We start from the raw sequence: 65169 nt of genomic DNA, 5'->3' as shown, positions 1-65169 counted from the left end.
CGGGCCTGGACATGTACTGGCTTAAGCAGGGGGACACGTCTGGCACTGCAGGATTTGAGTCCCTGGCGGCGTAGTGTGTTACTGATGGTAGGCTTTGCTACTTTGGTCCCAGCTCTCTGCAGGTCATTCACTAGGTCCCCCCGTGTGGTTCTGGGATTTTTGCTCACCGTTCTTGTGATCATTTTGACCCCACGGGGTGAGATCTTGCGTGGAGCCCCAGATCGAGGGAGATTATCAGTGGTCTTGTTTGTCTTCCATTTCCTAATAATTGCTCCCACAGTTGATTTCTTCAAACCAAGCTGCTTACCTATTGCAGATACAGTCTTCTCATCCTGGTGCAGGTCTACAATTTTGTTTCTGGTGTCCTTTGACAGCTCTTTGGTCTTGGCCATAGTGGAGTTTGGAGTGTGACTGTTTGAGGTTGTGGACAGGTGTATTTTATACTGATAACAAGTTCAAACAGGTGCCATTAATACAGGTAACGAGTGGAGGACAGAGGAGCCTCTTAAAGAAGAAGTTACAGGTCTGTGAGAGCCAGAAATCTTGCTTGTTTGTAGGTGACCAAATACTTATTTTCCACCATAATTTGCAAATAAATTCATAAAAAATCCTACAAAGTGATTTTCTGGATTTTTCTCATTTTGTCTGTCATAGTTGAAGTGTACCTATGATGAAAATTACAGGCCTCTCTCATCTTTTTAAGTGGGAGAACTTGCACAATTGGTGGCTGACAAGCCCTTACTGCTGCTCGATCATCCTATTTTTCTAACTTAATTGAGGAAAATAAGAACAATCCGAAATTCCTTTTTGATACTGTCGCAAAGCTAACTAAAAAGCAGCATTCCCCAAGAGAGGATGACTTTCACTTTAGCAGTGATAAATTCATGAACTTCTTTGAGGAAAAGATTATGATTATTAGAAAGCAAATTACGGACTCTTCCTTAAATCTGCGTATTCCTTCAAAGCTCAGTTGTCCTGAGTCTGCACAACTCTGCCAGGACCTAGGATCAAGAGAGACGCTCAAGTGTTTTAGTACTATATCTCTTGACACAATGATGAAAATAATCATGGCCTCTAAACCTTCAAGCTGCATACTGGACCCTATTCCAACTAAACTACTGAAAGAGCTGCTTCCTGTGCTTGGCCCTCCTATGTTGAACATAATAAACGGCTCTCTATCCACCGGATGTGTACCAAACTCACTGAAAGTGGCAGTAATAAAGCCTCTCTTGAAAAAGCCAAACCTTGACCCAGAAAATATAAAAAACTATCGGCCTATATCGAATCTTCCATTCCTCTCAAAAATTTTAGAAAAGGCTGTTGCGCAACAACTCACTGCCTTCCTGAAGACAAACAATGTATACGAAATGCTTCAGTCTGGTTTTAGACCCCATCATAGCACTAAGACGGCACTTGTGAAGGTGGTAAATGACATTTTAATGGCATCGGACCGAGGCTCTGCATCTGTCCTCGTGCTCCTAGACCTTAGTGCTGCTTTTGATACCATCGATCACCACATTCTTTTGGAGAGATTGGAAACCCAAATTGGTCTACACGGACAAGTTCTGGCCTGGTTTAGATCTTATCTGTCGGAAAGATATCAGTTTGTCTCTGTGAATAGTTTGTCCTCTGACAAATCAACTGTAAATTTCGGTGTTCCTCAAGGTTCCGTTTTAGGACCACTATTGTTTTCACTATATATTTTACCTCTTGGGGATGTTATTCGAAAACATAATGTTAACTTTCACTGCTATGCGGATGACACACAGCTGTACATTTCAATTAAACATGGTGAAGCCCCAAAATTGCCCTTGCTAGAAGAATGTGTTTCAGACATAAGGAAGTGGATGGCTGCAAACTTTCTACTTTTAAACTCGGACAAAACAGAGATGCTTGTTCTAGGTCCCAAGAAACAAAGAGATCTTCTGTTGAATCTGACAATTAATCTTAATGGTTGTACAGTCGTCTCAAATAAAACTGTGAAGGACCTCGGCGTTACTCTGGACCCTGATCTCTCTTTTGAAGAACATATCAAGACCATTTCAAGGACAGCTTTTTTCCATCTACGTAACATTGCAAAAGTCAGAAACTTTCTGTCCAAAAATGATGCAGAAAAATTAATCCATGCTTTTGTCACTTCTAGGTTAGACTACTGCAATGCTCTACTTTCCGGCTACCCGGATAAAGCACTAAATAAACTTCAGTTAGTGCCAAATACGGCTGCTAGAATCCTGACTAGAACCAAAAAATTTGATCATATTACTCCAGTGCTAGCCTCTCTACACTGGCTTCCTGTCAAAGCAAGGGCTGATTTCAAGGTTTTACTGCTAACCTACAAAGCATTACATGGGCTTGCTCCTACCTATCTCTCTGATTTGGTCCTGCCGTACATACCTACACGTACGCTACGGTCACAAGACGCAGGCCTCCTAATTGTCCCTAGAATTTCTAAGCAAACAGCTGGAGGCAGGGCTTTCTCCTATAGAGCTCCATTTTTATGGAACGGTCTGCCTACCCATGTCAGAGACGCAAACTCGGTCTCAACCTTTAAGTCTCTACTGAAGACTCATCTCTTCAGTGGGTCATATGATTGAGTGTAGTCTGGCCCAGGAGTGGGAGGGTGAACGGAAAGGCTCTGGAGCGGAAAGGCTCCCTTGCTGTCTCTGCCTGGCCGGTTCCCCTCTTTCCACTGGGATTCTCTGCCTCTAACCCTATTACAGGGGCTGAGTCACTGGCTTACTGGGGCTCTCTCATGCCGTCCCTGGAGGGGGTGCGTCACCTGAGTGGGTTGAGTCACTGATGCGGTCATCCTGTCTGGGTTGGCGCCCCCCCCCCCCCCCTTGGGTTGTGCTGTGGCGGAGGTCTTTGTGGGCTATACTCAGCCTTGTCTCAGGATGGTAAGTTGGTGGTTGAAGATATCCCTCTAGTGGTGTGGGGGCTGTGCTTTGGCAAAGTGGGTGGGGTTATATCCTTCCTGTTTGGCCCTGTCCGGGGGTGTCCTCGGAATGGGCCACAGTGTCTCCTGACCCCTCCTGTCTCAGCCTCCAGTATTTATGCTGCAGTAGTAGTTTATGTGTCGGGGGGCTAGGGTCAGTTTGTTATATCTGGAGTACTTCTCCTGTCCTATTCGGTGTCCTGTGTGAATCTAGCTGTGCGTTATCTAATTCTCTCTTTCACTCTTTCTCTCTCTCGGAGGACCTGAGCCCTAGGACCATGCCCCAGGACTACCTGACATGATGACTCCTTGCTGTCCCCAGTCCACCTGGCTGTGCTGCTGCTCCAGTTTCAACTGTTCTGCCTTATTATTATTCGACCATGCTGGTCATTTATGAACATTTGAACATCTTGACCATGTTTTGTTATAATCTCCACCCGGCACAGCCAGAAGAGGACTGGCCACCCCACATAGCCTGGTTCCTCTCTAGGTTTCTTCCTAGGTTTTGGCCTTTCTAGGGAGTTTTTCCTAGCCCCCGTGCTTCTACACCTGCATTGCTCGCTGTTTGGGGTTTTAGGCTGGGTTTCTGTACAGCACTTTGAGATATCAGCTGATGTACGAAGGGCTATATAAATACATTTGATTTGATTTGATTTGACTAAATAATTTTTTACCCCACTGTACACATTCCATAGCACAGGGAATTATGAATCAAGTATTACTCAACCAGGAGAACTATCCTTCAGAGGGTGAGGAGGTTATTGTAACTGGTTGGAGTGGCTTGTGTTAATAAGAGCACAGGCTGTTGAACCTTTCTATTCTCTCTTTAAGAGAACCTTTCAGAACTACCTACCAAACACAGAATAAAGTGTCTAAGTTGGAGCAAAGGTGATATTAAATTACTTGATAATACATATTTGACTGTTTCTGGCCCCCAGACGTTATATTTGGGAAACAAGTTCATTAGCCCCAAACAAGATAATCAAAAGTAAGTTGTAAGTAAAACATACAATATTGGCCTTTGTGTTCATACTTTAGGCATTTGAGTACAATATTCTGCATTAGAAAAGTTCACTTATAGTCCACCTACTGATCTAAGGAACAATTGCAAGACCTGTGGCCTAGGTATCAAGACCAGTATACCAGTAAATAACTGCTGAACAGTTATGACAGGATCCACTCTGTGAGGGAAATGCACATTATTATGAAATACACTATGTATCATGGCTGTTCACTCTAAATAATATATAACGGATAATACTCATTTATCTTGATTCCCACATTGCTGTAATGGTGGGAGAATTAATGTCCATCACATAAACCGACGATGACAGAAATAATCCCCTAGATGGCGGTATCGGGTAAATTTGGGGCTCACATTTTCTCATTATTTTAACCAAATAGCCTATTCTAAAATTGTGTCAGATTTATGAGCTTCATTCTGCAGTGCATCAAATAATATCACCTATAATAATACCCTACTAGTCAGGAATTCTATAGCAAACATTTACCAATGGCCAGAAGAGGCATTTATACAACTATACAGTTAAGAAGAAAGAACATTAATGACCAAATAGTATGTTTGAAAACTATTGTTTAATCTCTTGTAACATTCTGTGAGACAGACTGCACCCTGTATCCAATAATGATAAAGTCCGTCCCACCTATCCATAACCAACCATTAGAACGTTCACTTGCCTGTTCATTCACCTCCAACCATCAACAGGGGTCATACCTATCACTTACAGCGAGGGCAACACAATCATTTCCACAATCATTTTCAGGACTCTAAATACATCTCGGATTAACTTCGATTGCGAGATCACATTTTTTGGTATTTTATCATGGACATCTTATTATAACATTTCAATATTCCTTATTACAACATTTTAATATTTTAAACTACTTTATTATTTTTTACATTCGCTGCAGAGTGTTTCAAATACATAATTTTTTGATTAGCAATTTATCAATTGTGCACCTGGTAATTTAGGAGATGGTGTCTAGGTTGCAGATATTGCTCTTGTTCTGTGCGGTCGCTCTCACTTGGGCACAAGTTGCATTCAGCGACGTAATGGATAATGGAATAAAAGAGGAACTAGAACAGACCGACGGACCACTGCTAGATGATGAGATGGACAACCAGGAGAACATTTTAACTCAGGTATTTAGACCTTCCTCGGTATTTGTAACAGGATTGATTAGATCGCCTAATTTTACGCACAGCCCATACCTATCTAAAGCCAAGTGCGACAGTTAATGAGAATAACTAAGAGGAAGAATAATGTAATTTCCCCAAGCATTTTAATTCCGTTTAGTTTAGAATATTAATAATTGACACTTCATGGTCTATGAATCTTGGCCTTGGAAAAGTTTACCTATTACGTTGAGCACTTATCATGCGTACTTACGCATGCACACCGAGCGTTGTCATTTTAGTATATCGTTTATAGTTTAGTTTTAAAATGTTCTCTTAAATGTGAAATATGTTCGTATGACAAAAATAATTTTCATACCCATATAAAGAGTTAAAAAGCAGTATTTTTTGCTACATTTTCTACATTAGTCGATTTCAATGTGCAATGTGCATAAAATATTTGGTATCAGAGAGATGAGATGGTAGTTTGTAGTGATAAATGTATACATGCTCATTAATATTCTATGTTGATCCATCCTATAAGTAACTGCACCAGAGGAGGCTGGTGGGAGGAGCTATATGAGGACGGGCTCATTGTAGTGACTGGATTGGGACTGGAACAAAGAGAACTTATCAAACCAACATGTTTGACTCAGTTCCATTTATTCCATTCCATTCCAAGGAAAAGGGGATACCTAGTCTGACTAGGTAACTTAATTCCTTGAACTGAAATGTGTCTTCAGCTTTAACCTCTGAATCAGAGAGGTGCAGGGGCTTCCTTAATCAACATCCACAGCGCCCAGGAAACAGTGGGTTAACTGCTTTGCTCAGAATGACAGATTTTTACCTTGTCAGCTCGGGGATTCGATCCAGCAACATTTCAGTTACTGACCCAACGCTCTAACCACTAGGCTATCCTCCTACATCTCCTTCCACCAGCCTCCACTGAACTGACCCAATGCATGTGTCAATGCCTTGTGTCTGTGTGAATTGTGAAATGGTGTGCTCCTAAATTGGTGGACTACCCATGCTCTACCCATCTCTTCTCAATTATAGCTGCTGGGAGATTATGACAAAGTGAAAACGCTGTCGGAAGGCTCAGACTGTCGCTGTAAATGTGTTGTCAGACCGCTGAGCAGAAGTGCCTGCAGGCGGATAGAGGAGGGCGTCGCTGAGGCCGAAGACTTCTACACAGTGGAGACCCAATCGGGGCCCAGTTGTAAAAAGTGTGCCTGTATAGCCCCACCCTCTGCTCTGAATCCCTGCGAGGGAGATTACAGGTTCAAGAAGCTACAGGAGGCGGGGAAAGATGACATCAAGGTAAAACATAAGCGCCTACCTCTTAGGACAAAAAACACTACACTGGTCCATCATAAAATAACCCATAGACTTTGTCAAACAAGGAGTTAGCCAGGTCCCTTTGCAATGGAATATTTCCTCAAACTTTATTTGATCTGAATGAAAATGTCCACATCTGTGATTGAAAACATGTGGTTGAAAACAGCGTGAGACAGGACTACGACATGTACATGTACGTTATCTAAAATGTACTGCATTGATTCTGATCTCTTTCTCTTACAGCTCTCAACAGTAATGGAGTTACTGGAGGGAGCATTTTACGGGATGGATCTATTAAAGTTGCACTCAGTTACAACCAAACTCCTCAACCGGGTTGACAATATAGAAAAGGTTTGTTATCTGACACTCATAGGCATTTCAGAATGGGCAGTCATAGCTTGCATAGCTTACAGCAGGGTTCCCTAACTGCTGGCCCGGGGGTGATAATATTTTTTGGGGGGGGCATAAAAGACTGTAAAAACACCAACAAATCAGCTCCAAGTGATTTTCATTTTGGAAATCTGTTCCAAATTATTCACACACATGATAGCGAGATATATTTGATCATATACAAATGTAAGCAAGGTTTGAAATTATTATGTTTTAGTCAAATATTATAGCTGTTGGTGCTCCTTGTGGTCAATTTGCAGTCTACAAGTTATTTGTAATGATGTTCCAGCCCCCTGACCATCCGCTCAAGAAAATAATCTGCCCTCGATTGCATCTAGTCGATGAGCCCTGCCTTAGAGTCTATGGTCATGGTACTGGCTTCTCACCATTTTGCTTTGTCTCTGTGGGTGTCCAGACCTTTTCTTGTAACCACACGGAGAAGGATAAAGTGAGTATGAGGAGCCCCTCTAGTGAGGAAAAGGAGAGAGAGAAGGAGAGAGAGAAGGAGAGAAGAGCCCAGCAGTGGATGGAAAAGAGAAAACGTCTGACTGAGCTGGAGCCGTCCCTGCAGAAGGATACAGCTGCAGCTTATGCTAACACAGAGGTAAGACGCACACACATACACACACAAAGTCTATGCTAACCAAGGCAGTCAGTCTCTTTGGACTTGTAGTGGAAACGTTGGCAAGACATTAAGGTAGCCAGTAGCCTGGCGCTGTCTTTAATACAGTGTGGCAGGATCAAAACCAGTCTGCTTTTTGGACTACAACAGTTTCCAGATGTCTCAGAAAACAATGAATTTTCTTCAGACTTCAGAGTATTTGACAATAAATGACTTTCTTACTTTGAACCTCGACTGCATACATTTTCAGAAAAACAATATGTTCAAACCATAGCATTTGTTTCTGTAGCCTAGTATTACAATTTAAAATCAGAAACAGAAAACTTTACTGCCATGCGACAAATGGCTGCTAAGAACTTATTGTAACTAAAAATCAACAGGTATAGTATGTAGTACAGTTGTCTCGTAAAAGCTTTACGATAACACAATGGTAACATTTGGTCCTTTGTGATTGGATCCTCCTATAGAAGAAGTATGAGGAGCGCTACATTGGGGCCAAGGGCCAGGGGACCACCAGGCCCATGCTGAAGAGGAGCCAGCAGCAAAACAGGGAGGAGCCCCAGAGGCCCCTGAAAGGCAAGGTGGGACTCAATGGCATAGTCATCAGAGGAGTGACTTTCTACAAGGCCAAAACGGTGGACGATGGAGCCGCTGAGGAGCTCAGTAAGTCCATTAAAATACTGGACATATACTAGAACTAACATAGCAGTGGTCTATCCAGTTCAGAACATACAGCACATCTTCCCAGGGATTTTAGTGTTGTCGACGGCTTCTTTTTGGGGGTCTCTATATTGGGTCTGTGCCTATAGACATGTTTTGTTCTGGGGTTTAATATGAGATTGGAGAGGCTTCTTGAGTATATTGGTGTACTGTAGATGATGCTTGTGATGCTCATTCACCAGCAGCAGACGAAGCCCTGAGCGGTGATGGTTCCATGGACCTGCTCATCGATGACCAGCTCCTGAGACCCACCCAGCCCAGACCTGTAGCAGGCACCCCGACACCAACATCGCAAGACAGGAAGTGGAACCCAGACAACCAGGCCACTCGTGCCTCCAAAACAGCCCCTAGTCCCCAAGGGAATCCCACCACATCTGCCCCTAGAGCTACCGAGACACCATCAACCACTGTCTTCATCCCGACCACAACCATTCCAACCACAACTACGACCGCAGCAACCACCACTACTACAATGGTTGCGACAAGCGCAAGCACCACTCAACCAGTGGCCACTAGGAAACCTGAAACCTTGTCTGTTTTGACCACGTCTCTAACCGCTGCAGTGCGACAGGTCAACAGCACCACAGCCCCACCCAGCAAGGTGACGGGTGCACCCAAACCCAAGCATCACATCAGCTGGACAGAGGGCCCCTCAGAGGTCCCCTCGGCAATCCCTAAAGTCCCTGGTAAAAAAAATGATTTGGTTGATCAGATTTTTTATTTTCCAAAGTCAAATTCAAATTTGATGCTGAAAAAGGCATGATTTGTGTTATACATTACATTGATATTTTTGGGAGGGAAATAGTGTTTTTTGTTTGATCGTTAAATACCTGAGGGGAGTACAGATTACCTTTATCTCTGTATGTTTACTTACAGGCATGTGCAAAGACACTCTGGCCTCCATCTCAGACCCAGTGACCCATAACACCTACGGCCGGAAGGAAGGGGCCTGGATGAAGGACCCAAAAGGCAACGGAAATGTCATATATGTCACCAACTACTACTACGGTAACCACCTACTGGAATTCCACGACATGGACAACTTCAAACAAGGTATTTTCACAATAGAATAGTCTCAAAGCCAAGTAACTGCTTTGGTTCTAGGTGCCATGATTACGAGACAGACATGGCAATAGATTAATGTAATGGTGTCATTTGATTTGTGCAATGTGTGCTGCTCAGTATTGAATACTTTATTATTTCTCTGGTCTGTTTCCTGTCAGGACATTTCACCAATTCCTACAAGCTACCGTACAACTGGATCGGCACAGGCCACGTGGTGTACAACGGAGCTTTCTATTACAACCGCGCCTTCTCCCGTGACATCATCAAGTTCGACCTGCATCTGCTCTACGTGGCGGCCTGGACGACGCTGCACGACGCCGTGTTAGAGGAGGAGGACGCCTCCTGGAGGTGGCGAGGACACTCGGATATCGACTTTGCGGTGGATGAGAGCGGCCTGTGGTTAGTGTACCCTGCTCTGGATGAGGAGGGCTTCCATCAGGAAGTAATCATCCTAAGCCGCGTGAACCCGACCGACCTCAGTCTCCAGAGTACGTTCAGAACGGGCCTGAGGAGACACTTCTACGGAAACTCCTTTGTCATTTGTGGTGTCCTGTATGCGGTGGACAACTACGAACGCACCCACGCCAATATATCCTACGCCTTTGATACGCACACACACACCCAGATGATCCCCAGAATACCTTTCACAAACAACTACACATACACGACGCAAATCGACTACAACCCCAAGGACAAAAAGCTGTACGCATGGGACAACGGTCACCAGGTGACCTACAATGTTATATTTGCATATTAAAAAGCAGACGAGTAGTGATCCATATAATAAAGGGACGAGCACTTTTTTGTATTAAAGATCCTAAATATACACACTACCATTCAAAAGTTTAAGAACACCTACTCATTCAAGGGTTTTTCTTCATTTGTACTATTTTCTACATTGTAGAATAATAGTGAAGACGTCAAAACTATGAAATAACACATATGGAATCATGTAGTAACCAAAAAAGTGTTAAACAAATCAAAATATATTTTTTATTTGAGATTCTTCAATTAGCCACCCTTTGCGTGGGTGACAGCTTTGCACACTCTATTTTAACCAGCTTCACCTGGAATGCTTTTCCAACAGTCTTGAAGGAGATTCCACATATGCTGAGCACTTGTTGGCTGCTTTTCCTAGACTTTGCAGTCCGACTCATCGCAAACCATCTAAATTTGGTTGAGGTCGGGGGATTGTGGAGGCCAGGTCATCTGATGCAGCACTCCATCACTCTCCTTCTTGGTCAAATAGCCCTTACATATCCTGGAGGTGTGTTGGGTCATTGTCCTGTTGAAAAACAAATGATAGTCCCACTAAGTCCAAACCAGATGGGATGGCGTATCGCTGCAGAATGCTGTGTCAGCCATGCTGGTTAAGTGTGCCTTGAATTCTAAATAAATCCCAGACAGTGTCACCAGCTGGGAAATACACATGTGGAGATCATCCGTTCATCCACACCGCGTCTCACAAAGACACAGCGGTTGGAACCAAAAATCTCGAATTTGGACTCCAGGCCAAAGGACAGATTTCCAGCGATCTAATGTCCATTCCTCGTGTTTCTTGGCCCAAGCAAGTCTCTTCTTTTATTGGTGTCCTTTAGTGGTGGTTTCTTTGCAGCAATTCAATCATGAAGGCCTGATTTACACAGTCTACTCTGAACAGTTGATGTTGAGATGTGTCTGTGCATTTTTTTGGGCTGCAATTTCAGAGGTTGGTAACTCTAATGAACTTATCCTCTGCAGGCAGAGGTATCATCAGAGGTATCATCACTCTCCTTAAGAAGGAAAGAAATTCCACAAATTAACTTTTAACAAAGCACACCTGTTAATTGAAATGCATTCCAGTTGACTACCTCATGAAGCTGCTTGAGAGAATGCCAAGAGTGTGCAAAGCTGTCAAAGGCAACGGGTGGCAATTTGAAGAATCTCAAATATAAAATATATTTTGATTTGGTTGGTTACTACATGTCTTATTTCATAGTTTTGTCTTCACTATTATTCTACAATGTTGAAAAAATAAACAAATAAAGCAAAACCCTTGAATGAGTACGTGTTCTCAAACTTTTAAAAAGTAGTGTACATTTGATGTCTTAGTGGATTGTAGATCAGTCTACAGGGCCATTGTGTTTTGCACTTTATAATCTCTGTTGCTCTGTTTGTGTTTTATTTCTCAAAATGTCTCCCATTTTGTCCCAACACATGTTATTGTATTTTTATATTTAATGGTCACCGTTTTTAACTGCCCAAATGGCAGCAGGCAAGATCATTCAGCGAAGTAAGACACGGTTATTTCTTACTGCTTGTTAGAAGTTTAAAAAGTGTATGTTGTGTATACTGTAATTTAAAATGAAGCTTTTAATAAAATAAATGCCTTCAAACATGAATGCTGACACACACTAGTCATCAGTATTAGAACATGTTACTGTCCATGGTTTTATTTCTGAAAAACTCTGAAAACCATGACAAACCATTAAGCAACTCAAACAAAACAAATTCATTTTTACACCCAAAATGTACACTTTTCTGAAAAGAATGGCCACTTCATACCTTACATCATGTTTGTGTGATACTGCTACTGCACAAATATAATAATCATTCAACTGAACCACACTTGCATTTGACCCCCCACCTCTTTCTAGCTCTGACTTTCCTGATAACTACTTTGAGGAAAGCATACTTACTATGTCTCTGATATGTGGTTGTCCCACCTAGCTATCTTAAGATGAATGCACAAACTGTACGTTGATCTGGATAAGAACATCTACTAAATGACAAAAATGTAAATGTATTGCTTACATTGTTTGGGATTTTAGTAAGTCATTTTGTTCACTCAACATGGCTTCATAAAAAGTAAGAATCATAACTCCACCAGATATGTCTATTAACAACTTTAATAAAAGTGAAAAGGATCTTGTTAACGTGGCTTGGTTCCATCAATAGGGTCCAGAATCAATTACTGTTTTGTATAAAGGTATTAGGTTACATTTGGTCAAATTATGGCTCAATTAAAAGAGCGCAATAGCTGTAGGGTCAAGACAGTGAAGGAATTTTTTGAAGAGGTTACACAGGGTTCAACATTAAGTCCCATATTTATTCTAACAAATGACCTCGATGCCTGCATTGGCAGCCTGTCAATTTAACATAAACCAGATGCTCTAAACCAAGCAATATGGAGGCAAACAGTTGCTGGACAACTTCTTTATAAGTCTTGATAGATTTGTAACATCGGAGGTACAAGGCATTGTGAAATGTGGAAGACAGAGGATGTGCAAAATTGATGCAGAACTTTTCCAGAGAGGATACAACAGAGCTACATTTATTGTCACAGTTTATCAATATATCAAAATGTTGGCTAAATTATAGGCTTTCAGATTGGCAGGTATTCTGGTTGAAGTGAAGTTCAGGCAGAGTCTGATAGAACACCAACCGATGCTGCAGCCTGGAAGTCAGTGGTGTTGGCACGTAGGAACTCTGGGATGCTGGAGGTTTTGATGTGGAGGATCTTGGTGTCCATGACCTCACAGTCAATCTGCATCATCACCTCAAATTTGTCGTCCTTGATGACAGAGTCTGTAATGAAATACAATAAGTAAAAAAAGATGGTTAAAATCTAAATGATATTCAGTCATCTTGGGTCAAGACATTCAATGACGATCTCGAGGGGATCCCCTTCTAGTGTCTCTCTGTGAGGATCCAATCCCAAAGTCCGTCCTCTTAGCGCTCTAGAGCCCAAATGCAAGTCATTATTTGGTTCACTGCCTTCTCCCAGAGACCCTGTCTGGTGTCAGGTGGCTGAGGAGCCTGCAGGACGGCTGGAGGCTGAACACCAGCTCCTGGAAGAACACTGGCTGAAGCCATCAGCCTGGCCAGATTGGCCAGGTCCATGTGGCTTAGCCAGCGGGAGGAATGTATTGGCACATGTAGGGATCAGGCTCTGGATCTAAAGGTGATTAATGCATATGGAAATGAAATTGAAAGGGTTATGCAACCGATCACATTTTGTGAACACATGGACGTTCAAAGTATGTGCGTTTCTACTGTATGTTTGATGAAAACTAATATGATAAGCCCATAGTACCTGAATACACTACTGTAGATATACTATTCAAAAATATTACCCAGTAAAGATAAATAGAATTTAACACTTTTGTTACTGAGCTGAATCCGCCCATATATCTGTGCAAGGAATCTGAGTTTTAGCTGCCAGGTGTACACCTGCATTGTCTCGAGATTACAGTTTTAAGGCTTGGAACTTGAAGGTGTTGAGTTGTTTGGCAGACACACAGCTTATTTCATAGCTAATTCCAAATGGAACACTTGTATATTCATACAGACCATACCTTATTCCAAATGGCACAGCACTTACCTGAGCATAGCTAATTCCAAATGGTGGAAGTCTTTGCGTCAGACCAACCATAAATTAAACTATGTGAACATGAGAAAATATGTGGGCCTGTCAAGACAACAGTGAAATGGCTTATTTCAAATCATGAGAACAAAAATACTCAATTATCCTTCATTATCCTCCACATACCATGCAGCCTTCAACCGAGGCCAATTGGTTATGGCAGTTACTCAAAAGGCCACTTGGCATTCTTGCACCATATGTTGTAGCCCAGAAGAGTGATTCTGAGGACAAAACTGTGGTAAATCTTCTATTCAAGTAGTGAGGAATATCAAACTGATTTCTACAGATGGAAGCTATTTATGGCAAGAATATGTCTTTCTAAACAACCACACTCTGTGGCTGGGGAAAATTACAACCTACCGTTACAATCACCTGGCAATTATATGCAGCCACCACTGTGCCTCTCCAAGGATATTATCTAATGATATGTAATAAGCATTGCATATCCTTTCAACAAAGCCATAAGCACATCAAACAAATTCCTCTCTGGCATCCACTTCTGCACCGCAAAAAAAACTGAAAACAAAAGAAACCGAGACGATGGTAACAAAAGAAACCGAGACGGTGAGGAAGAGAAACAGAGATAAATAAATAAACCATAAGCATTCCCATGACAGGACTGCATTGTATTCCACCTACGCCTCTATCCCACTCGCTCTCTTCTCCTCATAGTCGCTCTAAAGCTGTAATCTAGATATTGTCACCCATCTATGAGATTGCATAATAGCAGATCCAAAACATGTTGGCTAATGTTGTGGGAGCTAATGACCTAGACCTTAAACAAAGAAGTTAATGATGAATCTTTCCCTACAAAAACATGCCAAACTTCAGATTTAAATGTCTGGATTCAGAGAAAGTAAAACTGCTATCAACAAGCAGTCAGCATAAAGTTCGGTTTTGTAGGATGATGCATGTTTGCATAACAAACTTGATCCATAAGACTCAGGAAACAGGTCTTGGAATGTTTCAGGGCCATTAACAGTGTGAGGCGGGTAAGAGCAGCCTCTGCAATGTTCTATACTGGCGGGCCTCTGGGACCCACTAAAGTATGTTTACAGGGGCCTGGCTCAAGGCCATAATGGCGAGGCTCCTGCACTGAAGGCAGCCGATCCCCAGAGGTGTCCAGGGAGGGAGGTTTTCCTTTGGCCGGAGGCGCTTGTCTGTAAGGGCTGAGCTCTGAAAGACAGTATTGGTGTGGAATGAACGAACCATGATAATAACTCCAAAGCATGGTGGTCTCACAGCATTTAGTGCTAAGCATAGAGCCTTTATGAGAAACGGAGGTACCGTTTGAAACATCAGACGCTATGAGAATCAAGTGCAGTGGTTGCTTTGTAATCTGGAATTTTCACACTTCATCTACTCTTTTTTTTTAAACGGTTAAATGCTAATCATAGTACATAGTATGGAAATACTTACTAGCTTAAAATACATACACTTGAAGTCGGAGGTTTACATGAACTAGTTTTAATTACTCCAACCTAAGTGTTTCAACCACTCCACACATTTCTTGTTAACAAACTATAGTTTTGGCAAGTCGGTTAGGACATCTACTTTGTGCATGACACAAGTAATTATTCCAATAATTGTTAAGACAGATAATTTCACTGTATCACAATTGCAGTGGGTCCGAAGTTTACATACACTAAGTTGACTGTGCCTTTAGAAACAGCTTGGAGAATTCCAGAAAATGATGTTAGAAGCTTCTGGCTTTAGAAGCTTCTGATAGGCTAATTGATATCATTTGAGTCAATTGGAGGTTTATCTGTGGATGTATTTCAAGGCCTACCTTCACACTCAGTGTCTCTTTGCTTGAAATCATGAGAAAATCAAAAAGAAATCAGCCAAGACCTCAGGAAAAAAAATGTAGACCTCCACAAGTCTGGTTCACCCTTGGGAGCAATTTCCAAACGCCTGAAGGTAACAGGTTCATCTGTACAAACAATAGTACGCAAGTATAAACACCATGTGACCACGCAGCCCTCATACCGCTCAGGAAGGAGACACGTTCTGTCTCCTAGAGATGAACGTACTTTGGTGCGAAAAGTGCAAATCAATCCCAGAACAGCAAAGGACCTTGTGAAGATGCTGGAGGAAACAGGTATAAAAGTATCTATATCCACAGTAAAACGAGTCCTACATCAACACAACCTGAAGGCCATTCAGCAAGGAAGAAGCCACTGCTCCAAAACCTCCATAAAAAAGCCAGACTACAGTTTTCAACTACACATGGGGACAAAGATTGTACTTTTTGGAGAAATGTCTTCTGGTCTGACGAAACAAAAATAGAACTGTTTGGCCATAATGACCATCGTTATGTTTGGAGGAAAAAGGGGGAGGCTTGCAAGCCGAAGAACACCATTCCAACCGTGAAGCACGGGGGTGGCAGCATCATGTTGTGGGGGTGCATTGCTGCAGGAGGGACTGGTGCACTTCACAAAATAGATGGCATCATGAGGTAGGAAAATTATGTGGATATATTGAAGCAACATCTCAAGACATCAATCAGGAAGTTAAAGCTTGGTCGCAAATGGGTCTTCGAAATGGACAATGACCCCAAGCATACTTCCAAAGTTGTGGAAAATGGCTTAAGGACAACAAAGTCAAGGTATTGTGTGGCCATCACAAAGCCATGACCTCCTATAGATTGGGCAGAACTGAAAAAGCATGTGCGAGCAAGGAGGCCTACAAACCTGACTCAGTTACACCAGCTCTGTCAGGAGGAATGGGCCAAAACTCACCCAACTTATTCTGGGAAGCTTGTGGAAGGCTACCCAAAACATTTGACCCGAGTTAAACAATTTAAAGGCAATGCTACCAAATACTAATTGAGTGTATGTAAACTTCTGACCCACTGGGAATGTGATGAAAGAAATTAGAGCTAAAATAAATAATTCTCTACTATTATTCTGACATTTCACTTTATTAAAATAAAGTGGTGATCCTAATTGACCTAAAACAGGGAGTTAACTTGGATTAAATGTTAGAAATTGTGAAAAACTGAGTTTAAATGTACTTGGCTAAGGTGTATGTAAACTCCCGACTTCAACTGTACCTGCATCCGACTTCAACTGTACCTGCAACTGTAACTGCATTCAAGGTTTAAAAGGGCTTCTAAATTTTGTAATTTCCACTTCCAAATTTCTGATTTGATTTGCCCTAACAACAAATGCAACCCTACAACAATTTTCATGATTTAGAATCCACAGAATAATTCACATTTCCGGCTGCTGCAGACTAATTATCCTGCCATGAGAAACTGGTAAAATGAAGATCCTACATATGTAGTATAAGCCAACTCGTATTTTCAAACTGTTTCTGGCTCCCCCAGACAAGCTCTTCTCGAAAGCTTAACCCTCCCCTGCTACTGGAGAGACAGTAAATCACCTAAGATTAGAAAAGCAAATGTACCTACCGTACAGTACTGTTGTCTCTGAACTTCAGAAAGTGTACATTCTATCCTTGGAAAATCTGTATTCTACTTATTTTCTTCAGGGTAGAAGGGACACCAACAGACCAATACGATTGCCCTTAGCAAAATAGCCTAATTCATTGCACATGACAGAAGTAAAAAAATTGCTTAGTTTACACCTGAAAGCTATTTCTGTCACTAATACAATAGGAAGTAAATATAGAGGAAAGCTTTCAAGACGAAAAGAAAAAGTGAGCATTCAGCCATCACAATAACAGTCATTTGTTCAAGCTGGTTCAAGCTGTAACTAAACTGATGACTATAGTGTACAGTGAGCGTAGGTTGTCTGTTTATACACAGAAGGAAGGTGGAGATGTAAATTGGCTGTGGCTTCTGATTACGTGAAAGCTCTTCTCCAAAACGTACATCAATAAACTTCCTTAGAGTTAAAAGTCAAATGGTTATTTTTGGCTTGCTATTGCTCAGTTCCCATCGGTTACTAGTCCTTACCATTCACATTAATAGCTGGTAACACCAAGGACATCTTTGGCCTTCTCCCTTTGCTGTGGTTGGTCGCAGGGAGCAGAAGGTGATCCTACAAGGAAAGAAAGAGTTGGCGTTAGATAACTAATGACTAACTGCATTAACTAAGTTGAACTGGTCCTTAACCCATTATAGTCTGAGCCGGAGGGTGGGGTGGGGGTTCTATTAAGCTATATGGAATTGTTTTAAGAAGGTCATATCAATGGTCATTTTGCTATTCGAGTTAGAATTTTAACACCCCTTGAAGTATAAAAAATATATAAAATGTTATTTGTTCTAACACTGCTTTTAGCCCATACAAACATATTGAATAACAAATTCACTACATGGAAAAACAGAAAAAAAAATCTAAAAGAAGTTTGTTCTGAAGTGTCAGTTCTATATCTGAGAGATAAAAGATCAGGATTTTATTTATTTAATGTATTTTGTGGTACTAAACAGTTTCTATTTACAATGTATTCAGAAAGTATTCAGACCCCCTTAACTTTTTCCACATTTTGTTTCGTTACTGCAAAAAAAATATATATGTTTAAATCCCTCATTAAGCTACACACAATACCCCATGACAAAGCAAAAACTGGTTTTTAGAAATGTTTCCAAATACATTTAAAAAAAATACTAAACTGATATCACAAATACATAAGTATTCAGACCCTTTACTCAGTACTTTGTTGAAGCGATTACAGCCTCAAGTATTCTTGGGTATGACGCTACAAGCTTGGCACACTTTTCTCTTAAGATCCTCTCAAGCTCTGTCAGGTTGAATGGGGAGCGTCGCTGAAACAGCCATTTTGAGGTATTTCCAGAGATGTTCAATCGGGTTCAAGTCCAGGTTCAATTGGGTTCAAGTCTGGGCTCTGGCTGGGCAATTTAAAGACTTGTCCCAAAGCCACTCCTGCATTGTCTTGGCTGTGTGCTTAGGGTCGTTGTCCTGTTGGAAGGTGAATCGTCGCCTCCCAGTCTAAGGTCCTGAGAGCTCTGGAGCAGGTCTTCATCAAGGATCTCCCTGTTCTTTGCTCCGTTCATCTTTCCCTCAACCCTAACTAGTCTCCCAGTCCCTGCTGCTGAAAAATATCCCCATAGTATGACGCTGCCACCTTTTGGCAAACTCCAAGCAGGGCTGTCATGTGTCTTTTACTGAGGAGTGGATTCCGTCTTGCCAACCTACCATAAAGGCCTGATTGGTGGAATGATGCAGAGATGGGAGAACCTTCCAGAAGGACAACCATCTCCACAGAGGAAGCCTGGAGCTCTGTCAGCTTGGCCATCGAGTTCTTGGTCACCTCCCTGGCCGGTTGGCCAGCTCTAGGAAGAGTCTTAGTGGTTCCAAACGTCTTCCATTTAAGAATGGAGGCCACTGTGTTCTTGGAGACCTTCGATGTTGCATAAATTTTTTGGTACCCTTCCCCAGATCTGTGCCTTGACACAATCCCGTCTCTGAGCTCTACGGACAATTCCTTTGACCTCATGGCTTGGTTTTTGCTCTGACATGCACTGTCAACTGTGGGACCTTACATAGACAGGCGTGTGCCTTTCCAAATCATGTCCAATCAATTGAATTTACCACAGGTGAACTCCAATGAAGTTGTAGAAACATCAAGGATAATCAATGGAAACAGGTTGCACCTGAGCTCAATTTGGAGTCTCATTGCAAAGGTTCTGAATACTTACATAAACAAGGTATGTCTTAATTTTTAATACATTTCAAAAATAATTCTAAACCTGTTTTCACTTTGACTATTGTTTGCAGATTGATGAGTAAATACATTAAATAGTACCCGCAAAACGCCAGTCTCAACGTCAACAGTGAAGAGGAGAATCTGGAACTCTGGCCTTCTAGGCAGAGTTCCTCTGTCCAGTGTCTGTTCTTTTGCCCATCTTAATCTTTTCTTTTTATTGGCCAGTCTGAGATATGGCTTTTTCTTTGCAACTCTGCCTAGAATGCCAGCATCCAGGAGTCGACTCTTCACTGTTGACGTTGAGACTGGTGTTTTGTGGCTACTATTTAATGAAGCTGCCAGTTGAGGACTAGACACTCTAATGTACTTGTCCTCTTGCTCAGTTGTGCACCGGGGCCTCCCACTCCTCTTTCTATTCTGGTAGAGCCAGTTTGTGCTGTTCTGTAAAGGGAGTAGTACACAGCGTTGTATGAGATCTTCAGTTCCTTGGCAATTTCTCATATGGAATAGCCTTCATTTCTCAGAACAAGAATAGACTGATGAGTTTCAGAAGAAAGCTATTTGTTTCTGGCCATTTTAAGCCAGTAATCGAACACACAAATGCTGACGCTCCAGATACTCAACTAGTCTAAAGAAGGACAGCTTTATTGATTCTTTAACCAGAACAACAGTTTTCAGCTGTGCTAACATAATTGCAAAATGATTTTCTAATGATCAATTAGCCTTTTAAAATGATAAACTTGGATTAGCTAGCACAACGTGCCATTGAAACAAAGGAGTGATGGTTGCTGATAAATGGGCCTCTGTACACCTATGTAGATATTCAATAAAAAAATCTGGCGTTTCCAGCTACTATAGTCATTTACAACATTAACAATGTCTACACTGTATTTCTGATCAACTTGAAATTTTAAAGGACAAAAACATTGCTTTTCTTTTAAAAACAAGGACATTTATAAGTGACCCCAAACTTTTGAACGGTAGCTTAGGTGTTCCTTTTGTCCAGGTCGGAAAGGGCAGTGGGGAGTGTGATTCATCATCTGTGGATCTGTTGGGGCGTTATGCGAATTGGAGTGGGTCTAGGATTTCCAGGATGATGATGTGAGCCATGACCAGCCTTTCAAAGCACTACATGGCTACCGACGTGAGTGCTACAGGGCGGTAGCGATTTAGGTAGGTTACCTTAGCTTTTTGGGCACAGGGACTATGGCGGTGTGCTTGAAACATGTAGGTATTACAGACTCGGTCAGGGAGAGGTTGAAAATGTCCGTGAAGACACTTGCCAGTTGGTCCGCACATGCTCTAAGTACACGTCCTGGTAATCCGGCTGGCCCAGAGGCCTTGTGAATGTTGATCTGTTTAAAGGTCTTGCTCACATCGGCTACGGAGAGCGTGATCACTCAGTCGCCCGGAACAGCTGGTGCTCTCATGCATGCTTCAGTGTTGCTTGCCTTGAAGCGAGCATTAAGGCATTTAGCCCGTCTGGTCGGTTCACGTCATTGGGCAGCTCGTGGCTGGGTTTCCCTTTGTAGTCTGTAACAGTTTGCAAGCCCTGCCACATCTGACGAGTGTCAGAGCCGGTGTAGTAGGATTTAATCTTAGTCATGTATTGGCACTTTGCCGTCACTGGTTCGTCTGAGGGCATAGAGGGATTTCTTATAAGCGTCCGGCTTAGTGTCCCGCTCCTTGAAAGCGGCAGCTCTAGCTTTTAACTTTGTGCGGATGTTGCCTGTAATCCATAGCTTCTGGTTGGGATATGTAAGTACGGTCACAGTGGGGACGACGTTGTCGATGCCCTTATTGATGAAGCCAGTAACTGAGGTGGCATACTCCTCAATGCCATTGGATGAATACCGGAAAACATATTCCAGTCTGCGCCAGCAAATTAGTCTTGTAGCGTAGCAGACACGTCATCGGACCACTTCGGCTGTACCAACTTCAGACGAGTTCTAAGACCCGTTTAGGTGTTGTAGGGAAAAAAACAGAGAACAGCATCGTGGGAAAACAGTTGACGCTACAGACGATTTTGTGAGAAGACCAATTTTCGGGATGTCTCATGGTCTGACAAACACTGCTCTAGCTCTGTCACATTTCACCGTAGATGCAGAAGTGCAACATAGGCGGATGCGGTGGATTGAGCCAGTCGTCTAGGCCCCTTCCAAGGAGCCCTATTCTTTAAACACAGTAACTAAAAGTCTTGATAAATATTGGTGGTCTGGGAGAGGAGATCCATGCATGGTTGAGAGACTGCTGTCACCAGCTTGACCAGACCAGACGGTTCCTCTCCCAGTTGGAATAGAGCAGCAGTAAAAGTACTTTCCATGTTTGTTTTCACCTGCCTGGGTGGTGTTTTTTTTCAGTTGTGACTATTCTATTGGTTCCAAAGCGCCAAGCAAGCTCAATCAAGCCCTGCTAAAGTATTTGAAAATACTTCAAGGAGTATTTGAACCCAGGTCTGGTTAAAACGGAGCTGTCCCTGGGAAAAGAGAAGAAGTCATGGCAAAACTAGGAACTTAATCCCAAAGCTCACTGATGTAGCACAGATATACTATAGAGAAGGCCTATACTGTAGGCTTTGAAGGGGCTATGAGGTCCCTTCCTAAACACACCATTGAATTTAGGGCTCTCAAGGACTAGTTTTCATACCAAAAGACTCAAAAAGTCAGACGTTTACAGTGTAGAGTGACGGCACAGAGGTAAATATTTTGTTTTGATGCCAGCTGCCACTATTGGGAGTACATGTGACTGTACCTCAGATCGACATAGCTGGCTAAGGTAAACATTAGCGTGTGCTAAGGTAGCGAGCAACACGATTAGTCTGCTTCCGAGTGAAATACGGAACGGTTTGGATCAGCGGAACGGTTTGGATCAGCGCAATACAGTGTGTAAATAACAGTGTAAGTAGGTGGAGATAAACATTGAGACTTCTGGCTTAAGACAGTCCTTGATAACCCCTAACACACATTTTGCTGTAGCCCCAGACAAGCACACCTGTTTCAACTAACGATCAAGCCCTCAAGGAGTTGAATCACGTGCGTTTGTCTGGGGCTACAACAAAAATGTGTGCTGTTGTGGGGTAGTCAAGGAATGGAGTTGGGAAACACTGCTTTAAGACATGGAAGCCAGGGACAACTAGTCTTGAAATAGACAGAGAGACTGGTTCTGATCCAGCCCTTCAAATAACATTAGTTCTAAACATCTGACAAAACTATGGAGCTTTGATACAGTGTTAAACACATAGAAATATATTGAATAGAACGGGCGTCCCCATTCAAATCAATGATGGCATAATGGGCGGACTGGTGGCTATTGCGAGTATATCCATAGGAGCAAAGCAGGAAGTAAAAGCTTCAAGGGATAGTGCTAGCTGTCTATGTCAGTGGCGGTCAGTGCCATTTCAGATGAGGGAGGAACATTTTTTTTTATTAGCATTTTATTTTCTATTACAGCATATTGGATGACATTCATATTCCATTCACCCAGTTAAATGTAACAGCGATAGGTTTAGGCTACTACATGATACTCAAATTTTCCCTGTACCCATCATGAGGTTGCTACAACCTAGCCTATGAATGAAAATTTACAACGTAGGTGCACACAGGTCGAGAGACAAAATTTATGTGACAGACAGTGACACGGATAGATAGTGACATCCAATACCGACTTGCACACTCCTGAATCTAGCTGTTAGTGGGTATAATTAGTACAACAGTTACAAACGAGAGTTTCTATAGGACAAATTCAGGTATGTTTATCCCCGTTTACTTCTGTTTAAGAAACATTTTTCAACAGAATCGGTGGAATGAATACACCACAGATCACAAGTAAACACAGTTCACAGTTTCATAGCAGCCACGTTGTATTCCTTCTCACATCTACTTTACACCGGAGGGTCCCAGTGGCATTACATTTGTAAAACTAAAAGCTTACCTTGACTTGGAAGAGTTCCAGTATTGTGCTGGATAGACATAGCCAGCTAGCTAACATAGCATCCCTGTTTGAGCAGGGTGTTTCAGGAAGCTAAACTAGCTAGCTGCATTTGCTAGCTAAGTAAGTGAAACTAAGTGAAAAAAAAGGCTAAATTAATTTTTTCAAAATAGTTCTGAGTCAACTACTCCCCACATTCTATGCACTGCAGTGCTAGCTAGCTGTAACTTATGATAGGTTGGAGGACATCCTCCGGACATTGTCATAATTACTGTGTAAGTCTATGGAAGAGTGAGAACCATGATCCTCCTAGGTTTTGTATTGAAGTCAATGTACTCAGTGGAGGATGGAAGCTAGCTGTCCCATGGTGCTACCCTACAGAGTGCCGTTGATCAATTATTTAGTGATGTGATTATATTTAGTATAGTTTTATCTAAAAAGGATACCTTTTTAAATGTTTTAAATTTACAATTTTAATGAAATTCCCTTTGGAATTCTCTTTGGCAAAGATTGTAAAAGCGGGTAGCCCTGAACTCAGATGGAACGTTTCCATGAGCTTCGGGGGGAAAAAATGATTGGGAAACATTTCTACCATTTTGTCCGAAAATTTCTTTGCCCTTTGCACAGTACCCCAGCGAGCCAATTATCATCATCAAAAGTGATTCAGTAAAATACTGTATGAATATATTCCTGATCATCATGTTCACCTACAAAACTTTGGGCTCAGCTTTTCTTTCCCACAGCAGCCATGGTCCAATGCATTAAGTTAGCATTCTGCTCTTTCCATCACTTGCGCCGTGGCGTGCTCTTTGAGACAGACCACTGAGACCAGACGCTGCTCTGTTCATCCCATCAGGCCAGACAGAGAGCTTAGGTTTAGGAGAGCCGGCTACAGCTGCACACCCTCGTCTAAAGTACATTCTCCTCTACTGAATGATTTAAAAAAAAGGAAATTAATGAATTACATTTAATTTCCGTGTCAAATACCCAGTTGGCAACCCATCCCTTATGGTATTAATTGACACATTAACAAATATTACAATAATTTACTGTGATAATTCAGTGATAATTCTTCCTACGGTGTTCTCTGCAGTGTGCATCACATGAAGAGTGAAAAAATTAATTTAAATACAAAAATCGATCTACTAGTACAGGGACTCCAATCCAATGGCTGGCTGAATGACCCATTTGAGGGCTAGAAGTACAGACCGTACAGAAGCAGGCAGCCATTTCCAATGACATCACAACTCTTGTTTGAGGTTAAACCAGGTGCAATTCATGCAATTACTGTACGTGTGTGACACTCAGCTTAAGATCGTCAGAGTGTGGGATTAACACATTGACAACAGCTCACAATGTACGGCGTATGTGCAGTACCTTCTGGAAAGGAGCATACTTGGTTTGCCAGCAAAGGGTTTCTATTGAGGCCATGATACAAAACAATGGCGATTGTACAAGAGCTTCTTATCCGGACTGAATGATGCAGGCAGGTCTGAAGGCAGGTGGTGGGTGGGTTGATGCCTCCATCGGGGCTCAGTTAATGGGCCTTTAGGAAACAGATATCTGATCCTGGATAAAGGGCCCTCAGAGAGCAGAGCTGATGGGCACACAAAAGAGCTGAAGAGGGGCCCCTTGGAGTTGATGCTCTGAATTAATTGAGTTGAGAGATTGCAATCAGAGCTCACTTTCCTTCTCTCTGTCTGTTTCTCTCTCTCTCTATCTCTCAGGTTCTCACAAAACAGACATTGGCAGGCCATCAAAGAGAATGGTCCTTGCTGACTTTCCTGACCAGCCATCAGGTTAGAATAACGTTGAAAATCAGACCAAGACTTCAGAGGGGCTGTCTGAATAGATGGCTAAATGAATAGGGAGGTGTAAGGGGTGTTAGGTGTGCAATGGTTGAGAATGAGAATAAAACAGACAGAACTAAGAAGGGATTCAGCCGATGAGCATCATGAGACTGCTTTCACAAAGCCTCAGAAGTGTATAAAACGCTCCATCAAATGTATAAAGGAATGTCTGGAGACATATCAGAGGAGACGGAATAACAGATATAAGAATCTCAGTTTACAGTTGATGGGTCTTTTATGAAAATGGAGGGAATGCATTCTCGTCATCGAAAAGACTTTCCTGGCAGAGGTTGCCGATAAACAGTTGTGAATATGATTTTAATTTTCACTTTAATGTAAATGTATTGGAGATGTTTAACTACATCCTTCCACTTCACCAGAGAAAAGATTTCAAGATGTGTGGGACGGAAGGACAATGTGCTCAATCAATACATCAAAAGATTCTCAGTGGTTAGGCTACATCAAATAAAAATTGCAGTGAAATTCCAATCTGGTAGCTTAACAAGAAACGGACACCATTGGTTACCGTAAATGGTCATTTCAGCCAAAACACCACACAGAATGAAAGGAAATAAGAACAGCATCAAGGATCATCTTCTTTATTGTTCTAGATGGACACCGATTGAATTTGGACACTGATTTCAGAAGGTCTACATGCCTTAGGTCTCTGAAAGCCATAACATTCCTTCCGAATGTGCTCGCTCAAAATCCAAAAGGCCTACATCAAAACACACAAATGCAATTTGTGTCAAGGTCAATTAGTGAATCATTAACTGTACACTGATAAAGTTACAAATCACATAAATGCATTACATACGCTCATATGTGATGATTTAACCGCTAATGTACATGTTTAATCAGCAGCACCAGCCATTTTTCTAACCCCATTCATTCATGCATTTGGTAGGTAAAATAGGAAGTAAAGAAAAACAAATATTTCCATTAGCTTCAAAAGACCATGTGCTCTTGAATTTGGGTGCCCTGGATTAGTGCTCCGTATGCTCTTCAAAAATAGTTTCACAACCACTTCATGATTCCATTTCTTCCCTACTTATCAGTTTCATCCGCTGAAGACTTGCTGAAGGCAAAACTGTGTCATGAAACAGTTACAGACCAGATTTTAATTTGGCCTTGAGATCAGCACATTGTCACAACCAGAAGGATACATGGTTGCCTGCTTCTACGGAATATGCTATGGAATATGCATGGAGTGACTCACCCGGCGAAAGGACACCATATAGAAAGTATCGCCTCGTCGATTTAACTCATCGAAGAAGTCGCTGTAGCTTTGATGGTGTGAGTAGTACACCAGAACCTCACTTCCTGGTCTGCTGAAAGAGAGCGAGAGGTGGCAGTGAAATAGACTATATGACATATCAAAACTAAATCTAACATAATATAAATCTGTGTAATTAAGGTTAGTTGACATCTTAAAGAAGGTCTGACAATATTTATGACTGCAGCCTGCTGTGTCGGTGAATTTAAAAGAAAGAGACCTAGAAGATCTTGATTAAATGTAACTACATTTACTGTATCTAAAATCACCATCTCCTTCACATGAAACATTATTACAAAGTTATTACCATGCTATTACTATGTTTAAGGGAATACGTCATCTAGAAATAGTACTCTAAGTTCCCCTGTTGAATCTAGAGGAACATCTTCCCACTTCTAGCTCACAGTGTAACACAAGTTGTATGTGTGGGGCATCGATGTATCATAGGTCTACCATTGACTTGGTAGCAAAGGCTACTGTTGTAGTTGGGCTGGTAAATAGCAACACAACTGTTTTGGCCTCTCATTCTCCACAGTAGTGGAGCCAAAAGGGAAAACATGACCATAAAATAATTTTGAAGTGTTTGAAGTAAGACACTGAAAATACTGTAGGGTCCATTTAAAATGTATTTGCACAACACATTGTTTCTGACCTTTTTGATGAATACTTACTCAGAGTAGCTGACTGTTACAACCTGGTTACTGGACTGGGTTGTCTGAGGCCTCTCAGGTGACTTCTGTGAAAAGAGTTATAGAATGGTGGTCAGTGAGTCACTGCCATTAAACCAGACCGCTCCATTCTGAAACTTGAATCATTGAATGAAGAACACTATATAAAATTGTGTCTTTTGTCTTGGCTGATTGATGACAAAAAATCAAGTGGAATTAGAGACAATTTGTTTATATATGTGGCAATGTTTCTTGTATTTGACCATTTCCTTAGCCAGTATGCCAGTATGGATTTACCCATGCTCTCTGACAGCATTGCCCACTGTATTATGACCTGAAAAAGCACTGATCCTCATCCTGTCTCTGCTCTACACATATCCTGTGATTTACATGTGAAACAGAAGCACAGGTATATAACCTTCAAAATAAATGTAAGCTGAAAAGTTCCTTTAAAATATTTTGAAGGAAAAATCTAAATTAAAAATGTATACAACCGTTATTGTTGGATGACACATGCAATATTACCGTAAAAACCAACATGGATGGGATGAAAGTAACACTTTAAAAACAATTGACTAAAGCCTATTAAAGGCAATGACAGAATCCAGGCATGCCAGTTCAAAGGGTCACTGCATGAGTGGCCCACGGCTGAGAAAACATGTTTCACTGTGGATGAAGATCAGTGTGTACATTTTCGGACACCCTCAGCCTCAAAACTCACCCCTCAATGAGTCAATCAACAACCCTCCTTGAGTTAATCGTCATGCCGCACGCTTCAAGGAGAGCTGACTATTGACTTCATTAAAGAGGGGTGAGGCATGAGGCTGAGGGTGTCCTAAAATGTACACCACACCCCAGTATAAGGATTCCATTGAAACAGTCAAATTTTAGTTCGCACTAAATCTCCATATACAGTATTCAGACCCCTTGACTTTTTCCACATTTGTTACGTTACAGCCTTTTTCTAAAAATGGATTAAAAAAAAATATCTACACACAATACCCCATAATGACAAAGCAAAAACAGGTTTTTAGAAACTTTTTCAAATGTGTTTAAAAAACGAAACTTATTTACATAGGTATTCAGACCCTTTGCTATGAGACTCGAAATTTTTCAATTGATCATGATTTGGTAAGGCACACACCTGATTATATAAGATCCCACAGTTGACAGTGCATATCAGAGCAAAAACCAAGCCATGAGGTCAAAGGAATTGTCCGTAGAGCTCCGAGACAGGATTGTGTCGAGGCACAGATCTGGGGAAGGGTACCAAAAAATGTCGGCAACATTGAAGGTCCCCAAGAACACAGTGGCCTCCATCATTCTTAAATGGAAGACGTTTGGAACCACCAAGACACTTCCTAGAGCTGGCCGCCCTGCTAAACTGAGCATTTGGGGTAGAAGGGCCTTGATCACGGAGGTGACCAAGAACTCAATGGTCAATGACAGAGCTACAGAGTTCCTCTGTGGAGATGGGAGAACCTTCCAGAAGGACAATCATCTCTGCAGCACTCCACCAATCGGGCCTTTTAGGTAGAATGGCCAGACAGAAGCCACTCCTCATTAGAAGGCACATGACAGCCCGTTTGGAATTTGCCAAAAGGCACCTAAAGGACTCAGACCATGAGAAACAAGATTCTTTGGTCTGATGAAACCAAGATTGAACTCTTTGGCTGGAGGAAACCTGGCGCCATCCCGGTGGTGGCAGCATCATGCTGTGGGGATGTTTTTCAGAGGCAGGGACTGGGAGACTAGCCAGGAAGTGGGGTATCTGCTCTGTGCAAAAGGAGATAGAGAGGCAAGGGATTGCAAATCTAGAAGATGCTCGTCCAACTCTCCATAATTGAGCAAGTTAGATGCTATCGAAAACAGTCTCACACACAGATGTGCTATACAGAAACCGATAAAAACATAACTTTTTCTGTGCCAAGTTTCTCAATTTAGGACACGCTCCTCTTCAGAGATAGAGGTAAGAAATCAAGATAAACCAAACGCAGGCATATTGGCACGCACACCAGAGAAACCAAAAATTTTACAAAAGAAATCAGCTTCTACTGCAGAATCTGAGACAGTGGCGCCACTCAGCTTGAGTTTTGACTTCTGCCTGACTGTATCAGGTACAGTCTGTACTGTCAATTTTATTCCCTTTTCACCTGAAATATCCATCCTCCTAAAACTATATGTGCTAGCCTTATTCCTTTGCGACTAGACGAGTGGAGCAAAGCGGTTTTCAAGAAGAGCTCTGCAACGAATCTGGCCTGACCTGGTAGGACACGGCAGTATAATATTTCAAGTGATATCACAGGAAATATGACACAAAAAAAAACTTTGTCTCCTCTTTGTCCCTTTTCTTTCTGCACAACAGGTTGGTGAGGATGGAGAGAGAGATTTACAGACAGGCGTTTTTCATCCAATTCGACGAGGGCTCTCGAAGTCTGTGCTTTACCGTGCATTTCATTGGGATCAGTGGGGGTTTTTCCCCATAAACTCCAAGTCTGGGGTTGAATCACACAGGTCTAAGATAGATCTCACTGCTTTTCATCAAATGGCAAACAAAACGGTTTGATAAGTGTACTTCAAAGTTGGAACTCAAAAAAAGGAGAGCATGATGTCCAAGTGTGAGGATATGCCAACATTGTGCAAAGCTACATAGACAACATCTCCTGGTCTGACAAATCATGAATCTCTATTGTGCCTCTTCAGTTGGTAGAGCAAATGCAGAGGGGTTTTCCCACAGTCTGGAAGAAGTTAAACACATCCAAAGGAGGGACAGTGTGCAAACTGTAAATCTCACTTATAAAAGTACTCCCTTGAGAAGAGTTTATCACTAATACTATATGCTAAGATTCCCCAACTGGTAGCCCACAGGCCAAATTTGGCCCACATGTAATTTTATTTGGCCCCCCAAGTTTTTCGAAGCAAAACGAATATATATTTTAATTTTTATTGTTGGACATAAGACTGTAAAAACACCAGCAAATCAGCTCAAAGTGATTTTAATTTTGGAAATCTGTTTCAACGTATTCCCACGCATAATATAGAGATACACATTATACTGTATACAAATGCCAGCAAGGTTTGAAATGATTCTGCTTTAGACAAATATTATATCTGTTTGGGCTTCTTGACTTCAATTTGCAGTCTACAAATGATTTGTAATTATGTTCTGGCCCCCTGATCATCCGTAGTAGTGCACTACACAGACAATATGGTATCATTTGAGATGGAGCTAATGAAAAGAAAGGCTGAGTCAAGGACCAGGTCTAGCCCTGAGGTTTACGTGTGTAGGAGAGCCTTGAGCATGAAACGCTGCACAACTAACATTATTAAACATTCATTTATATCCTCTTCCTCCTCTAACTGGAACTAGAACTCCCTGAGGGTGTCATACACAGTGGAAACCCCCCACTTCCAATTAGGCAACCCCTAAATATGTCTTACACGGGAAGCTAGAGATGCACGTGGAATCCTCCCAAAGAGAAGAAACACCATTGGTTATCATTTGCTTCCCATGTCAACTAATGTTAGTGGCACCATATCTTTGGGTGTTTTTACTAGTTTGTTTTCTTTCTAGAGTAAGTGGTGCATACAGTAACACAATGTATCAACAATAATGTCCTCAAACCATTTGTATATGTAACTGAGCCTGACACACTGCTGAGTGAGTACTGGCTGAACATGAGAACCAAAAGACAGTGTGAGCTTCACAAAAAACTGTCTGAAGACATTGTTACTGACAAAGTTAAAACAGCAAAACACAAAAATTCAAAGGACTTTGTCTCCAAGTGGGGCCAATATTTTAGGCCTGTAAAACTGATTTAATGATTTGGGCTCCTCACATTCTGACTGCAGCACAGCAGACTACAGACTTGACTCACTGGGTCTGAGTTCAAATGGAAGCCAGTCTGAAACTGTAACACTTCACCTATAGCCCCCAGTATTCTACCTCTCTATTTAAGCTGTCAAAGACAACACATTCCAGATGTCAAAAACAAAATAAAAAGTGCTATATCAAAAACAAATCAAATGCAATCAACTAATATCAGTATCTAACCTAAGGAAGGATTTATAACCGGAGGTTAAATTTGAGTGTTAGTTTTACCAACAAAAACATATTTAGCTATTTGTCACGTGTGCTCCCTCTCCGGCCTCTAGGTCACCAGGCTGCTTGTTAGGGCGCACACCTGTCACCAGCGTGAGGCGCATAATAATGACACTCACCTGGACTCCATCACCTCCTTGATTACCTGCCCTTTATGTCACTCCCTTTGGATTCTTCCCCAGTCGTCATTGTTTCTGTTCCATGTCGGTGCGCTGTTCGTTTTGTTCTTTTATTTATTAAATGTTTTCACTCCCTGAACTTGCTTCCCGACTTTCAGCGTACATCGTTACAATATTAGCCAAATGGTGTCAGATGTCGGCAGCTGTGACCTCATAACAAGAAAGATAAACAGTCTAGTGAGAATATGTGTATGTTGCTGTGGCAGCTCTACTTAATGGGCCATCACGGAGAGACGTGTTGACAAGGGCCTGAACCCTCTACTGGAGTACACATTGGCCTACGTACTGACAGTTTAAATAGCCTCTGAGGTACTGCTTAACCTGTCCAAAAATCAGCAAGGACCATTACTGACGTCTGATCAGACATGAAAATGTCTTCATTATTAGGGCCATGTAACCTGCCTGACCAGGGAAAACTTAGGACCTAGTTAGTATCTTTGTCCCTGTTTTGTAGGGAAGAAGCGTGTCTAACCTACCAGGACAGTTTTGGTTGTGTGCTGTTCAGTTGTTGTATGTCTGGATTGATCGGTGGTAGAACGTGTGGACTTGGTCCTCTCCTCTTCGTGTCGATGAACCCAGCCTCTCAGGTTCTGAGCCAGACTAGAGGGGAAGAACCAATATTCAGTTAGAAATCATATTTTATTAACTTATTTTGATTGCCTGAAAAAAAATTAGCTTTCTATTCATCTTCGGAGTGAACTTGGTAGCCATATTGCATTTTATTATGACAGAATTTAAAAAACTTGATTTTCAGGGATTTTTCTATGTAAAAGCTGTTGAAGGCTGCTGCTGGCTTTCATACAGTATGAACCTCATCCCTCTGAGATGGCGTGACGGTTTGAAAATTGGGTGGAGCTAAAGTGTGGGCCATCAGTTTTTATACTGAGCACCATCCATCTTGTCAGTCAACTGTGACGGCGTGAAAAGGACTGGTGAAGACTTTGGTTTGATGAGTGGTCCACGTGGATCACATTACAGTCTACCTAACAATGAGGAGGACAAAGTCTAGCTCTTCAGAGAGTACTGAGTGGACTCATTGATACTCAATTGAGGTAGCTATCACCGTGATTTCAATATGGAATTCAAATTCTGAAATCGATGTACCCAAGTCTTACTTAACCGGATGTTCTAATCTTGCTTTCATACTGGCAATATAGACAAGAAGGCTGGACGATTGAGGCTAAGTACAGATGTAAGATCTTAATGTGACCTATATTGTCACAGCAAAATATTCCTGCAGCAACTGGATTTGAACGTTTAGTCCATAATGTTAATTGAACGGTGGGGAGGCTATTAGCTGGCCAAAAGTAGGCTACATGAAAAGTACAAAACTGATAATATAACCGTGGGTTTTCAGTGAATATGTCAATCGCGAAGCTCACACTAAAAATTCTCAGCAAAAAAAAAGAGTGATCAAATTAAGATCCTACAGTTGTAGAACCGAATTATCTGCTGGTAGAAGGCTACTGATCAGATTGACTTGGTTAGTACTGACCGGAGGGACTTGGTCCTGGAGACAGGAGAGTGGGAAGCCATCTCCTCTGGAGCATAGTCCTCCCACCTAGAGCACAGATAGATGGGGGGGGGGAGATAACAGAAACAAAGGGATAGATTGAGAGAAAGAGAGAGACAGGAAGCGAGGGAGACATTAATCATCAACAACACATTCCCCTCCCCTCTGATCTCGTTATGATTCAGCAGCTGATATGCTACAGGACCATGCTGCGGTACGTTGTGGGTTTTCCTTGTGGTCTATAGACCTTAATGCATTAACCGGAATACCAGTCACTTACTCTGGATGTCCCAGGTGTTCATCAGTTCTAAACGAGCATCTGGAACAAAAACTGTGCAGATGACTCAATAGACAAAACAACTTGATGAATGAAGTCATAACTTAAAGAACGAGTTGAGTTGATGAATGATGTCACGCCTGCTCCCGCTCTCCCTCCCTGGCGCTCGAGGGCGCCAGGCTGCCCAGCGTTTCACACTCCTGCCACCATCATTACGCACACCTGCTTCCCTTGTCACACGCATCAGCGATTCATTGGACTCACCTGGACTCAATCACCTGCTTTCATTACCTCCCCTATATCTGTCTGTTCCCGAGGTTGTTCCCTGACTTCAGCATATTGTCATGTCGTTTGTTCCCCGTTCTGACGCTGTTCCTGTTCTGTCACTTGTCCGTTCATTAAATGTGTACTCCCTGTACCTGCTGCTCATCTCCAGCATCGGTTCTTACAGATGTCATAAATGAAAGGTGTTGAGTTTATGAACAAAGTCATAATTAAAGAAGGGGTTGAGTTGATGAATGATGTCATAAATAAAGAAGGGGTTGAGCTGATTAATGATGTCAAACTAAACGGTTTGAGTTAATAAGTTTTACGGAGTTCTGCTCAGTCAGCTGCAACAATAACCAGCAGAGCCAGTGGGATCTTCACACACACAAACGCAGGTAGGCACAGACACACACAGCAGGAGCAGAGAGGTTGGACTGGATTTCTCCTGGGAATAGTTAGATAAATGGTCTGTTCCTGAAATCTGTGTGGAACATCCACTTGTCTGGATGAGCCCTGGGCTCCAGATCAGAAGAAAAGGAGAAAAGGGCATTAAAATGGCCCATAAGCCAAAAAGGAGGAGTCCACACACATTGTGCTGGTGAACATATACTTTGATGATATTCAGTATTGTGTTCTATAGCCTGGACCCAGATGACCAAACTATCGGTTACATAATGCTCCACTCCTTAAGTGGTCTCTCTCAGTGGGAGACTATGTAACCTTCTCCAAGCCTTCCAGTTAGACTACTGCTGTACTACCACAAGGTATTTGTAGTGAAGTTATGTAGTACTTTATAGCAGAGAGCTGGACACATGGGGACAACCGGTGGTGAGCCAGGAGTTTATAAAGAGTCTGTCAATCTGGATATCAATAGATTGTTTGCAGGAGTGACATAGAGGAGGACTCATCCACGGCACAGCGCATCCTTCCTGCAAACATGTCTGTCATCTCTTAAGGCCTCTGTTGTGTGCTTTGTATCACTCATGCCAAAATAAATACTCAGTCAACTATATGACTTGTACACAGCAAGGTCATAATCTTTGACTGAGTGAGATACAGATGTAGGATCTTAATTTCATCACTATTTTGTTAAGAATTAAATGCAAACTTGTAGTGTATTTCTCATTTCCACGTAGAAATGTTTCTTGATTTGCCCAAACCAAAAATGTATTAACCCCCTACAAAAATGTCCATAAATTATAATCCACATAATAATTCAGATTTCCTGTTGATGCAGGATTGTTTTTCTGCTGTTGCAAACTGTCTCAAATTAAGATCCTACAGCTGCACACACAACATGAGTATAACTAGTGCTGAAATTATACATGTTAAAGAGGAAACTTGCGAGACAACATTAGTTTGATTTTGCCAAGTTGGTTCAAATTAAACTGGCCACTAAAAAGAGACGCCACAAGTAATACTATTATATTGTGCTCTGCTTGCAACGCTCCTATTCAACACAGTGACACAAGGTAAATATAGGAGTCCTGTATAAGCTTTTGGCTAGCCCCGGCACATTTACATGGATGTCCAATTACTGTAATATTGATGAATGTGCACTCTCCCCTATAAATAAATAAATGGATGTAAATATTATCACCAAGATAAAATAAGCAATCTTTCCATTCCAAAAAATAAAACAGGTCTGGAAATAGATGCTTAGTCAAACTGAAACGACCGGCCAATTCCTCTACAGTTCTGGTTCCCTGGACAGAATTCCCAACAGAAGTTCTCTTGGATGGATCCGATTCTCCTCCAGAAGCCAACACTTGAGGGTACCCACTTCTCTTTAATTCAGCTTTTTTGTCCTTCTTAAAACACAAAATATTCTTCCTGGTTTGTGAGCATTTTGCAAAGGCAAAGATGTGACTTTAAAGCCTATCAATCCAAGCCTGTGCCTAACTCTAATGCACCGATGTGTAAATAGGCTTGTTAATTAGAGATTTAGCAGAAACCATTGGATCTCCTTGTTACATAGCGCTGCACCAAAGCAAGTAGCCTCCCCCCCGCCCTCTCTCTCCCCCTCCCTCAGTCCGTCCGTCTGTCTGTCCGTGTGTGCATACAGTACACAGCATTATATGTATATTGGGACAGAAACTCTCGAGGACCCTCATGTTCTTGTTGTGGTAATTACCTGTCATGGGATTGGTGGGATTGTGGGTACTGGGCGTCCATCGGCTCCAATGGGGACTGGGGGGCTGGTGTTTCCTCCCCTCTCCTCTGTTGTTGGTCGGGGGAGAAGCTGAGCAGATGTCGGCTGCTTTGTGGCTCCTGGACAGACTCAAAAAGGTCAAAATGCACACAAGTTGTGTAGAAACAGATTAGTCGGCCAGGGAAATCTGAAAAAAGAGCATGTCGGGGGAGTGGGGGATACACAGCAGGGGAAAGATGTAAGCAACCACTGTATAGGCTGCAATGGTAGTCAGTGGCGTCCCCGGGGAGCCTGAATAAGAGGCTGAAAATGAGTTTGATATGAAGCTATATGAATCGGCATATGAGTCTCTGCAGAAAAATGACCTGACTCAATGTGAATTATTATGTGGATTAAGATTAATGGACATTTTTATAGGGGTCAATATATTTTTTTTGTAAGGGAAAGTGGAAATTACACACTTCAGAAGCCTTTTTAAACCTCAAATACACTACAAGTTTAGGAAAGTTCTCCTGCTAGAGATGTAGATCTTAGAAACAGATTAGATTCAAGTGGAAAGGGAGGGGGGGGGGGGGGGGGCTGCCAGGTCCTGAGAAATCAAAAAGAGCATGTCGGGGGAGTGGGGGATACACATCCTGCAAGGGGAAAGTCAACCCTGTCATTAAGCAACCACTGTATAGTCGACAGAACAAACCACCCCTCCTCCACAATGGTAGTCAGCAATCTGGCGCTTCACTGGCTCTGGTGTAAACTGGGAGTACGGGGAGCCTGAATAAGAGGCTGAAAATGAGTTTGATATGAAGCTATATGAATCGGCATATGAGTCTCTACTCTCTAGAGATGTAGATTTCAGCTGTTGACTGCAGGTTTGTTGATGTTGCACTCTGATTGGGCGGCGGGGTGGAAAAGTCAGCAGTTTTTGTGCAGTGAGATAACATAAGGCTTGCAGAACCATTAAATTATTGTTTTACGGTGGAGAACTTGCCGTTGCAATGTTTATACAGTGCCTTTGTTTACAAACGCATGCACGCACACTTCTTAATCTGAGAATTGGCATCTACAGCACCTGAGAGGGATGTCTACCTGGTAGTCCTAAAGAATAGGTTTTAACAGTACCCAAAACCATTCAGGGATTTTATTTGATCACAGGAAAACGCTACTGACCCCTCAGCCTCCAGTATTTATGCTGCAGTAGTTTGTGTTGGGGGGCTAGGGTCAGTCTGTTATATCTGGAGTACTTCTGTCTTATCTGGTGTCCTGTGTGAATTTAAGTATGCTCTCTCTAATTCTCTCTCTCTCTCGGAGGACCTGAGCCCTAGGACCATGCCTCAGGACTACCTCGCATGATGACTCCTTGCTGTCCCCAGTCCACCTGGCTGTGCTGCTGCTCCAGTTTCAACTGTTCTGCCTGCGGCTATGGAACCCTGACCTGTTCACCGGACGTGCTACCTGTCCCAGACCTGCTGTTTAACTCTCTAGAGACAGCAGGAGCGGTAAAGATACTCTGAATGATCGGCTATAAAAAGCCAACTGACATTTACTCCTGAGGTGCTGACTTGTTGCACCCTCAACAACTACTGTGATTATTATTATTTAACCATGCTGGTCATTTATGAATATTTAAACTTCTTGGCCATGTTCTGTTATAATCTCCACCCGGCACAGCCAGAAGAGGACTGGCCACCCCTTATAGCCTGGTTCCTCTCTAGGTTTCTTCCTAGGTTTTGGCCTTTCTAGGGAGTTTCCTAGCCACCGTGCTTCTACACCTGCATTGCTTGCCGTTTGGGGAATTAGACTGGGTTTCTGTACAGCACTTTGAGATATCAGCTGATGTAAGAAGGGCTATATAAATAAATTTGATACTACATACAGTAAATACCGAGATGCGAGTTTGATTGAATTGAGCGATCAAGTCATCATACTGTACCCTGACTTACTGTACATTCGGAATATATTCGGAAGACCCCTTGAATTTTTCCACATTTTGTTCAGTTACAGCTTGTTCTTTTCTCATCAATCTACACATAATACCCCATAATGACATAGTAAAACAGTTTTTTTTTTTTTGTAAATTACAAATAAAAAACAGAAATACCTTATTTACATAAGTATTCAGAACCTTTGCTATGAGACTCAAAATTAAGGTCAGGTGAATCCTGTTTCCATTGATCAAGTTGTAGAAACATCTCAAGCATGATTGGAGTCCACTTGTGATAAATTCAACTGATTGGACATGATTTGGAAAAGGCACACACCTGTCTATATAAGGTCCCACAGTTGACAGTGCATGTCAGAGCAAAAACCAAGCCACGAGGTCAAAGGATTGTCCGTAGAGCTCAAGGACAGGATTGGGTCAAGGCACAGATCTGGGGAAGGGTACCAAAACATTTCTGCAGCATTGAAGGTCCCCAAGAACACAGTGGCCTCCATCATTCTTAATTGGAAGAAGTTTGGAACCACTAAGACTCTTCCTAGAGCTGGCCGCCCATCCAAACTGAGTGATCGGGGGAGAAAGGCCTTGGTCAGTGAGATGACAAAAGAACCCGATGGTCACTCTGACAGAGCTCCTCTGTGGAGATGGGAGAACCTTCCAGAGGGACAACCATCTCTGCAGCACTCTACCATTCAGGCCTTTATAGTAGAGTGGGCACATGGAAGCCACTCTTCAGTAAAAGGCACATGACAGCCCTGCTTGGAGCTTGCTAAAGGACTCTCAGAAAATGAGAAACGCGATTCTCTGGTCTGATGAAATCAAGATTGAACTCTTTGGCCTGAATGCCAAGCATCACTTCTGGAGGAAACCTGGTACCATCCCTACGGTGAAGCATGGTGGTGGCAGCATCATGCTGTGGGGATGTTTTTCAGCGGCAGGGACAGGGAGACTAGTCAGAATCGAGGGAAAGATGAACCGAGCATCGCTGCAAAATATCCTTGATGAAAACCTGCTCCAGAGTGCTCAGAACCTCAAGACTGGGGCGAAGGTTCACCTTCAACAGGACAAGCACACAGCCAAGACAACGCAGGAGTAGCGTCGGGACAAGTCTCTGAATGTCCTTGAGTGGCCCAGGCAGAGCCTGGACTTGAACCCAATCGAACATCTCTGGAGACACCTGAAAATAGCTGTGCAGCAACACTCCCCAGCCAACCTGACAAAGCTTGAGAGGAACTACATAGAAGGAAGGGAGAACCTCCCCAAATACAAGTGTGCCAAGCTTGTAGCTTCATTCCCAAGAAGACTCAAGGCTGTATTTGCTGCCAAAGTTGCTTCAAAGTACTGAGTAAAGTAGACATGTGATATTTCAGTGTTTTACTTTTAATAAACTTTTAAAAAAAATCTAAAACCTGTTTTTGTTTTGTCATTATTGGGTATTGTGTGTAGATTGATGAGGGACATTTAATCAATTTTAGAATAATGCTGTAATGTAAACAAATGTAGAAAAGGTCAAGGGGTCTGAATACTTTCCGAATGCACTGTAAACTGTATTTTATTTTTTCAAAGACAGTGAATTATATTCCAAATCCAACAAAGGTTCTCCACCAAATGAGCCATACAAATTATCTATCTATTCCTACTGTACTTGTCTGTTTGTTTTTCGGTGCAGCTAAGCCAGTGATACAACTACAGTACATCACAACAGGGAACATGGATTCGGGCAGTGAGAGGTGATGTCACAGGTTTGATGTGTAAGATCTGCCGAGGTAAAGGGTTTCATGGAAAACATCCAATAGACACTAGACAATTACATTTTGATAAGTTAGCAGACGCTCAAATCCAGAGGTTAGCATTTTTCGTAATGAATCTTGTTCGAGGCAGGTCTGTAAAGTGGTCACTAGCTAGCACAGCCACAAAATCATACCATCTGATTTTAACCCTAACCAAACTGCTAAATCTAATGCCTAACCCCAATCTTAAATTAAATATTTTTACAAAATAGACAATTTTGACTTTGTAGCTGGTATATACAGTTGAAGTTGAAAGTTTACATACCCCTAGCCAAATACATTTAAACTCAGTTTTTCACAATTCCTGACATTTATCCTGACATTTAAAAATTCCCTGTCTTAGGTCAGGTAGGATCACCACTTTATTTTAAGAATGTGAAATGTCAGAATAATAGTAGAGATAATGATTTGTTTCAGCTTTTATTTCTTTCATCACATTCCCAGTGGGTCAGGAGTTTACATACATTCAATTAGTATTTGGTAGCATTGTCTTTAAATTGATTAACTTGGGTCAAACGTTTTGGATAGCCTTCCACAAGCTTCCCACAATAAGTTGGGTGAATTTTGGCCCATTCCTCCTGGTGTAACGGAGTCAGGTTTGTCGGCCTCCTTGCTAGCGGAACCCCTCGACAACATTCTGCTGAAAAGGCAGAGCGCAAAATTCAAAAATATGTTTTTGAAATATGTAACTTTCATACATTCACAAGTGCAATACACCAAATTAAAGCTTCTTGTTAATCTACCCATCGTGTCCAATTTCAAAAAGTCTTTATAGCGAAAGTACACCATATGATTATGTTAGGTCAGAGACTAGTCACAAAAACACACACAGCCCTTTTCCAGCCAAAGAGAGGAGTCACAAAAAGCAGAAATAGAGTTCAAATTAAACACTAACCTTTGATGATCTTCATCAGATGGCACTCATAGGACTTCATGTTACACAATACATGTATGTTTTGTTCAATAAAGTTCATATTTATATCCAAAAATCTCAGTTTACATTGGCGCTTTATGGTCAGTAATGTTGTGCCTCGAAAACATCCAGTGAATATTCAGAGAGCCACATCAATTTACAGAAATACTCATGATAAACTTTGATAAAAGATACAAGTGTTATGCACAGAATTATAGATATACTTCTCCTTAATGCAACCACTGTGTCAGATTTCAAAAAAGCTTTACGGAAAAAGCAAACCATGCAATAATCTGAGTACGACGCTCAAACACAAAAACATGCCATGCAGATACCCGCCATGTTGTGGAGTCAGAAATAGCGTTATAAATATTCACTTACCTTTGATGATCTTCATCAGAATGCACTCCCAGTTCCACAATAAATGTTTGTTTTGTTCGAAAAAGTCCATCATTTATGTCCAAATACCTCCTTTTGTTAGCGCGTTTGGTAAACAAATCCAAACTCACAAGGCGCAGGCAAGTCCAGGCGAAAGTTCAGACGAAAAGTTCAAAAAGTTATATTACAGTTCCTAGAAACATGTCAAACGATGTATAGAATTTATGTTTTAAACATAAATCTTCAATAATGTTCCAACCGGAGAATTCCTTTTTCTTTAGAATTGCAATGGAACACAGGTCGCTCTCACGTGTGCGCACGTGATCAGCTCATGGCACTCTGGCAGGCCTCTGGTTAAATCAGCTCTCATTCGCCCCCACTTCACAGTAGAAGCCTCAAACAAGGTTCTAAAGACTGTTGACATCTAGTGGAAACCTTAGGAAGTGCAATATGACTCCATAGACACTATATTCGATAGGCAATTAGTTGAAAAACTACAAACCTCAGATTTCCCACTTCCTGGTTGGATTTTTCTCAGGTTTTCACCTGCCATATGAGTTCTGTTATACTCAGACATCATTCAAACAGTTTTAGAAACTTCAGTGTTTTCTAGCCAATACTACTAATAATATGCATATATTACCTTCTGGGCCAGAGTAGCAGGAAGTTTACTCTGGGCACACTTTTCATCCGAATGTGAAAATGCTGCCCTCTATCCCAAACAGGTTAAATTGTTTAACTTGGGTCAAACGTTTTGGATAGCCTTCCACAAGCTTCCCACAAAAGTTGGGTGAATTTTTGCCCATTCCTCCTGACAGAGCTGGTGTAACTGAGTCAGGTGTGGAGGCCTCCTTGCTCGCACATGCTTTTTCAGTTCCATCGGCTTGCAAGCCTCCCCCTTTTTCCTCCAAACATAACAATGGTCATTATGACCAAACAGTTCCATTTTTGTTTCATCAGACCAGAGGACATTTCTCCAAAAAGTACGATCTTTGTCCCCATGTGCAGTTGCAAACCATAGTCTGGCTTTTTTTTTATGGCGGATGTGGAGCAGTGTCTTCTTCCTTGCTAAGTGGCCTTTCAGGTTATGTCGATATGGGACTCGTTTTACTGTGGATATAGATACTTTGTACCTGCTTCCTCCAGCATCTTCACAAGGTCCTTTGCTGTTGTTCTGGGATTGATTTGCACTTTTCGCACCAAAGTACGTTCATCTCTAGGAGACGGAATGTTTCTCCTTCCTGAGCCGTGTGACGGCTGCGTCGTCCCATGGTGTTTATACTTGCGTACTATTGTTTGTACAGATGAATGTGGAACCTTCAGGCATTTGGAAATTGCTCCCAAGGATGAACCAGACTTCACCTTCAATTGACTCAAATTATGTCAATTAGCCTATCAGAAGCTTCTAAAGGCATGACATCATTTTCTGGAATTTTCCAAGCTGTCTAAAGGCACAGTCAACTTAGTGTATGTAAACTTCTGACCCACTGGAATTGTGATACAGTGAATTATAAGGGAAACAATCTGTCTGTAAACAATTGTTGGAAAAATTACTTGTGTCATGCATAAAGTAGATGTCCTAACCGACTTGCCAAAACTATAGTTTGTTAACAACAAATTTGTGGAGTGGTTGAAAAACTAGTTTTAATGACTCCAACCTAAGTGTATGTAAACTTCCGACTTCAACTGTATCTATAGGGAAATCGCTCAATTCTTCCTCCAGGACAAGACTCATGATCCTTAACGTCAACCTACTCGACATACAGTCAGACTGCATAATGGAGTTCAAAATAATCACTGTTCAGTAGCTGTTACCAGTCTACAACAAATGATTGGTAAGAGTCCACCGGAATTGAGAGTGGTAAAACTACATTGGTCCTACATAGATTTAGCATCGCAAGCTGCCTAATCTGGCAAGCAGGGGTAATCAGTCTGGTATTTACGAGGCTAAAACAGATTACTGAATAGCTCTAAAACTATGCCATGCGGCCATGTGTGATAGGATAAGTAACAGAAAAAGGCTGTGAAAGTCTATGATAGGCTGTGAATATATCAGTGCTAAGGGGTGTTATTAGGTACGAGGCAAAGCCAGAAGCCACTGTCATGTTTTACCAGTGATGTCCATGATTGTTTTATCTCCTCTTTGGTTTGACAGAAAGATAAATCACCCATCATCCTATGGGCCTCCTCCGCCCTTGGGAACAGACAGATTGGGTCTTTTGAAAGTCCTTTCAGACACTATGCCCTGCTAAGGTTCCCACGGGGGTTAAAGGTCAAACATAATTCATTACCAGCCAGACGTCAGTCCCCTGGGACTGGACAAGGAAGACTATGACCTCTTCTCCCTGGCCTGAGGGGTGGTCCGTTATCGTAAACAAACAACTTCCTCACATATGCGGATGCACACCCACACACACCCACACACAGGCACACCCACACACACCCACACAGGCACACCCACACACAAGCCATCCTTGTCTTCTAGAAAGGTGACAAGCTACATGACACAGCAAAATGCTTATCTTTCAAAGAAACTTCCCAGCACTAAATTGTTGCCATCACACAGTAATGAAGCTTTGGAGACGGCTAATGCTTCTAACACAGAGACTCAAAGAAGGTCTGGAATCAAACAGAATATTATGGGGGGTGGTTTGCTCACAGCTCTTTTTGTGCAACCGTGAGTGAGATTGCCATTCTAGTTGATCTAATCTGTTGTGCCATCACATTCTAACCACAGTGGCCTTGTAGTTAGAATGTCTGCCCTGAGATTGGAAGGTTAGGAGTTCAATCCTTGGCTGAGTCATACCAAAAACTGTAAAAATGAGACCTGGTACTATGCTTAGCTCTGCGATAGACTAGCGTCCTGTCCAGGTGGTCTACATCAAGCTGTCTCACGGTACAGAAACAGGACTCATTCCTGCTCGCACCTCACAAGGTTACTTACTTATGGCCAGTGATGGTATCTTGTCAATTGAGAGCTGTGTAGAGAGAGCTAGCACACTTAACTATATAATATATCTGACCCCCCAAAAAATAACCCTGTATGGTTCTTCAAAAGGTTCCTTGATTAAATTCTCAATAAAGGTTCTATAAAGAGCCATTCAAACCCTTTTTGGGTTTATAGAACCTTAGGAAAGGGTTCTTAATAGCACCACAAAGGTTCCATTTAGAACCGTATGAGCATGGTTCTTTGTAGAACCTTCAAAAAAGGATTATATTGTTACGAGCCAAAGAACCCTTATTTTGGCACTATATAGAACCATTTGTTTTTATAGTGTATAGCTCTTAGATATCGAGGCGGAAAAAAAACACTTTCACTGCAATTAGAGACTAAAGTAATAACATTTTCTGAGGTTGTCTAAGAGTTCAGCCAAGGTCATGATGCAGCCTGAAAATAGCACTGTCATATTGAGAAAGTAGGAAATAATTATGAAATTATGTTTTCTTTGTTGACTGTTTTATGTCTATGTTGGGCTACCATATCAATATTTCAATTTCATATTTTTCCAGCAAAGTTTGAAAAAGTATTAAACTTCTAGAACTGATTACAAGCTGTTAACAAACTGACTGAGCCAACACAACTCTACATTTATTACTAGGGCTACTGTGTCAAATGTTTTTGCCAAGCTCTACCACAGTAAAACCCAAATAGCGTAGCATTAATTAAAAGAGATTTTATTGGAGAAACCTCTGCCTCAAAACAATAAGATAATATTTGTATTCTTCTAATGTTGGCTTATCCACTCCACTCTCTTCAATTTGAGAAAAGTCCAATAATAGTATTGCACGTAACACAGTGCTACATATGGTCCTAAACAGTGATCAACCGTTATATGTTATTATTCCTTCAAGACAAGGCTAAATAAACCAGTCACTCCAGCTGTCCTTATGTCACCTTGTTGGAATGGTTACGTAAAGTGAAGGGGCTTTCCTATGCAGACCTGAGTGCAACTATTTAAAATCTGTCAAATACTTGTACCGTTTGTTTCAGCGGGAAGAGTGGACCAAAGCGCAGCGTGGAAAATGTTCATGATACTTATTTTCAAGAAACACTCAAACAAAAGTAACAACTCCCCCCCCCCAAAAAAAACAAACGCGAACAGTTCCATCAGGCAAAGACACTAAACAGAAAATAACACCCCACAAAACCCAAACGGAAAATCACAACTTAAATATGATCCCCAATCAGAGACAACGAAAGATAGCTGCCTCTGATTGGGAACCACACTCGGCAAAACAACAAAGAAATAGAAAACATAGATTTTCCCACCCGAGTTACACCCTGACCTAACCAAACATAGAGAATAAATAAGGATCTCTAAGGTCAGGGCGTGGCTGCCAGATGGATGGGATTTGCAGTTTTGTATCTGTTCTATTGGTCCCATTGCACAACACAAGCTCAATCAAACCCATTTAAAGTATTTACAATTATTTTAAATACTATTTGTACCAAGTGTTGGAATGGTTAAGTAGACTCAGAGGGATTTCCTAAACTCTAACCCAGCACAGGTTAAATAGTGAACAGAACACATGCTGGGTTATTTTGACCCACCCAGTTGGGTTGCTTGAATAATCCAAACATGGATTACTATGTATGATACAATGCCTACCAGCGCAAGGTGTCCACAGTAATACTAACATTTACTCTACGATGATGACACACATGCCAACAGGCCAAATCAAAACATATGTCCACTTTAGGGACCACTTCAAGAACACACTGAAATATCCCAGTTGTGTAACGAGACAGCTACATGTTTTGCGTTAGGAAAAAACAATGTTCTAGATGTTTCTCTTCTCTCCTCGAAAAAGAAAAGGAGAGCCTCACACTCTAGGAGCTCAGATGCAATAATTGGATACCAACGTGTGGACAGCTAAGCTGTCTTCATCAAGCTATAATGACAGCCAAGCTGTCTTCATCAGGTTATAATGACAGCCAAGCTATCTTCATCAGGCTTTAATGACAGCCAAGGTGTCTTCATCAGATTATAATGACAGCCAAGCTGTCTTCATCAGGCTTTAATGACAGCAAAGCTGTCTTCATCAGGTTACAATGACAGCCAAGCTGTCTTCATCAGGCTTTAATGACAGCCAAGGTGTCTTCATCAGATTATAATGACAGCCAAGCTGTCTTCATCAGGCTTTAGTGACAGCCAAGCTGTCTTCATCAGGCTTTAGTGACAGCCAAGCTGTCTTCATCAGGCTTTAGTGACAGCCAAGCTGTCTTCATCAGGTTATAATGGCAGCCAAGCTGTCTTCATCAGGTTATAATGGCAGCCAAGCTGTCTTCATCAGGTTATAATGGCAGCCAAGCTGTCTTCATCAGGTTATAATGGCAGCCAAGCTGTCTTCATCAGGCTGTCATGACAGCCAAGGTGTCTTCAACAGGTTAGAATGACAGCCCAGCTGTCTTCATTGAGCTATAATAACAGCCAAGCCGTCTTCACCAGGTTGTAATGACAGCCAAGCCATCTTCACCTGGTTCTAATGACAGCCCAGCTGTCTTCATCGAGCTATAATAACAGCCAAGCCGTCTTCACCAGGTTGTAATGACAGCCAAGCCATCTTCACCTGGCTCTAATGACAGCCCAGCTGTCTTCATCAGGCTACAATGACAGCCAAACTGTCTGCATCAGGCTACAATGACAGCCAAGCTGTCTTCATCAGGCTATAATGACAGCCAAGCTGTCTTCATCAGGGTATAATGACAGCCAAGCTGTCTTCATCAGGCTACAATGACAGCCAAGCTGTCTTCATCAGGCTACAATGACAGCCAAGCTGTCTTCATCAGGCTATAATGACAGCCAAGCTGTCTTCATCAGGGTATAATGACAGCCAAGCTGTCTTCATCAGGCTTTAGTGACAGCCAAGCTGTCTTCATCAGGCTTTAGTGACAGCCAAGCTGTCTTCATCAGGCTTTAGTGACAGCCAAGCTGTCTTCATCAGGCTTTAGTGACAGCCAAGCTGTCTTCATCAGGCTTTAGTGACAGCCAAGCTGTCTTCATCAGGTTATAATGGCAGCCAAGCTGTCTTCATCAGGTTATAATGGCAACCAAGCTGTCTTCATCAGGTTATAATGGCAGCCAAGCTGTCTTCATCAGGTTATAATGGCAGCAAAGCTGTCTTCATCAGGTTATAATGGCAGCCAAGCTGTCTTCATCAGGCTATAATGACTGCCAAGCTGTCTTCATCAGGCTATAATGACTAACACTGCGGGTCACTAGTTTATATAGTTTGGAAGGACACACAGGTGTCTGTAGTTATGGCTGGGTGTGCCTTGATGTCATTGGCTGATTTACAGATATAAATATAGCATGTAAAAAGCATGAATGGATAACATATGATCATAAATACAGTTTTGCTACAAAGGCCTACAAACATTTACAATGAATAGCAAAATCACAAGTATGGCTTCAGATCAAGTCTACGGTGGCTTGCGAAAGTATTCACACCCTTGGCATTTTTCTTATTTTGTTGCCTTACAACCTGGAATTAAATTTGATTTTAGGGGGTTTGTATCAGTTGATTTTCACAACATGCCTACCACTATGAAGATGCAAAATATGTTTTATTGTGAAACAAACAAGAAATAAGACAAAAAAACTGAAAACTTGAGCGTGCATAACTATCCACCTCCCCCCAAAGTCAATACTTTGTAGAGACACTTTTTGCAACAATTACAGCTGCAAGCCTCTTGGGATTTGTCTCTATAAGCTTGGCACATCCTGCCAATGGGATTTTTGGCCATTCTTCAAGGCAAAACTGCTCCAGCTCCTTCAAGTTGGATGGGTTCTGCTGTGTACAGCAATCTTTAAGTCATACCACAAATTGACAATTGGATTGAGGTCTGTGCTTTGACTAGGCCATTCCAAGACATTACATGTTTCCCTTTAAACCACGAGTGTTGCTTTAGCAAGATGCTATGTCCCAGTCTCAAATCTCTAGAAGACTGAAACAGGTTTCCCTTAAGAATTTCAGATGATTTAGCACCATCATTCTTTCAATTCTGACCAGTTTCCCAGTCCCTGATGATGAAAAACATCCCCACAGCATGATGCTGCCACGAACATGCTTCACTGTGGCGGTTTTTTTGTACCTTTATTTAACTAGGCAGTTAAGAACAAATCCTTATTTTCAATGACGGCTTTGGAACAGTGGGTTAATTGCCTTGTTCAGAGGCAGGACGACAGATGTTTACCTTGTCAGCTCGGGGATTCGATCTTGCAACCTTTCGGTTACTAGTCCAAAGCTTTCACCACTAGGCTATCTGCTGTTCTCGTGGTGATGAGAGGTGTTGTGTTTGCACCAGACATAGCATTTTCCTTGATGGCCAAAAAGCTAAATTCTTGTCTCATCTGACCAGAGTACCTTCTTCCATATGTTTGGGGAGTCTCCCACATGCCTTTTGGTGAACACCAAACGCATTTGCTTATGTTTTTCTGACCATTCTTCCGTAAAGCCCAGCTCTGTGGAGTGTACAGCTTAAAGTGGTCCTATGGACAGATACTCCAATCTCCGCTGTGGAGCTTTTCAGCTCCTTCAGGGTTATCTTTGGTCTCTTTGTTGCCTCTCTGTTTAATGCCCTCCCTGCCTGGTCTGTGAGTTTTAGTGGGCGGATCTCTCTTGGCAGGTTTGTTGTGGTGCCATATTCTTTCCATTTTTTTATAATGGATTTAATGGTGCTCCGTGGGATGTTCAAAGTTTCTGATATTTTTTTATAACGCAACCCTGATCTGTACTTCTCCACTGTCACGTTCTGACCTTTATTTCCTTTGTTTTTGTATTTAGTTAGTATGGTCAGGGCGTGAGTTGGGTGGGCAGTCTATGTTTGATTTTCTATGATTTGGGGATTTCTATGTTTCGGCCTAGTATGGTTCTCAATCAGAGGCAGGTGTCATTAGTTGTCTCTGATTGAGAATCATACTTAGGTAGCCTGGGTTGCACTGTTTGTTTGTGGGTGATTGTCTATGTTAGTTGCTTGTGTCAACACAGTCCTTGGGATAGCTTCACGGTCTTTATTTGTTTATTGTTTTTGTATTCCGTGTTCAGTTCTTTCTTTAATTAAACATTCAACATGGACACTTACCACGCCGCATTTTGGTCCTCTGATCCTTCTTGCCTCTCCTCTTCAGATGAAGAGGAGGAAGACCGTGACATCCACAACGTTGTCCCTGACCTTCATCAATTTGGACTATTTTGTGTATGTCCATTATATGAAATCCAAATAAAAATCCATTTAAATTAGAGGTTGTAATGCAACAAAATAGAAAAATGCCAAGGGGGTGAATACTTTTGCAAGGCACTGTATGTTGAGACCGAAGGGAACAATGGTCTTTAAATTAAAGATCCAGGCAGCGTTTTGTTATGACAATAACTTGTCTCTTCTCAACACATATTATAAGCTGCAAAACATAAATCTTATAAATATTGAACTTAGCAAACACATAAGGACCGACCCCACCCCTCTACCCCCTAAATGTTCCATCCGTGAGACACTCCCCCAGGTAAGTGTTACCACAGTAAAAAGACAGGTGCTCAATTTCTGTCTGTCTGACCACCCTCAGGGCCTATTGGTTTTAAAGATGCCTTGCCCTCCTAAATACCAACCACCTCCACTCCTCCCACCTCTCTCCAGATGTCTGGATGGACACTGGGCAGACCCCAGCATGTCCTCTATTTTTGTGAGATTGAGCACCTAAGAAGACTGGGGTAAGATGTTACTTTAGGCTAGATGTTTCTGCACTGTGTGCCTTTAATCTGAGGGAATAAATCATGGAATAAGACAGAACACAATGCTGAAGGCTCTTCTCCAAAAAGGTCAAGAGGGAAAGCAGACATGCTATACGGAGGTCAGATGCATTTCAAACATACCTCAGTGTCCACAGCTGTGTTGTGATAGGTCATTGCCATGGGATGGGTGGGGCCAGAAACAGCAGTGGTCCCCATGGTAACATGATGGGGTACAATTGGCATGGTGAACACCTGGTTGGTGACAGCGAGAAGGGGAGGGGCTGGGGAAGCGATCTGGGGTCCAATCAACAGTCTCGGCTGGAGATGCATCGTGGGAACTGCTGCTGACAAAGACCAGATACAGTTAAGAAAGAGGTCAACCATTCTGTCTGTTTTAGCCTTGTCCTAAACCTGGATGTTAGCCATCTCTGAATAATTCATGAGGCATAACAGAGTCAGAAGAGTTGGCTAAAGATCATCCTATGTCCCTCTGGGGTGTCCTTCACTCAGCGTACATCACTGTAACATAACTAATTGAATACAGTCAGTCTACATCACTGTAACATAACTGACTGAACAGTCAGAGTAGCCAGCATCCTTAGAGTTGAGGAACATGTACAATAGCTCTTCACAATGTTCATCTCACTGATCAATCCTGGGTTCAGATAGAATTTGTTTTCTTTCTAATCCAGACTGTAGTCTTTTTTTCTCATCCGCGATCACTAAGGATGTCAGGTCACCTGTATGGGATACTGACCCCCCATAAACAGATCCATCCCACTCCCTGCCCAGAGTCAGACTCTTGTTTAGTGCTGAGAGCCTGTCCCTCCCGCAGACACCTTCAGCAGTCCTCCAAGGATCCATTATCAAACATATAAAGCCCTGTCACAGTCCCCTTCAAAGCCCTGTCACAGTCCCCTTCAAAGCCCTGTCACAGTCACCTTCAAAGCCCTGTCACAGTCCCCTTCAAAGCCCTGCCACAGTCCCCTTCAAAGCCCTGCTACAGTCCCCTTCAAAGCCCTGTCACAGTCCCCTTCAAAGCCCTGTCACAGTCCCCTTCAAATCCCTGCCACAGTCCCCTTCAAAGCCCTGCCACAGTCCCCTTCAAAGCCCTGCCACAGTCCCCTTCAAAGCCCTGCCACAGTCCCCTTCAAAGCCCTGTCACAGTCCCCTTCAAAGCCCTGCCACAGTCCCCTTCAAAGCCCTGTCACAGTCCCCTTCAAAGCCCTGTCACAGTCACCTTCAAAGCCCTGTCACAGTCCCCTTCAAAGCCCTGTCACAGTCCCCTTCAAAGCCCTGCCACAGTCCCCTTCAAAGCCCTGTCACAGTCCCCTTCAAAGCCCTGCCACAGTCCCCTTCAAAGCCCTGCCACAGTCCCCTTCAAAGCCCTGTCACAGTCATCTTCAAAGCCCTGCCAGTCACCTTCAAATCCCTGTCACAGTGACCTTCAAAGCCCTGCCAGTCACCTTCAAATCCCTGGGCCTCCTGAAGTCTAATGTAGTGTATTAGGGGCCTGCAGAGGAAAACCCTCCCATGCTAATTACACTGTAATAATACAAGTAGACCTAAGATCCTACTGAGGTTAAAGGCTTTTAGTCTGGCGACTAATGGGCCATGACCCTGCTGCCTCAGAGAGAACTCAAGAGAGAATTATAGACAAAAGAGCAGATCTGATTGGTCAAAAGACCAATTAGTTGAAAAAATATCAGAATTGGGTTGCCTGTGTAAACGCAGCCTCAGATGGATGTACTGTATCTGTTTGATCATTGGTATATAAATGAGAGGTTATGACGGGTGTAGTTGATATGAGTGTGCTCTGTGCTGATGTTCATGAAATATACGTTTTAAAACAACAATATTTCTAGTGGTTTTTAGAGTCTGTCCTCGAGGATCCTGCATGGTATGCACTGGTCATACACTGGACATTGTGTTACATTTGAGGTAGTCTTGGCTGAGTCCCTAACAACCGGATGTTCCGAATTCAGAGGAAATAGAAAGAGAGCCTGTGACATAACTTCCGCTTTTGGATGTTAAAAAAGCAAAACTCCTCTACATTTACTGGATTGGTTGAACAGTGCAGAAGATAACCTCCCCCAATGTTTTTTTTTGTTCTTGTATGTAGGGGATCTAGTTTCAGGCGTTTATTTTGCTGCTACTTTACATTTGAGGAGAAGCCAGTAGCTTTCTTTGCACAGTAGCCACTGTTTTGAGGACACCTTGTGGTCAATAACAACAGGTGCAGTCACAGGAGTTACAAATACACATTCTATTTTTCATTTTGTTCACAGGTTGTTTCAGCTTTTCATTACCTTGCAAATACCATTATGTACTGTAACAAGGCAACAGTAAACCCGTCAACCCCTACAAATGATTCAAAATCTAATTTGCGGCAGAGTTTATAGGTCCTTATGGGGAACCTTTCTGTCATGAAAAAATGCATTTTTGTGCAACATTACATGACGGTAGCTCAAACGTCAAACGGGGTAAGAGATATGCTTGTTCAAAGTTTGGAATTCCAGATGATTACTATAGCAAGACGCATCATTCACCCAAGTTTTGTCAAAATCGGGCCCCCCCCCCCCGAGGAAGCCATATAACCTGAATTACTTCAGTGAATAAGACCCACCAATATAAAGGGGCATTCGTCACAACAAAACTGTGCAGAACACTATTCAAACCTCTCAAAATAATAGTAGACATACAAAATATTATTTCATTGCAAGATAACACAAGAGTAAAGTTAAAGTATGAAAGTTCAGATTCTCACCAGTAGAGGGTACAGTAGCATGCACAGTCACGTGCGGTGGATCCTTGATCACTGAGACCACAGTCTGCAGGCCAACGGGCTGGATGACAATGGTCCTGGTTTTGAGAAGAGGGGCCAAGGGTTGGGTGAGGAGGACAGAGGGGGGAAGTTTGGGCTGAATGGACACCCTCTGGTTTGGGTGGGCGGGTCGCTTGGCTGGTGGGAAAAGAGTAAGAGAATAAGTGTTTTTGTATATATATATATTTTTAACCATTATTTAACTAGGCAAGTCAGTTAAAAACACATTTTTATTTACAATGACGGCCTACCCCGGCCAAACCCGGACGACGCTGGGCCAATTGTGCGCCGCCCTATGGGACTCCCAATCACGGCCAGATGTGATTCAGCCTGGATTTGAACCAGGGACTGTAGTGTCGCCTCTTGCACTGAGATGCAGTGCCTTAGACCACTGCGCCACTCGGGAGCCCCCGAGGGGTGAACTATGATACAACTAATCAGACACTTTCAATTATTTTTTTGAATAATAAATATCCACCATATTGTGACATGTACATCAAAGAGACGTTTCACCTCTGGGAGATGGGCTGACTCGCTTGTGTATTTTCTTTTCAGGAGACAACGTAGTCGGTAAAGGCTGCATAGACACATCATCTTCCTGCTGGTACGCATCGGCAGGGACAAGACAGAAGTTAGTGAGAGTAGTCAGTACTTAGCCTACTATTTACACATAGGGGGAGAGTGTTGAGCGAATTGAAATCTTACTTTCAGGGATAGTGGTGACAGTGAGGAGGTATCACTAACTGCAGATCCAGATGATAGGGAGGACCGAGGCACTCCTACATCTGCCAACAAAACAATTAGAACTCAATTCAATTGACAAGCAGGGGCATCACATTGCCGATCCTCTTTCACGTCCTGTGTGATTGACCTTACAACACAGTCTTTGGGCCTCACAGGTGCAGCCTTCCCACGCCCAAGACAGCCACCTAATGTCTACTGACTAGGGCAGGGATGGGCCCTTTTGTAGGGCAGGGATGGGCTCCACACACACACAAAAAACTGTTGGTTGTACATTTTTCTGCTGTTATGTCAGTCACTGACAGTCACTCAAATAGCTCATGTCAGCTAACATTTTTTAGATTGCTAAATTAATCTAGCCAGGTATCTAAACTTGTAGTAATCATGGACAAATTAGCAACCGGAGAGCCCAATTGATTATGTTAGTCAGATATCGTATAAAAAAATTGGTACAGTATGTGCGGGTAGATGCAGACAAACGCATTCCCTTGGGGGAGGGAAACAGTACATAACTGTTATGTCTTGTGGGTTTCATAACCACATCTTTATAACAATTCAATAACGATGAGACGGGAGACAGGAATCAGTCCCACCATTTATCTACAACGTGCAGTTCTTAACACACAACCCCCATGATGCTCTGCGGCACAACCCCAATATGCCACATCTCCTCCCCTCCTACTTAAATTGTTCCCATTATGAACAGCATTCCTGAGAAGATGACTGTGAGCCCCTAGGCGGCGACTACTGGGTCAGGGTGTCACGGAGTCAGAGTTCTGGACCACTCTTGACTGACTGGGGGTTCGGTCGGTGTTGCATTACTCAACATGAACTGATGCAGGCGAAGACTTGCGTGCAATGTGTTCCTGTAGGATAGCAGGATGCTGTTCAAGCATTGGTGCAGTGTCCCTTGACCTTGAGACACTTTTAAGGCATGTTTCATGGTCTGTATGAATCTCTCCGCCAGCCCATTAGTTGATGGATGTTACCTGATGAGTTCGCCATTCACCTTGGGAACGTGGCACTTTCTTGGGACAGGAGCTGCGGTCCGTTGTCGCTAACGAGTTGGAGTGGCGATCCGAACCGTCTAAACACTTCTCCAAGCTTCTCGATTGTCTTCTCTGCCCTAGTAGATCTCATGATGGTGGGCCACACGAGTGGCGCAGCGGTATAAGGCACGGCATCACAGTGCTAGAGGCATCACTACAGACCCGGATTCGATCCCAGGCTATGTAGCAGCCGGCCGCGACCGGGAGACACATGAGGCGGCTCACAATTGTTAGGGAAGAGTTGGGCCGGCCAGGATGTCCTTGTCCCATCCCCCTCTAGCGACTCCTTGTGGCAGCCCGGGTGCATGCACGCTGACTTTGGTCGCCAGTTGTACTGTGTTTCCTCCGACGCATTGGTGCGGCTGGCTTCCGGGTTAAGCGAGTAGTGTGTCAAGAAGCAGTGGAGGACACATGGCTCTCGAGATTCGCCTCTCCTGAGTCTGTACGGGAGTTGCAGCGATGGGACAAGACAGTATATCATGAAATTGGGGAGAAAGTAAAAAATATAATAAAAAATCAAAAATCTCATGATGGCAACCTCTGGCCACTTGCTATGAGCATCCACGTCCACAAGAAGCATAGTCTTCGAATGAACCTGCGAATTCTATGTGTATGCATTACCATGCCTCCTCCGGCCAATCCCACAGATGAAGAGGTGCAAGTTAAGGTACCTTGTGAACCTTCTGACATGAGGAACATATTTTCGCTTTCACCTCAATGCTTCCATCCAATCCAGGCCACCAGAAGTAGCTTGTGTGATTTCATTCATGCAAACCACAATGACCTGAGTGTAGCTGATAGAACACTGGTTTCCACAGCGATGGTGGAATGATAACTCTCCTCCGTCACAGCAGACAACCGGACTGTACTGACAGCTCAGTTGTCCTGGAAAGGTAAGGTTTCAGTTCCGTAGCAACTCCTGCAACTTTAACTTTGATGATAATGTCCATCACTTCAGGTAACACCGGGTAATTTCTGGTGTTTCTCCGCACTTGTGTTGAAGTGACTGGTGTGTTTTCCACTTGTCTGAAGTAGAATATGTCCACTTGGTGTGACTCTAGCTTGACCACAGGTTGTGGTAACCTGGAAAGTACATCTGCATTCTGCATTGCAGTGCAGTTCTGCAGTGCAGACTTGCGGTACTTGATGTCCTAGGTGTGTGCTGACAACAACAAAGCCCCCCTTTGCATTCTGCTTGCAGCAAGTGAACGAATCCCACTCAAGATCTGATCTATCGTCCTCTGGAACAGTGCTGGTGCACTTGGGATTCCAAACGGTAGACGACAGAACCTGGAGAGCCACAGCGGTGTGTCACAGCGGTCAGCAGCTCCATTGACTTTCATCCACATGCATCTGCAAATAGGCTTGGCAGAGGTCAATGTCCTGAACTTTTGACCCCAGCTAAACCCACGAAAAGGTTGTTGATGTGTGGTATCGGATACTGCTCAGTGAACAACACAGGGTTAACTGTGACTTTAAAATGTATGTCTAAGTAGCATATTTATTTAAGTAGTTTTTTATAATTATCTGTTGCAAGTACTGATGTTCCTGTTTAACTGCAAATATTAAATGTCTGCCAGTATTAAATGTCTGCCAGCGTTGAATGTTATGGTTAAAGTTTGATGCCAGACTGGATTTGAGGACACACTTGGGCGTTGGGTCTCCACGAGCCACCAGGACAGCTTCAATGCGCCTTCGCCTAGATTCTACAAGTGTCTGGAACTCTACTGGAGGGATGTGACGCCATTCTTTGGTGAGAAATTCCATAATTTGGTGTTTTGTTGGTGGTGCTGGAAAATGCTGTCTCAGGTGCCACTCCAGAATCTCCCATAAGTGTTCAGTTGGGTTGAGATCTGGCGATTGCGCCACACACACACACACACACACACACACACACACACACACACACACACACACACACACACACACACACACACACACACACACACACACACACACACACACACACACACACACACACACACACACACACACACACACACACACACACACACACACTTTAAACACCCTATGCTCCTTTGAGACACTTCTTTCAGTCACTGAGATCTCTACTTCTAGTCTTGTAGCCAAAATAATGGGCAACTGGGCATTTTTATGCATGATGGGATGTTAATTGCTTAATTACCTCAGGAACCACACCTTCCTTCAATATACTTTGTATCCCTCATTTACTCAGGTGTTTCATTTATTTAGGCAGTTACCTGCATCTATGACACTGTGTGATTCTGTAGCAGCCTATATTGTGACTTCCTACAAGCCTCTCAGGCTGGTGTTTACAGAACATTTGGTGCAGTGTGATTAATATATAAGGGCCTTCTCAGAGACATTTTCTTTGCTTCGGCTCTGGATGTGTTCTCCCTGAAATCTTACTATAAACCGGATAGATTGTTTTATTTATACACTGCTCAAAAAAATAAAGGGAACACTTAAACAACACAATGTAACTCCAAGTCAATCACACTTCTGTGAAATCAAACTGTCCACTTAGGAAGCAACACTGATTGACAATACATTTCACATGCTGTTGTGCAAATGGAATAGACAACAGGTGGAAATTATAGGCAATTAGCAAGACACCCCCAATAAAGGAGTGGTTCTGCAGGTGGTGACCAGACCACTTCTCAGTTCCTATGCTTCCTGGCTGATGTTTTGGTCAATTTTGAATGCTGGCGGTGCTTTCACTCTAGTGGTAGCATGAGACGGAGTCTACAACCCACACAAGTGGCTCAGGTAGTGCAGCTCATCCAGGATGGCACATCAATGCGAGCTGTGGCAAGAAGGTTTGCTGTGTCTGTCAGCGTAGTGTCCAGAGCATGGAGGGGCTACCAGGAGACAGGCCAGTACATCAGGAGACGTGGAGGAGGCCGTAGGAGGGCAACAACCCAGCAGCAGGACCGCTACCTCAGGAGGAGCACTGCCAGAGCACTGCCAGAGCCCTGAAAAAATGACCTCCAGCAGGCCACAAATGTGCATGTGTCTGCTCAAACGGTCAGAAAAAGACTCCATGAGTGTGGTATGAGGGCCCGAGGTCCACAGGTGGGGGTTGGGCTTAAAAGCCTGTTTGGCATTTGCCAAAGAACACCAAGATTGGCAAATTCGCCACTGGCGCCCTGTGCTCTTCACAGATGAAAGCAGGTTCACACTGAGCACATGTGACAGACATGACAGTCTGGAGACGCCGTGGAGAACGTTCTGCTGCCTGCAACATCCTCCAGCATGACCGGTTTGGCGGTGGGTCAGTCATGGTGTGGGGTGGCATTTCTTTGGGAGGCCGCACAGCCCTCCATATACTCGCCGAAGGTAGCCTGACTGCCATTAGGTACCAAGATGAGATCCTCAGACCCTTTGTGAGACCATATGCTGGTGCGGTTGGCCCTGGGTTCCTCCTAATGCAAGACAATGCTAGACCTCATGTGGCTGGAGTGTGTCAGCAGTTCCTGCAAGAGGAAGGCATTGATGCTATGGACTGGTCCGCCCGTTCCCCAGACCTGAATCCAATTGAGCACATCTGGGACATCATGTCTCGCTCCATCCACCAACGCCACGTTGCACCACAGACTGTCCAGGAGTTGGCGGATGCTTTAGTCCAGGTCTGGGAGAATATCCCTCAGGAGACCATCCCCCACCTCATCAGGAGCATGCCCAGGCGTTGTAGGGAGGTCATACAGGCACGTGGAGGCCAGACACACTCCTGAGCCTCATTTTGACTTGTTTTAAGGACATTACATCAAAGTTGGATCAGCCTATAGTGTGGTTTTCCACTTTAATTTTGAGTGTGACTCCAAATCCAGACCTACATGGGTTGATAAATTTGATTTCCATTGATAATTTTTGTGTGATATTGTTGTCAGCACATTCAACTATGTAAAGAAAGAAAAAAGTATTTAATAAGAATATTTCATTCATTCAGATCTAGGATGTGTTATTTTAGTGTTCCCTCTCCTTTCTATTCACCAGAAAATCCCCTTTACAGTGTGGGTGTGTGTTTCCTGTATGAGATTTGAATCTATTACCAGGAAGACACAGGGTTCTAGTAGTGTTTCTGACGGTTGGCTACACTCAGCCTACTTTGCCTTGGCTTGGCTGTTATAGTTAAACTGAAAGTGATGCAATCCTGGTGATTTTTACCTGTGCAGCAACTGTCAGTATCTCCACTGGCGAAGGATCTCCATTGTAACAGATTAATGTCATTCACCTAAGAAACATGCAGTCTGTTAGCTGTCACTTTCAGTCACTAAGATTGACTGTAGGTTAGGCAGCTACTATTACCAACAATTTTAGATGTAGCCTAGTAGGATAATAACACATAGCATTAAATAGCGGGGTAATGTGGTGTAATACCTCTTGTTGCAGTGTTGTTTCATTAGGTGGTGTGAACTCAAATTCTTGAAGCAGTTCTTCTGCATCACTTAGGTTTTCAAGTTCTTTAAACAGGTTGATGTCTGTAACAATGTTGCAAGCGGGAACAGATCAGTGAAAGAATCCAACGTATCTATTCTAATACATTACGCCTGTAAAAATGTTGCAAGAGACCAGTGAGTTTCCAAAGTAGCTTCAATACATAAAAAAATAGTTAGGGGGAAAGTTGCTTATTGACACTCAGTCAAAACAAGTACTGCTGCCCCTGAGCATTAAAACGTATGTTATATTCAATATATCCAGACAGTCAATGAAGTTGCACGTTGTGTTTACAAAACAGCTATTATTATATAATAAGAATCGCACTTACCCCATTCGCCATCATGATCAATGCAAATATCGGCTAAATCGCTGTCAAATAGCCCATATTGTGGATGACTGTCTAAATCCAAAGGTAACGCTGCCATTTCTAATGTTAGAAATTGTCAAAAGAGTCACAACAAAGTGTTCACATTTCCTAGTTTGCCGTCAACTCTCCACTATAAATACCATAAATAAATAAATAAATAAATACACGTCCTGCTATTAGTACGGAACCCGCGATGGGACATTTACAAAACATGACAGTTCCCAGCCGGTCTCGCCTGCTAGTGATAAAGGTTATTTGAACTAGTAGCCGCACACTGAGGCAAACATCTACATGACATGTCTGGAGATCTGCTTCTTCAAAATGCCAATGCATTATGATATGGGGGGCATAAAATGCTAATAATAATCATTCCAATGAATAATGTAAGCAGCAGAAATACTGGTAAGACAGACAGAAATATAGAGAAAGGTATTCTGAAAGAGAAATACTTATTTCAAATCAAATGAAATGTTATTTGTCACATAGGTGCGGTAGCAGAGAGAACAGTCTATGACTAGGGTGGCTGGAGTCTTTGACTGTCGGAGGCCAAGCAGTTGCTATACCAGGCAGTGATGCAACCCGTCAGGACGCTCTCGATGATACAGCTGTAAAATCATTTGAGGATCTGAGGACCCATGCCAAATCTTCTCAGTCTCCTGAGGGGGAATAGGTTTGTCGTGCCCTCTTCACGACTGCCTTGGTGTGCTTGGACCATTTTAGTTTCTTGGTGATGTGGACGCCAAGGAACTTGAAGCTCTCAACCCTCTCCACTACAGCCCCATCGATGAGAATGGGGGCGTGCTCGGTCCTCTTTTTCCTGTAGTCCACAATCATCTCCTTTGTCTTGATCACGTTGAGGGAGTTGTTGTCCTTGCACCACATGGTCAGGTCTCTGACCTCCTCCCTATAGCCTGTCTCATTGTCGTCGGTGATCAGGCCTACCACTGTTGTGTCATCAGAAAATGTAATGATGGTGTTGGAGTTGTGCCTGGCCGTGCAGTCATGAGTGAACAGGGAGTGCAGGAGGGGACTGAGCACACCCCCCTGAGGGGCCCCCGTGATGTGGATCAGCGTGGCGGATGTGTTGTTACCTACCCTTAACACCTGGGGGCGGCCCGTCAGGAAGTCTAGGATCCTGCTGCAGAGGGAGGTGTTTAGTCCCAGGGTCCTTAGCTTGGTGATGAGCTTTGAGGGCACTATGGTGTTGAACTCTGAGCTGTAGTCAATGAATAGCATTCTCACATAGGTGTTCCTTTTGTCCAGGTGGGAAACGGCAGTGCAATAGAGATTGCATCATCTGTGGATCTGTTGGTGCGGTATGCAAATTGGAGTGGGTCTAGGGTTTCTGGGAAAATGGTGTTGATGTGAGCCATGACCAGCCTTTCAAAGCATTTCATGGCTACAGACGTGAGTGCTACGGGTTGGTAGTTATTTAGGCAGGTTACCTTAGTGTTCTTGGGCACAGAGACTATGGTGGTCTGCTTGAAACATGTTGGTATTACAGACTCAGACAGGGAGAGGTTGAAAAAGTCAGTGATGACACTTGCTAGTTGGTCAGCGCATGTTCGGAGTACACGTCCGGCCTTGTGAATGTTGACCTGTTTGAAGGTCTTACTCACATCGGCTGTGGAGAGCGTGATCACACAGTCATCCGGAACAGTTGGTGCTCTCTTGCATGTTTCAGTGTTACTTAACTCGAAGCGAGCATAGAAGTTATTTAGATCGTCTGGTAGGCTTGTGTCACTGGGCAGCTCTCGGCTGTGCTTCCCTTTGTAGTCTGTAATAGTTTGCAAGCCCTGCCACATCCGATGAGCGTCGGAGCCAGTGTAGTATGATTCGATCTTAGTCCTGTATTGACGCTTTGCCTGTTTGATGGTTTGTCATAGCGGTATTTCTTAAAAGCTTCCGGGTTAGAGTCCCGCTCCTTGAAAGCGGCAGCTCTACCCTTTACCTCAGTGCGAATGTTGCCTGTAATCCATGGCTTCTGGTTGGAGTATGTACGTACAGTCACTGTGTGGACGACATCCTCGATGCACTTATTGATAAAGCCAGTGACTGATATGGTGTACTCCTCAATGCCATCGGAAGAATCCCGGAATATATTTCAGCCTATGCTAGCAAAACAGTCCTGTTTAGCATATGCTTCATCTGACCACTTTTTTTATAGATCGAGTCACTGGTGCCAACATGTAAGAAGTGGTTACATTTGATGTCCAGCAGTGACTGCTAGTCATCAAGGGTAACCACTTACATGTCGATTACATGTCACTTCATTTAAGATTTTTTTTATGTCTAGCTGTCTTCTAGACTGCTTTGAGTTCAGCGACAGACACACCTCAGAGAACTTGGCAGAGGAACTGTTGAGAGTGGCCAGAGAATGGCAAGTAGATGGAAAAGTGGTCTGTTATGTTAGCGGCAATGCAGCTAACATAACCAAAGCCATGAAAATGTTAAAATGGATCCATCATCCATGTCTTCCCCACACAATCAACCTGATTGTAAGAGATGCTCTGAAGGTGATGAAGCCCACTGTGGACAAAGTGAAAGCAGCTGTGGAATACTTCCACACAAGCACAGTAGGTGCTGAAAAACTCAAGTCTACACAACGCCAGATGGGGATGCCTGAGCTGAGGCCTAAACAAGACTGCACTACAAGGTGGAATTCAACATTTTATTTGTTCATCTCTACCCTGGCCATTGTCAATGCACCTGTTGATGCTCTGACCCAAGAGGAATGGGAGGTGATGGAGGAGGTGTGCAGAGTCCTGGAACCCTTTGAGCAGGTCACTGTGGAGATCAGTGGAGAGAGGTACAGTAAGCAGTTATTACTACATCATTATTTAATCCAGTATTATATATGTATATGAGCGGTAGATGAGAATGTAGTATCAGTAGACAAAACATGAACTAATAAGTTACTTTTCTCTCTTTTCAGCTATGTGACAGCCTCGAAAATGATACTCCTGTGTCAGGGTCTGCAGCGAATCACAGCCAGCCGCCAGAGAGTTGATGGACACCCCATGTTCATCAATGGACAGAAAGTTTCACAGAATGGAATATAATCACGTGCTATCAGAAACCGCTGCACTTGACCCCAGGTTTAAGAAGTTAGCCTTCAATGATGCCAGAGAGATTGATGAGGCTCTTCAAAGAATAACCTCAGAAGCAGGGAGGGACAGCCCCAGCAGACAGCTGGTCCAGGCACCAGGGCAACAGGAAGAAGAGGGATCAGATAGAGCAGAAGCACCAGCAGTAGTGCCACAAACGTCTGCTTTTGGATGCTGTTTGACAAGAGAGCAACTGGGGATGCAGCACGAAGGAATCCCTCAGCAGATGCCATAACTGAGGTCCGATCCTATTTGAAGGAGCCCTGCAGATCCTCTGAGCTGGTGGAAGAACAAGGCCTCTGTCTACCCATGGCTTACTAAAGTCATGACAGGGAGACTGCATAGTGGCCACATCCGTTCCCTCTGAGAGGGTCTTCTCGACAACGGGATAAATAATTACTGAGAGAAGAAACCGCATCAGCCCCTCGAAAGTGAGGCAGCTTGCATTTCTGAATGCAAATCTCTCATAAAAGCAAAATATGGTCAGCATTGCTGTGTGTTGCTGGTTATAACATGGCAATAAAGAAGAGAGAGAAAAGAGGGACCAGTTGAATGTTTTAAGTGGGATGCTGCAGTTCTGCAAATTATTTATTTTTCTTTGATATGGTGCAATATTCTATTATGCTGTTCAGATTGTGTTCGTTTTGAATGGTTAGGTGTATATGCACTTTGTTTATATACATTAAAAGGTATACTTTAAAAACAAATGTTGAATAGCGTTCTTTTTCATAACAGACCAATGCATTTTAAATAAATTGTGGTTAAGGTAGAGTATGATTTCATTTAATGATTTAATTAGAATTGTTTTAACACCAATCATAGTCAAACTATCGCAAACTCTTTGACTTGAAAAACTACAAAACATATTTTTTTAAAGAGCTGTTTGGGAGCCAAAAGAGCCGGCTCTTTTTGGTGAGCTGAGCCGAACTGAAAAGAGCCGGAATGCCCATCCCTAATAACCTCACAAGGCACCCTGATCTTTTTCCTCGAAATCTCCGTTTCCTTCTCCAGCGAAACACGGGGCCGGGTGTCAGCAGTATAGCCCTTGCGTCCATCTCATTGAAGAAAAACATCCAGTTTGAGGTGAGCAATCCCAGTGCCGATTTGAGAAGCTCTTTTCGGTCGGTAGCAGCAACATTATGTACAAAACAAGTTACAAGCAACGCAAAAAAAAAAAACACTCATCAGTTTGTGCAATCTGCTTCAGTTGCATGTAATATAGAACAATAAATACCATCTCGTTAGGTGCAATTCCACAGTGACAGACTCAGATGTCACTTTAAATGTTAAACAAAAAACTATGATTGCGTGGTTAAATAAACCATAAACCATCTCCACACACAAGGACTACTTTCAACAATTTCCACAGAAAATCTTACTAAAATACAATTACTCAAAGAGTAATTCAGTACCAGAATGATGACACAAACCGTCCTTCTGGTACCAAACTCTGCATCTGAACTGTTTTTCAAGTAAATATGTTTATGTAAAATGTTCAGTGGAAATTGTTAAAAGTAGTCCACGTGCATAGAGTTCTATGATTTGTTTAACTTTGCGGTTTTTGTTTGACATACATTTTAAAGTGACAAATCTGAGTCTCAGTGTCAGTTACTTTGGAATTGCCCTCGGGCTACTCATTCAATTAATATGCAAGTAGGAGAACTAGTCTAGGTAACCTACAATATCTATGAACCATCAATGGCAGACAAGGAAAGATGGAGACAGCTATTCTGAGAAATGTATTACAGATATGAATCATTTTTACATTTTCATGATTTGAGTGTGGCTATACTGATGTGTTTGATTTCATCCACTCTGTTTTTATGCATCTGGAAGGCTGGAGTCACCCATCGACCACAGGAACACTGCTCCCCACACCAGCTGAATGAGCCCAACTTGGAGCTACACTTTGGGCACAAGATCTATAAAAAAATAAGAAAAATACAAGTTTAAAAAAAATATATATTTAGAAGACACTGAATATAACAAGTAAATGCTAAGTTAATTATTCTCAAATGTGGTCATCGAGGAGTCTCGTTTGTAGGTTTTCATACCCACAAACCTATCATTCAGTTTGAATTCTGTTTATTAATTGATCTGCTAAATGTAGTAAAGCCGCTTCAGTAAGTCTGTTATATTGTGCCAAGATAAATATGCATTCTCATTTTACACTGAACAATGTGACTAAAACTGACTTAAACTGAAGAAAAATGTCTGAATATTCTATGCCAGCATGAACTAAGTACGACTATTCCATCTGAAAGCGAATTGTCATTTTTACCTGTCCATCCATCACCCCTAACAAGGCCTGTTCCATCCACTGGACAGGCTCAGTGAAGTAGGAGGTACATTGGGTCTGGTCCCCACTCGGTAAGTTACTCATCTTCTTATAGGCAAAAGCAGTCGGTCCATTGCCAATAGTGTGACTGAGGATACTGGAAGCGCGGAACAGTGTCCGTCTAAAGGAGAAGACAGAAGGGGGTAACAACAGAGGGTGAACATGAAGAACATTTGTGTTGCTTGCTGACAGCCTTTATTTTTCACTCTCACTTCAGTCTCTCTTCAGCATCTGAAACCGTAGGGTGTGTGTATTCTTCATTTATTCACTCATTCAGTTCCCTTACCGACATTTTTTACACCTGTATACCACCTCAGAACAGGTGCTTAGGTAAGGGTCCACTGCAAACAACTCCTTTGGGACATTCTGAAGCTCTGCGTCAAGGATAAACAATGGTCTTAAGAGGATCTCTACAAAACAGAGCTGGCAGCAATTCAATTCATATGGATGAATGTTTCAATTAGGTTAAACAGAGTAATATCCCCTGGTACAGTGAAATAAACTACAGTGGTCCTGAAACAGGAAGAAAGAAAAAAAAGGTGGCAGGTTAGTAGCCTAGCAGTTAAGAATGTTGGGCAGTAACCAAATAGGTGCTGGTTCGATTCCCCGAGCCGACTAGGTGAAAAATGTGCATCTGCTAAATGTAAATAACAGAAAGGATGAAGAGGTGAGGAAAACAGCAGGACATACCTGGGTATTTCTCTGTGAGTTTCTGGAGTCTGTACTGCTTGTACTGGGGGCTGGTGACATCTACTTCACAACCCAATGACTCATATAGTGCTAACTGGTCCACAAACCCCTCATTCATCCTAAACATGAATTAAATACATTTTACAATGGACATAGTTGACAAAGATAACAATACTTCCTTTAAATAACAAAGTGTCCTTAATAAACATGAACAATTCAGACCAGGCAGTTTAATGGTATAATAAAATCACATCTTTTTTTGCTTACTTTACATCAGGTTTAAGTTGCTGGAGTTTGGCATAGGCATCGCCGAAGTTCATTTTATGACGTTTCATCAAGTAAGCAGTCACCACCGCCGCACTCCGACTTTGCCCTACGTGGCTTAAACACAAACACAGCGTTGCATGTCAAATGCATGTGAGGCTATCAT

The 65169-nt window shown here is 42.6% G+C and overlaps 3 protein-coding genes across 5 annotated transcripts in view; 1 reads left to right on the top strand and 2 right to left on the bottom strand.

Annotated features, from left to right (window-relative positions):
• Nucleotides 1–4639: 4639 nt before the first annotated feature.
• Nucleotides 4640–12113, top strand: LOC139375978 (olfactomedin-like protein 2B). The gene is made up of 8 exons (XM_071117971.1): nt 4640–5099; nt 6129–6392; nt 6654–6761; nt 7216–7404; nt 7890–8085; nt 8328–8828; nt 9019–9195; nt 9366–12113. Exons 1-8 carry the CDS (start codon nt 4932–4934, stop codon nt 9962–9964), a joined length of 2202 nt encoding a protein of 733 aa, XP_070974072.1. The 5' UTR covers nt 4640–4931; the 3' UTR covers nt 9965–12113.
• Nucleotides 12114–12387: 274 nt separating this feature from the next.
• LOC139376882 (cyclic AMP-dependent transcription factor ATF-6 alpha-like) lies at nt 12388–58788 on the bottom strand. Its single transcript, XM_071119857.1, has 14 exons — nt 58566–58788; nt 58178–58278; nt 57965–58031; nt 52731–52810; nt 52539–52626; nt 51969–52163; nt 49339–49545; nt 35440–35644; nt 32744–32809; nt 31725–31848; nt 26971–27035; nt 26243–26354; nt 17535–17619; nt 12388–12774 (listed from the first exon to the last, which is right to left on the bottom strand). Exons 1-14 carry the CDS (start codon nt 58660–58662, stop codon nt 12605–12607), a joined length of 1662 nt encoding a protein of 553 aa, XP_070975958.1. The 5' UTR covers nt 58663–58788; the 3' UTR covers nt 12388–12604.
• A 3478-nt stretch (nt 58789–62266) lies between these two features.
• LOC139377291 (dual specificity phosphatase 12) overlaps nt 62267–65169 on the bottom strand; it is a 3759-nt gene continuing 856 nt past the window's right edge. For 2 of the 3 annotated variants that reach the window (XM_071120300.1, XM_071120299.1), the window contains exons 3-7: nt 65007–65120; nt 64740–64858; nt 64336–64423; nt 63993–64170; nt 62267–63633 (exon numbers count right to left, since the gene is read on the bottom strand). In XM_071120300.1, the coding sequence (XP_070976401.1) occupies nt 63481–63633; nt 63993–64170; nt 64336–64423; nt 64740–64858; nt 65007–65120 (652 nt within the window). In that variant the 3' untranslated portion in view covers nt 62267–63480. Of the gene's footprint in view, nt 63634–63992; nt 64171–64335; nt 64460–64739; nt 64859–65006; nt 65121–65169 lie in introns of all 3 variants that reach the window. The other variant, XM_071120298.1, reaches the window with a different exon arrangement.

The sequence above is a fragment of the Oncorhynchus clarkii genome, chromosome 20 (assembly GCF_045791955.1).
Source record: "Oncorhynchus clarkii lewisi isolate Uvic-CL-2024 chromosome 20, UVic_Ocla_1.0, whole genome shotgun sequence".
Classification (NCBI taxonomy): domain Eukaryota; kingdom Metazoa; phylum Chordata; class Actinopteri; order Salmoniformes; family Salmonidae; genus Oncorhynchus; species Oncorhynchus clarkii.
This window is presented reverse-complemented; position numbering and strand designations above follow the sequence as displayed.

What these genes read in the sequence shown, in the direction of transcription:
- LOC139376882 (XM_071119857.1), bottom strand. Translation starts at nt 58,662, where the DNA reads ATGGCAGCGTTACCTTTGGATTTAGACAGTCATCCACAATATGGGCTA. An exon ending in AAACAACACTGCAACAAGAG is followed by an intron (nt 58,032 to 58,177) that starts GTATTACACCAC and finishes CATGTTTCTTAG; the next exon opens with GTGAATGACATTAATCTGTT. An exon ending in TGTCACCACTATCCCTGAAA is followed by an intron (nt 52,627 to 52,730) that starts GTAAGATTTCAA and finishes GATGCGTACCAG; the next exon opens with CAGGAAGATGATGTGTCTAT.
- LOC139375978 (XM_071117971.1), top strand. Translation starts at nt 4,932, where the DNA reads ATGGTGTCTAGGTTGCAGATATTGCTCTTGTTCTGTGCGGTCGCTCTC. An exon ending in GGGTTGACAATATAGAAAAG is followed by an intron (nt 6,762 to 7,215) that starts GTTTGTTATCTG and finishes GTGGGTGTCCAG; the next exon opens with ACCTTTTCTTGTAACCACAC. An exon ending in GGCAATCCCTAAAGTCCCTG is followed by an intron (nt 8,829 to 9,018) that starts GTAAAAAAAATG and finishes GTTTACTTACAG; the next exon opens with GCATGTGCAAAGACACTCTG.